This window comes from Euleptes europaea, chromosome 5 (genome assembly GCF_029931775.1).
Source record: "Euleptes europaea isolate rEulEur1 chromosome 5, rEulEur1.hap1, whole genome shotgun sequence".
Lineage (NCBI taxonomy): Eukaryota > Metazoa > Chordata > Lepidosauria > Squamata > Sphaerodactylidae > Euleptes > Euleptes europaea.
In genome coordinates this window covers 48,982,199-49,048,290 of record NC_079316.1, presented here as the reverse complement: position 1 = coordinate 49,048,290, position 66,092 = coordinate 48,982,199, and the positions used below count along the sequence as shown (strand labels likewise).

At 45.0% G+C, this 66,092-nt stretch overlaps 2 protein-coding genes across 2 annotated transcripts; both read left to right on the top strand.

The window, feature by feature from the left end:
- Nucleotides 1-15,658: 15,658 nt before the first annotated feature.
- ESPNL (espin like) lies at nt 15,659-38,857 on the top strand. Its single transcript, XM_056849668.1, has 10 exons — nt 15,659-15,952; nt 17,357-17,547; nt 23,562-23,748; nt 26,201-26,383; nt 27,211-27,342; nt 33,009-33,147; nt 34,105-34,200; nt 35,682-35,764; nt 35,906-36,103; nt 37,248-38,857. Exons 1-10 carry the CDS (start codon nt 15,659-15,661, stop codon nt 38,820-38,822), a joined length of 3,078 nt encoding a protein of 1,025 aa, XP_056705646.1. The 3' UTR covers nt 38,823-38,857.
- A 7,308-nt stretch (nt 38,858-46,165) lies between these two features.
- KLHL30 (kelch like family member 30) lies at nt 46,166-65,293 on the top strand. The gene is made up of 8 exons (XM_056849805.1): nt 46,166-46,238; nt 47,546-48,402; nt 49,943-50,111; nt 54,604-54,690; nt 55,896-56,051; nt 57,479-57,667; nt 60,537-60,682; nt 65,036-65,293. Exons 2-8 carry the CDS (start codon nt 47,629-47,631, stop codon nt 65,282-65,284), a joined length of 1,770 nt encoding a protein of 589 aa, XP_056705783.1. The 5' UTR covers nt 46,166-46,238; nt 47,546-47,628; the 3' UTR covers nt 65,285-65,293.
- The last annotated feature ends 799 nt before the right edge of the window (nt 65,294-66,092 follow it).

Genomic DNA, 66,092 nt, shown 5'->3' with positions numbered 1-66,092 from the left:
CCAGTTTTGCAAAGAGTTGGTGGTCGCGCAGGCGCTGCAGAACTTCTCGGACTAGAGTTACATGCTCTTCCATGGTTTTTGAATAAATAAGAATGTCGTCTAAGTAAACCACCACCCCGCGATACAGCAAGTCATGAAGGATTTCGTTGATGAGTTGCATAAAGACCCCCGGGGCCCCTTTTAATCCGAACGGCATCACGAGGAATTCATACATACCGAAACAGCTAGAGAAGGCAGTGAGGTGCTCATCTCCTTCGCGGATGCGGACTCGGTAGTAGGCTTCCACCAAGTCTAACTTGGAGAACACCCGGCCCTCCTGTAACTGTCCCAAAATATCAGATATTAATGGGATAGGATAGGCGTTGGTTTGGGTAACCGCATTGAGTTTTCTGAAGTCAATGCATAAACGAAGGTCGCCCTCTTTTTTCCGGACAAAAAACGCGGGGGCCGAGTTCGGGGCATTCGATGGGCGAATGAACCCTCTGGCGAGATTTTTGTCAAGGAAGTCCCGGAGAACAGTGCGCTCGGAAGCGCTCATAGGGTAAATTTTACTTTTGGTTAATGTGCAGTCCTTGACCACCTCAATTGTACAGTCCGAGGCCCGGTGGGGGGGTAAGGTATCACATTCTTTAAGGTCGAAGACATCCGCAAAGTCTCGATATACATTAGGTAGGACTGGAAGTGCTGGGACATCGGAGGCCAATGCTGGTACGGGCGGATATAACAGTGCAAAGTTCTGCCGGTGCTGATTGCACATGGGGCTGGCGAAGGAGATAGTGTTTGTTTCCCAGTTAATACTGGGACTATGTCCTTTAATCCAGTTAATACCCAAGACCACTTCAAAACGGATAGGGGCTATAGTGAAGTCTATTTGCTCCCAGTGGGAGCCAATTCCCATTGCCACCCCTATGGTGCGGTGATCAACTGGACCCCCCTGGAAATGGCTCCCGTCCATTTGAGCAAATTGGACAGGGGCGGGTAAAGCCTCAGATTCGGCTCTGAGTGCAGCAAAAGTGGCTTCGCTTATGAGAGTGCGACAGCAACCGGAGTCGATTAGTGCTTTGACGGGTAGTTGTGGGCCACCGTTAATGTGTTGTAAAACTGCATCCACGTAGACGGTGGAGTCCACTTCTTTGATTTTGGTAGGAGCATTCGGTTTAACAGGAGGATCCTGAGAGGTCTGTGGAGACGCTCCATTCACCACAGACCGGAGCCGTTTTTTGACAAGTCGAGGGGAGATTCCAGGTTTAAGGCGAGAGAATTCCAAGGATTTTCCTCATCCGAAGAGGGAAAGTTGTCCCCCAATGGGGCACTTGTAATCCGAGACCCGGCGGGGTCGTTGGTAGTAGGCAGGGAGGCTGGGTCTCCGGCATGGAGTGCAGAGGGTGTGGGTCTTCCCGGAGCTGCGCTGCGGGTGGCCGCGGTGCCTCTGCGTGGTGGACGACCTCTGGCGCGGGTCGTCGTGCTGGGACGAAATAATTCATGGCGGTGCGGGCAAACAGCTGCAAAGTGGCCCATTTCTCCGCAAGTAAGACAGGCACCTCTCTGAAATTGGACTTCACGTTCCTGGGGCGGACGTGGAGGATTTTGTGGGACGGGCGGTGGTGCCTTGGATTGAGGCTTTTGGGTGCCTTTTTCCTTGTGCTTTTGACGGACTAGGGAAATAAAGCGTCGGCGGCTTTCCACTTCCTCGGCCAATAGAATCCAGTCTTCAAGGGTATCGGGATCGCCCCGCATGTATGACCAGTTCAGAACGTCAGGGTGCAAGGCTTCCCTGAAATGATGAATTAGGGTGGTCTCGGGCCAGCCTACAATTTTGCTTGCCAGTCGTTGAAATTCATCGGCAAATTCTCGAACTGTAGCAGAGCCTTGTTTTAGTTGTAAAAGTTCCGTTTTGGCTCTTTCCCCCAGGAAGGGGTCTTCAAACCTCCTTCTCAGGGCAGTCATGAAGTTGTTGAGGGAACGAATAGCCCGAGAGCGGGTGTCAAACTGGAGGACCATCCAGTCAGCTGCTTTACCTGTCAGAAGGGAAGCTACATAACGCACCCGGCTATCTTCCGTGGGGAAAAGTTGTCCTTGTTCTCGCATATAACTGTCCACTTGATGCAAGAAACAAGGCAAAGTCTCGAGAGATCCGTCGTACGTAGTCCTCAATTTAAGTTGCTTCCAAGGGCCGGGCGCAGGTTGGCCCGGTTGCGCGGGTGGTCCGGGCGGAGGAACAACGGGAGCTCCGGGAGGCAAGGGTGGAGCAGGCACATTAGCGGGTGGTTGGGGTGGCTGGATGGGCACCCCCTGACCCGGTATCGGAACAGGCTGTGCTTGGGCCATCAGGGTTTGTTGTAATTGCCTGTTATCCTGAAGCATACGTTCCATTAGTTCTTGGAGTTGATCAACACGGTCGGAGAGCTCCCGATTCTGGGCTCGTAAGAGGTGAACCTCCTTACTTGGGCCACCAGTGAGATGAGGTTTACTGGTCCGGAGGCTCGTGGCCCATTGAGAGCTATCTCCATAAAGATCCTCGTCTTCAGACTCTCCTGAGTCTCGACGTCGGTCAGCCAAACGGCGTGCGCGTTGGGTCGCGCGCGACGGGACAAACGCCGGGGAAAAAGACAGACCTGATAGCCCTTGTACAGTGCCCTTGGGGCGCGTATCCATTCTCGCCCGATCCGTAATCCTTGCTGCTGCCGCCTTGGCTGCGTCAGCAGCCTCTCTCTCTCTTGCGATCTTAGCCGCTTCGGCAGCATCCTTATCCGCAAGAACTTTGGCATTCTCAAGTCTTAGGGCAGCCTCCGCCGTAATGCGCGGTAAAAGTTCTGTTTCCAGGAGTGAGAGTATGGGGTCGGATTCCCCGCCCAGCAAGGGTTGTATTCGAACCGCCAGTGCAGGTGCATCGGCTCCAAAAGTCGAGGTCAAAGCTTGAGCCAAGGTGGCGACCGGGGTGTCCTTTGTACATTCCACAAGGAGAAGAGCGGTGTGAATAGCGACTCGCTTGGCTTCAGCCTGACAGCTGGCCGCATCCGGGATCAGGGAAAAACCCTCCGGTGGGGCTCCTGCCATGGTAGAACTAGAGGAAAGAGTCCCTCGAGAAATAAGGTTATCCAAAAGTCCAGTTAGTACTTGTAAATCCTCAGTTGCCGACCGGGCATCGTCCAGTAATTGATCCAAGTCTTGAAGATCTAAACGAGTATCAGTATCCTCCGACGTCAACATCCAGAGAGTCCCTTTAAGAGATTGCCACTGCTCCTGTACCAGTCCCCTCAAGCGGCAAACCTCTAGGGTAGTTCTGAAGAGTTCAGCGACTATGTCCTGTAACAGGGTGGGATCCTTCCGAGAGGAATCCAGGATAGTAGGTCACTCGGAGAGCTTCTCAGCTCCCATCCAAGCGGCAGGCGAACCCCCCTGGGCTCCAGCCTGACTAGTAGTACAATAAAGAAGATGATAGATAGCTGCCATAATGTAAGCTCCTGACCCTTCGAACCAGAAATCACCACAGAGTCATATAGAATCCAAGCAGATGGCTTTTACTGGTCAAAAAGGCAATACAGTGCATACAGGGAACTATGGCAGCTATGAGAGTCTCACTAGCCGAACGATAATATAAGGCAGTAAATGGCGGGAGATTATACAACATCAGCATACACAGACAGAGTCAACTTTCCCAGGAGCAGTATTCCCAGGCCTTGGTATGTGTGGTCGGCCTTGAGGCTAGACAGTACAGTACCGACACAGAAACAATACTGAAACCGAGATAGCAGCCTGACAATCTCCCTGAACATCCATGGGCACGATCCAATGGAAATTCACATCGGAATCTACAGCCCAGAATATTGAATCTTTAGTCTCAATAGAATACCTGCCCGTGGCATCTTTGCCTGCTTGTGCCAATGCCTGAATGTCAGGATCTTTCTCCTGTAAGGTGGCTAAATCAAGGACCTCTTGGGGCTGTTTTTGCGCAGCGGCTCGGCGGGTGATTACTGGTTCAATCCTGTTAATATAGTGTGGTGGGGACGGATGATTCACATCTGCGGCAGCTTTGGCTTCCTGGTCTGCCAAAGCATTCCAATAGGCAACAGCTGAATCGTTCTTCTGATGACCCTTAACGTGAGAAATTTGGGTAATTGCCACTCTCCTCTGAATTAAGGCGGCCTTGTCCATCCAGCGTTGCTGGTGGGCAACTGGTTTACCTTCTTGGGTATTCCAGGAATTTTTCTGCCATACCGGAAGCCAGGTAGTGGCGGCTCTGGCAGCCCAATCTGAATCAGTGAATATTGCCAAGGCAGTCCTTGGATCTTCAAAGTCTAGCACAGCGTACATAGCGTCAATTTCCGCTGCTTGACTAGAATGGGGGATCGTGATTCTCTTCAGGGTCGTTTTGTCCCTGACTCGTACAGAGGCGAAGCCCGTACGAGGAGAACCGTTGACATGGTAGGAGGATCCATCACAGAACCAACACTCAAAACCGAGCGCTTCTGCTTTTGCAAGTGAGACTCCACATGTAGCCGGCCAGGGGTTGTGGTCGATCTCAGGGCGGGGACACTCGTGCTCATTTCCAGTGACTATGAGACCGTAAGGAGGTGCGGGCTCGTTCTTTCTTAAATTCAACCCCCTTGTTAACTAGGGCAAGGGTCCACTGAGCGATCCTTGCATTGGACACCTGTCTGTCTTGGATTTTTCCAGACAGGATGTATTTGAGAGGGGTGTGCGTGGTATGGACCACGAGTTTGGACCCTCCTACTATGAACTCCCAATGGGTGATGCTCCACACCAGAGCTAAGCAAACCTTTTCTCAGGGGCTGAATCTCATTTCCACGGGGCTGAGATTTTTAGATGCGTATGCGGCTACTCGATGCGAGCCTGTGTGGTCTTGGGTCAAGGTAGCCCCAATGCTGCGTTCAGAGGTTGCCAGCTGTATGTGGAAAGGTTGGGAGGGGTCGGGGTGAGCCAGCGCAGGAGCTTGCATCAGGCTCGTTTTTAGCACCGCAAAGGCATCTTGCTGCTCTCTTCCCCAGGTCCAGGGGGTGTTCTCTTTGAGGAGCGCATACAGGGGTCTAGCCTTATCGAAGAAAGACTCAATGAAGTTGCGTGAAAAGTTAAAGGTGCCTAGGAGGGCTCTGACCGAAGGGACATTGGTAGGAGCGGGGAGCTTGGAAATCACTTCGACCCACTGCCTGTCCAGAGTCCTTCCGTCAGGTCCTAGTGGTAGTCCTAGGTACTTGACGCTAGTCTGCACCAGCTGTGCTTTCTCGCGGCTTGCTTTGAAGCCCGTTTCTCCGATAAGCTTTAGTACTTCTTTGGTGACTTCTGCTGTCTTTTCCACTGACCCTGAATGGACAAGGATATCATCCACGTAACTAAGAATGTGGGAACGTGATTCGGGCTGCAGTCTTTCCCACATCTGAACCACATGTGCGTGATAGATGCTGGGGGAGGAGTGAAATCCCTGGGGTGTCCTCTTAAAGGCATATTGTTGTCCTCGGAAGGTGAATGCAAACTTGAACCAGCAAGAAGGGTGGAGTTCAATACCATGAAAAGCATTGGCCAAGTCAATTACAGAATAAAACTTAGATCCTGCCGCTATGGCCGCCAGAATTTAATTGTATTTCGCAACCACGGGTGCTACTGGTGTGGTGACTGTGTTAAGGGCTCTAAAATCAACCGTCATTCGCCACGTGACTCCGTCTGACTTTAATACTGGCCACAATGGGGCGTTACAGATAGATTGCATTGGTACAATGATGTTCCACTGTAAGAGACCTTGAATCGTTTTCCCTATTCCTTCTTCTGCAACTACAGGGTATTTGTATTGCTTTTGGGGAGGGGGGTCCTTTCCTTCAATCAATACACAGGCTCCATGTACCAAGCCACATCCCGCTTTGTCCTTGACCCACACTTCTGGAAACTCCTGAGTCCAGGGATCTTCCATCACGGCGGCCAGGGGAAAGGGAGCTTTCAGGGCACAGTGGTGCACCGCGTTAATCAAACTGGGTCCTCCCGGGATATGCCACAGGAGTCAATTTGCAAGGTCAATGGTGAGCTGTGATGCTTTGAGAAAGGGCACCCCTAAGATCCCGTCATCCTCTAATCTGTTCTCACAGGCTTGAATGGTGGTTTCCACTGAGCCTACCTTTATGGGGATGTCTTCCCATTCCTTAGACCTGTGACTACCTCCACCAAAACCTGAGAGGCGAACGGTGTTGGAAGTGGGCTGTCCGTGGCGTGCTAGCGTGGGATGCAGTACATTTAGTGCTGCTCCAGTGTCTACAAGGAGGGTGGCAGAATGCATAGTCCCTGGAGTCCCAATTTCCGCCTCAACAGCGGGTCTCCCCCACGGATCAGATGTGAGTTTTGCTATGATCCCAGTGGGTATCCCAAGGGACTCCGGGCATCCCTATTGTTTTGTATGGGACGTCCTGGTCGGTTCTAGTTGTGGGTTGGGAGTCTCGATTTTGCTCACAGCGTAGCTGGTAGAGGTTCCCTGTGTGGGTTCCTTTTCTAGTTCGGCTAGTGCATGGAGCAGAACCGAGGTGGGTTCCCTATCAAATTTGCTCATGTCCGCTCCTTTATCCTTTAGTCTGAACCACACCCTGTTTCTGAATGAATCGGTCATTGCAGCAGAGGAAGGCACGGAGACAGAGGATCTCTGCTCTGGTTGAGGCTCCCACCTGCACGCGTCTTCTTTACGGAACTCTTCTGCCGGGGGAGGGGGGCCCTTGGAGTGACTCTCTTATACTGTTCCCTTCCCCTACCCCCTCGGCTGCCTCTGCCTCGCTGCCACGAACCCCGTTGAACGTCATAGTGGTTTTGGTCGTAACCGACTCCAGAGTACCCCAAGGGTGGACTACACTGGGAATGGGGCCTGTGGTTAGCGTATGTGACTGGTTCAATAGGCTCGCACATGAACCTAACTTTCTTTGGATTCCGGGCTTGTTTGATTCTAATTAGTCTGGCAGCCGCTTTAATTTTTGCCTCTATTTCGTCCCATGTCAGCCCATCATGAGTCATCAATCCTGCCATAATTTTGGTATCGGGGTCTAGACCATCCACCAAAGGCTGAATGAACCGTCCGTTGTTAAAGCGGGGGACTCCACGGTTATCGTGGTCTACGATCTCTGCCAATCGTGCTAGAAGTTTTTTTCTAGCCACATATGCCTCGGGGTCTTCATCGGACTTTTGGCATTCGGCCCAGAAAATAGCTGGGATGGCTTTACCCACCCAAATGAATTCCATCATGTTTCTTATCCACGGTAGCGCTCCTAAATTGCGGAGAACATGAGTGGCCATATAAGATTGTAACCTTGCATGCTCGTGTTGAAGAGTGCATCGCAATGCCAAGGAATTTAGATCATTCCCGTCTTCCGTGGGATAAGAGGTGTGTGCAGCAGTCATCCATGATATTACCGTGTCCCGGTTAAGGGGACCTGCATGGGTGGTGGCAGTTTTTAATTCCTCTGCAGTCCACTGTCTGGTTTCCATAATCTGTTTTTCTACAGCGGGTTGCCTGCCCTGTCGGGTCCTGGTTCTTTTGGTGATAACTGGCTCAAGGGGGGCAGAAGCCTCCTGTACTGTTTCCCACTCGGGACTGGTCAGCGTCGTTGGTGTTTCGACCATCTTTAAAATGGGGTATAGTGGGGCAATACCTCCCAGCTGCAGTTGAACTGTGCTAATTAGAGACTGTTGGAGATCTAATTGTTGTTTTAATGCATTGATCTCCAGGTGGCAGGTCTCATGTGAGGCTGCTTCAAATTTTTGCTTGTTTTGTTCAGCAAGGAAATTGGCAGCTTGGGTGGCCCTTGCTGATTTTTCTAGCGCTTCTGTGAGCTGCGGAGGGAGAGAGCATCCTTCTCTCGGGTTATTTCTATTGCGGCAGCCGTGGCTGCTTGCTTCTCAAGCTTAAGGCTGTTATTTTCTGCTATTAGTTGTTGGACTTGTGCCGTGAGTTGTTCTGCTTCATCAAAGGCACCGCTGGCTTCTCCAAGCATTTCCCTACAGTCATGGAGCGCTGTATAGAGACCCCATGCTAAGTATTTTGCTTTCTTTGAGGAGGACGGTTTGTTCTTCTCACAGAAGGTTTGCACGGCTTCCTTTAAGGGCTCTATGGGATCTACAGTATGGAAGCTTCCTTCTTCCCACGGACTTTCACCTTTCTTTGCTAGCCATTTTCCTAAGCGTGGGAGGCTCTCCAGTTTCCTGAACATTTTGGAAAAACGGGGACTCCCTTCTGGGGTTCCCGATTGGAAAATTCCGGTGCTTCCTGCTCCTAGCTTCCAAATCTCGGTTGCTCTCGGATTAGGACATCGGTGCACCTCGCTCCCGGGCCAATCCTCTCAGTTACTCTGTTGACAACCAGTGCTCTCCGCTCCTGGCCTCTAGCGTTCAGATGCTTCTAGTTTTAGGATACCAGTGCTTCCCGCTCCTGGTTCCTCTTCGGGGGCCTTGAGCTCGCCCGGGCTATGATCCGCATCCAGATCACAAGTTTCAGTTACTCAGTAGCTCAGTTTCTCATTTTCTGATGGTGGCCGGAAAATAAGCGCACCACAGAGAATCTCAAGAAGAGAGTTGACCAGCTAAACACACAGAATCTGAAAAAGGTTCCTCCTGCAGAGGGTTTTCCGGATGCGGGGGGAACGGGATGTTTTATATCAGCCTGCGTGTAGAACGTGTAAGTGTCCAGGTGCGATCCTACACTGACAGTCCCAACCCAGACAGCCGTTCAAACAAGGAGTCCCGATCTGCTGTCAGATTGAGAGGTGGTTCCCAGGATTAGGCAAACGCGACCCACATATGCATTGACTCGGGCTCATAGACTGGCCTCCGCCGGGCATCTTGATCGCGCTGCCAAAGAATGAAAGGGGTAAAGCCAACCCACAGATAGCGCTCTCTAGAGCCACACACACAGTTTACACACACACTCTGTTCTTTTAATGTGACAATTTTGTTCGGGTGAAGCATTTAGTCAAAATTCGGAGTCACCGAAACTTTCCCTTACGTCTGCCTGTGGAATACACGCGTGTTGACTTCGCGTTGCATTCACACGTGCAGGGGTGCCCGCATTCTCCACCAGTAATTTGTTACCAAAACTGCTCTTGGATTGGGGAAACTAGCATGAGCAGCGGCACTAATTTATTTATATAGCGGAATCACCCAATGTATACCAGGGTTGTTTTCAGTGAATCTCAGAATAACGACAGACCAAGGAATTCCAGATTAAAAGTGTTTATATATATTCATCCATTCAGTGTTGCTAATACATACATACAAGAAACTAAGAATAAAAAGTAGGTAGGATTAGAGACGTTTCTCAAGGGAGAGGATGTTGTTGATTGGGTAATACATTACCGATCTAGAAGTGGAGATGTCCAAAATCCGTGGCATATAGGTACAAAATGAAATATAGCGGGGGATGGGAGAGGGATGTATCGGAGCCTTGAGCCAGCCAAGTCACCGGAAAGGAGGGGGTGTGGAGCTCCGCAAAACTCAAGACAAACGGTAAAAAGGAGAGTTAGGTATGGCAGAAGAAGAACGAACGTTCTAGGTCGGGAAGGGTAAAATATACCCTTCTCTGGGGTGGGGATGTTGAGATTCCCCATATGGCTCCTATCTAAAACAATAGGGATCAAAGACTTCAGCTGCAGGGATCGGACAGAGGGACAATTTGTAAACTAAGCTGGCACCAATGATTTGCATATCTCCGGGATGACTCGACTCGACCTTCTCATGTTCGACAATACCTCAGGAAGGTGTGAATCTCTACACTCCAGGGATGCAGCAGAGGAGTTCTTCTTAGTTGTTAATGCAGATTGCGGCGAATGTTTTTCTCACAGGATACTGGGGGGGGGGCTGCAGGAGAGAGCAACGTGATGCTCTTGCTTCGGCGTTACGGCTTCCCTTTGGATCAGGAGACAATCAGGATCATGGCTTCCCTTTGGCTGGTTCTGCAGGGGTGACCCGGTCTCTTGTCCTGGACAGCCTGGTAATGCAGCAGAGCGCTAGCCCAGAGCAGCAGTCTTTAACGCTTAGACAGTACAGTGAGTCTCTGGTGTGGTTGCCATGAACAGGGCGGGAGGTCAGGCAGTGCATGTGGCAACACAGAGGGGATTTGAACAAGTTGGTTGTAAGGCCTTGAGGAGACTGACCTGTATTTCAGCTTCTTTCACCACACCTTTGTGCAATCAATCCAGTTGATGTTACTAATGAAGATGAAATAAAGAGATTAGAATTGGTTTCCTGGTGCTGTTACTACATTGAATGAAAATGATCCATCACAAGCCATTTGCTAACCTTTCAGAATGATAATATTGTTAGTTTCAGCTTGTAGCATAAAGGATCAAGGTTGGTAACATTCCAAAACAGATAAAAAATTAAAAATCTGAAACACATGAACATATGCTAAGTACAACATAAGCCTGTACCAATGCCAACGCCAATCCCCTTGCTATGGAATTAGTTCGTTGCAGAAATGCAGACTTTAATGTTCAAAGGTAGTAACCAACCTGAATATCTGTACTTAATGTACCATCCCTGGTCTATACCAATTTGCATATGTTGTTAGTAAATATAATTAGCCCTGACCTAGATGGCCCAGGCTAGCGCAGTCTCATCAGATCTCAGAAGCTAAGCAGGGTTGGTCCTGGCTAGTACTTCGATTGAAGACCACCAAGGAAGTCCAAGGTTGCTGAACATCTCTTGCAATGAAAACCCTAAGGGATAGCCATAAGTCAGGTTAGACAGCACTTTCCACCACCATTTTCTGTTCTCTCTAGTGTGGATCTCTCAAAGAGATGCAGATGGGAAAGTGACAGAGGGTGTGTATGTATCTTAGCCCCCATCTAGTTGTTCTGAGATCTCTTTGCTCTTACCTGTTCTCTTGAATAAGTATAGGATGTTTCCAGTTATCAGCTGTCGCCACAAGTAGAAAAGCAGGAGTTCAGTCATACTCCCCCTGCATAGCTTTTGTAAACTGGTAAAAGTAGCAGGTTCCCCGCACAACAGAGAGAATTGGCCTATCTCCAGTTTCTAGGGCCACAGTCCTTTTGATGTCAGTGCAGCTGTGGTAAAGGCAGTTTGGTTGGCTGCTCACCAAGTGTGGGCAGCTGCTGTAGGACTCAGCAGTTGTTATTTCTCTACATGAGGTATTCCTTGTCACTGGATTTATTATCATTGCCAGGTCTTCCCTGCTTTTGGTGGGGGGCAAATTTGCTGGCATACTGGTTCTTGCAAGGAGGCTGCTTCCTTTGTGGGGATTGTAATTGGTTGCAATGGGTGGTAGGTCCATGCCCAACCCCTTCTGGTGGTTGGCCCTTTCTGCATCCAAACTCACCTCAACTCTCTGTGGTAGTGGTGGAAAGTGCTGTCAAGTTGCAGCCAACTTATGACAACCCTGTAGGGTTTTCAACACAAGATAAACAGGTGATTTGCCATTGTCTACCTTTGTGTAGCAACCCTGGATTTCCTTAGTGGTCTGCTATCCAAGTACTAACAAGGGCCAACCCTACTTAGCTTCCAAGCTCTGATGAGATCGGACTAGCTTGGACCATCCAGGTCAGGGTTAATTCTCTTTACTAAGAACATGTGCAAAATGGTATAGAGGCTTTTCCACATTCTCATGTTCCTTGTGTCTAACTTCCTGTTTCTTTGGGGAGGGCGGGATCAGTTCCACACATGTTTTGCTCTCTCTACTGGTTAATTCAACATTGTGTGTGTTAAGTGCCGTCAAGTCACTTCCGACTCAGGGCGACCCTATGAATGAAAGTCCTCCAAAATGTTCTATCTTTGACAGCCTTGCTCAGATCCTGCAAATTGAAGGCTGTGGCTTCCTTTATTGAGTCAATCCATCTCTTGTTGGGTCTTCCTCTTTTCCTGCAGCCCTCAACTTTTCCTAGCATGACTGTCTTTTCCAGTGACTCTTGTCTCATGATGTGACCAAAATACAATAGCCTCAGTTTAGTCATTTTAGCTTCTAGGGTCAGTTCAGGCTTGATTTGATCTATAACCCACTGATTTGTTTTTTTGGCCGTCCACAGTATCCATAACACTCTCCTCCAACACCACATTTCAAAGGAATCTATCTTCTTCCTATCAGCTTTCTTCACTGTCCAGCTTTCACAGTTCAACATTAAGCAGCTTTAAATAGAGCATAAAAAACTTCTGTTTAAATCTGCAGGGTGATATGCATCATTTAAAACTGTGTGATGTCAAATCGACTACTAGAGGGACCAAAACACATGCGGAACTGACCCACCCCCTGAAGAAACAGGAAGTTAGATGTAAGGAACATGAAAATGCAGGAAAGCCCTAAATTAGGAATGGCACATTAGTGTCCAATGTGTTTAATCTGGCCCCAAACCATTTTTATCTGGCCCCTACTGACCTCACCAGATTTTTATCTTGTCAAAACATAATTAAACCATTTATGTTAAAGCCTAAATCATCCTTAATAGTGTGCAAATACATATGCTTCCACCCGCCAGGTTAGTATGTAAGGAACAGTGCCTCCCTCAGAAAGCCAAATTGGCCATCCTTGATACCATGTGTATGTATTAATCTTTCTCTTACCCCGCATTTGCATCCATAAAAGTTTTCAAAGTGTCTAACAGTCACAATTACAGTACTAAATGTAACAATTCAGTCATTAACACTACAGTACAAAAATAAGAATACTTAAAACAACATTGAATAACAAATTGAAAGTGACATTAGCACCATAAAAACATCAGCAACAAATAAGCAACTAAAAGCATATCCTGGAGCTGAGAAAGATTAAAGACCAAGGTCAAATGCATGACAAAACCAAAGTGTCCTGATCAGTCACCTCACAATGAGTGGGAATGGGGTGGGAGATGAACCTCTCAAAGAAATTAGCTCCAAAGTTGGAAGAGCGACAGATTTTCTAACTGCAGTCTAGTAAATTTAAAAACCGTTTGTAGGCAGTGGTCTTTCGAGTCTAATTTTGCAGAAGCAATTGAAAGCATATGGGCCACCTAAACTCCTGGACTGGACCTGGCAACCCAATATGCAGGCACACGACTACTGTTCCAGCTGCGTGCCCGCCCCAAACGCTGCGCGCTCCATTGAAACGAACATGGCCGCTCCTGTGTGCTCCGTGCAGCCAGCAGCTAGGAAACAGAAGCAAGGGCAGCCTCCAGCGAACCAGAGAGACTCCATGTTCCTGTGCAAACTCTGTTCCAGCCGCAGCCATGTTGTGAAAAGTAGACAGTCACGTAGTCAGTGCCAACACCCCCCTTTCCCATTTCAACATCAACAGCTTAATGGGCGATCAGCAGTGATCCTGATATCAGCGATCAGTCGTTCTTCCGGTTATGCAGCAGCGATCCCTGGACGTTTGCAGAGAGAGCACCCATTGTTCCAGAACGTTAATCACTTCAGCAGAGATCTCCCGGTTCCCCCCGGGTTGCAAAAGCCATTGGAATCAGAATAGATTTCCAAATTCTCACTACCCCACCCCAGTAGCCACAGATTAATCCTTTTGTCACCTAGGAACCTAGGAGGGGTAAAAAAAAACTCTCCCCCCCAGAAAAACAGTATATCTGGGGTGTCCCCAGACCATTATGTTACCTTAGGTCTTTCCTAGCACCTTTGCCGTTACTCTGTTGGTTTGGGTTTTGCGCAGCCTGACCACGCTCCCTCCTGCCTTGCTGGCCAAGTCTACAGGAACCCCTTGCCCCCGCCTTTGCTATTAATTTCTTCTGTCTTAGTCTACGTGAACTTGGACAACACCTCTTCACGGATGGTAAATATCACCCCATCAACGATCACTATCTGTGCTTGTACTCCTCTCTTTGAATTTTCTAGAATTCTCTATGTGTGTATGCAATACTGATCTGATTGAAAAGACATAAACTCTCTTAATTTGGAATCCATTGCTTCTGTCTTTATTTAAAGGTCACAGTTACCGGCTCTGGTATACAAAGGTTGCGATACCGCTATAAAAATAAATATGGTAATTTGCCATCTTGCTTGCTAATTCCCCAAGTTACAAAGCAATTTGGCTAACACTAATAAGCTTCATGTAATTTCATGTATTTAGTCCATGTACAAAATCAAAAGAGTGTATTGCTGCTAATTGCAAATATACAATTGTGCACTTTTGCATGAATTTTTAAAAAAGGATTTCTGGAAAGACCGCAATCAACCCATGGTTAGCCATCCCTAAGGTGAGCCTAGTTGCCTAAATGGGACATAGTGGAAGGACCGTAACTCAGGGACAGTATATTTTGTATGCACAAATTCACAATAGCGCTTGCATCTCCATTTAAAACGATCATGGACTTCTCCATGAAGTCTTGGAGAAAGGCTTTTATCAGAGCTGACTAGTTCATTTCTTTATATGACAGCTGTATATCATCATACAAACCAAGTGTGTATAGATGAGTGATATAGTTTGTAGTCTTGGAGCATCAGACATTATCAGACAAAATGTATTCTGGGTAGGTTTTTATGTAAGAAGCCTCAAAAGCAGACACATCTGTAGACTCCAAGCAAGTAACCATGGAGTAGTGGAGACCCAGGATTCCTCTTTCTCAAATAACATAATGTCATTAAAGAACAGGTTGGGAGATCATGATTACTGGAATTTTCTCAGCGGTTTATGTGTTAATATGATTTGAAATATTTATAGATGTAGCAAACATTCCTAGCATTGGGAACATAATGTTTTAAATTAAGAGATCAAGGAAGATTGTATATTACATTTTATGGTTGTGTGTATTGGCCTAATATCTTGGCCATGGGCTGGATTTTCATGCCTGGGGGGAGGGGCTAGCTGATTCTTTCCTTTCGTGGTAGCCCAAGACACACCAAAATGCTGCTGCTGGAAAATGAGGGTATGCTCAGGAATTGCTTAGAGGGGAATTAGAGGTCTCCTGCTAGAGGGGAGATTGGTGAAAATAACTCCTCCTTCTTGGGCCTGTGAAAATCTAGGCAAGATCCATGCCTATGTGACAATTCTCTTCATATGTTCCCAGTGAAATGCAAGAATTTGCCCCCTTTGGCAGTATGGAATGCTGAGAATGGTGGTGGAGGATTGTTTCAGTCCCAGGATGATCAGAGTCTGCAGAACCAAAAGTTGTAGCTATTCTAAGTGATATAATTAAGTCTTGTGTAGGAATTTCTATGTTTTGTAACAGAAATCAGCTATGGTAAGAAAATCATCATCGAGGAAAAAATACCTGCAAAACTTTCTGTTGACAGCTGTTGTGATTAGGATTTGAATCTAACTCTTAATATAGACAGAGATGAAATAAGTTGTAAAGAAAGTTTTATGGGTCACTTGGGTAAATACTTGTATACAAATGAGGCAGACAATAATAATTTCATTGTAAAAATTGCATTTGAAAGCATCATGTTTAACAAATGAGTTACAGCAGAAAGCTTGGTTTAATTTAATTAGTTCACTTTTCAGTTACTTGGTAGTGAGGTTTATGGGAGGAAGGAGAGCTAATGCAATTCTGACTTGGCCTGAAGCTTGTTGCTGCTCTCTTGCCAGCTGTGTCCCATCCCAAGCCCATGCCCCCCTGCACTACGTATGCTCCCTGCAGTTCTTTACCAGGTAACAAGAGACATGCACCATCTGCCTAGTACACAAAACAAGAGACTGAGAAAGTAGGACCTTCCAGTAAAGAAAACAGGAAGGCTTCCGGGGATGGGCGACCACAGGGCTATTACGGCAGCCAAGGCTGGAGACTTGGCTACCTTGGAGCAGCTGCACATAGGTGGTGCTCTGGGCCAGAATATTACTGACTATTTGGGAGCAGGCCTGGTCCATCATGCATCACGAGCAGGCAGGCTAGAGTGCCTCAAGTTCTTGGTACTGCAAGCAAAGCTGCCTGGGAATCAGAGAGCAAGCAATGGCGCAACTCCGGCACATGACGCAGCAGCTGTGGGAAACTTAGTTGAATTGCAGTGGCTGATCAAAGATGGAGGGTGCAGCATGCAGGTAAGATTGCTGACGTCAACAGGATTTCCACAGTGGTGCCCAGGGAAAGCAGAAGCTTGCTTGCAGCAAAGGCCATTGGGATTCCCAGCTTGGCAAATGTGTAGTGTGTTTGCCCATGTTGCTGATTTGAGTAGTCCTGTGTTGTAAACAGTGTCAGCGAGCTTGGCCTGCAAATAGCTGGTCAGGTTGCACTGTCATCAGCACTTAACCCTCCTCATCTGAGTGATACTTTAATTGTACTGAAAATGAGCAAGTTGCAGCTTGTAATGACAAGGGGCATTGTGTGCTTGTAGTGGCAGCCGTGGAGGGGGGAGGGGCAAATTGTATGCAAGTCGCTCTGTTGTGAGTGCACTGCATCTCAGCGTACATTGCATGACCCTAACAATCTTCTGTCATTAAATGCTGGGTCAGCTAGAGTAATAGAGGACAAATTTTGCTCTCCTCGTGACACTGGTCCAGGAAGTGAATGGAGAAAAACATTCACCTTTAGGGGACAAATAAAACGACACTCAAAGACATTCATTTGTTTGGTGAGGGGGCTCAACTTGCTCTATGTCCCTGGTGCCCCTACACTGAGAATCGATGTTCTGTTTTCAGTCACACTTGAATGTGATTGAATTCTGGGACCGCCTTCTAAATGTAGACAGCCTTTGTCTGTAGACCTCTGTACAAGTTGGCAACTGGGATAATAACTTCCAAGCACGGTAATGCCAGAAATCATCAGAAAATCTGTGACCACATAGGATTAATGTTTCTGTGTGCATCTGAATGCTATTTTGTTAGAATATAAATCACCCAGCATCTTCAGGACTAGAACGTACAATCCGAACGAGAGCATAAAGACATATCCCAATTTAGTTGCTTTAATAGTTCTGGTGAGAGACTGGCCCTCCAAAGACGATATGTTCAAGTTGACCCAGCCTCCTTTGGTGTGTTCTGTAGAGAAGCTGATTCAAAAATGAGTTGCATTAAGCTTTCTTTCTGTATTGTCCCTTTTGCCCTATTTGCTTGAAGAATTGAAATGTATTTGTAGAGTACTCCCTGTGCTCCACAGGAATGCTTTACAGCATCTTAGGCTATGTTCCTCACAAAACACTTCATACCATATTTTCAACACATGTCAACTCCTGTTGTATCCTGACTAAAGGCCAGTAACACGTCCAATCATCCCACCACGTAGAGACTCATGGAGCACCACTGTCTGATATCCTGGTGATTACTGGTGGTGGTATTGATACTCTCCAGGATGGTTGTAATCTATGTGGTCATGAGCTCAGTTTATTGTCATTCAGAGATATCTGTGAGAACGGTATTTTAAACAGCGTCTGAGTGCAATTGGACAGGCCCTGGGGAAGGTGGGGAAATATTTGCCATGCTTTCTAAACGTTGTCCTCCTTTTAACAGGAGGAAGATGCTTCTGGGGCTTCTCCCCTCCACTTGGCCGCTCGCTTTGGGCATTCAGAAGTTGTTAAGTGGCTGGTCCAGGCAGGCTACAACACTGCCTCGGAGACTCAGGAAGGAGCAGTGCCAGCCCACTACGCAGCTGCCAAAGGAGATCTCACCTGCCTGAAACTGCTGGTGGCTGCAGACTGCAGGTAGGCGAAAGCACAGCATGCTGCTTTCCAGAGCACAACCCACGAAAGAATGCAAGGCACAGTACCCCTCACTCCTACTTTTCACTAAGGTCTGGAATGAGGCAGTGGAATCCTGAGGCAATGAGTGGATGCGACCACTTTGTGTGACAAATGGGTGTGTGTGTGTGTGCCATTTTTAATGCTTCCCCATATTTAATGGTTCCCCACACTCCTTGCAGAGAGAAAGAGCCTATTCCAGCCTGCTTCCTCTTGTATGAGCATTTTTTAAACCTAAGGGAGCATTTAAAAATGTGATTTCCCCATACACAATCTGAAGTAGAGCAGTCCATTCTATGACCTCATTCCCATTTCATTCTGTTGAATGTGTAGATCAGACCATACAACCTGCCCATATCAAATCCTTCTATAAAATTAGGTCAACAATAGGAGATGCTCCATTTTCTTCCTGAGCATCACTGTGCCTAGGATTTCATGACAAAAGCATTGTGTGTGGTCTGGGTGCATGTGGGTATTCTCTTGCAGTGATTTCTGCTATCACATCTGCACTTTCTTGTGCTACTTGGATTGAGGAAATAAGTGTATCTGTGTGTTTCTATTCACATCATCCATTTTTCATGCTGTTGTGTGTCTGGGAACCATTAGTACAGAATAAAGACAGTTTCAATTACCTTGTGAACAGGTCCAAAGGGTTCTGAAAGCACATAGCTAAGTAGGTCAGCAGAATGGAGTTTTCCTTGGTGTTTGGTTTCTATGCCACAGCATTTCCAGATGCTCTGTGTTGGATCTTTACAGGACTGGGTTTCAAACAAACAAAGAAGTCCCCTCTTATCCACTCCAATGCCTTTGTCTCCTTCAGCAGACTACTGCAGGTCAGCAGACCTCTTTCAAGATCCTATTTTTTTCACAAAGGCATGCAGAGCTCAGTGTTCAGCTCATTGAACTAGGCTGCAGAATGACAGGATAAATAGTCATGAACTGTCCCAGGAGTAAATGATTTGGGGTAGGTGGCTATGATTTCATCTGATTTGCTTCACCTTCTCTGATGGGCCAGGCACATACGCTCAGCCTAAATTACCTCATAGGGTTGTTGTGAGGATAAGATGGAAAATGATGTAAGCCACTTTGAGTCTTTATTATGATGAAACATGGGGTAAATGAAGAAATAAATAACATTCTCTACCTTGGCAGACATCAATGGGAGTTTTTTCATTCTCTCATTTCGGTGGACTGTGGATCGGGCCCAAAGAAGCAGGCATCCGTTTTTCGTGATGCCTGAGGCTATTGTTGTCAGTGCAAGTCTTCCTGACACTCTTTCAGCATCATGCTTATCAGTCAGATGAGTTTTCCAATATGTCACTCTGGTAGATATTCCCAAAGCATCATATTTCTAATTACCAAGAGGTAGTTGCCACTCTAGTCCCTCGTGTGTTGTTACAATTCGCTCCAGGAGACCTTGGGCTCATCTTTCCCTCACCAAAGATTTGTTGTCTACTAGGATCACAGTGGTTGACTGAGCTCCTTCTTGGAGGGAAATATGAGGAGCACAAATGCTGTGGGAGGGGGAAGAGATGGAGCAAGAGAAGTGTGCAGAATTTCATGTACAACCGAGACAAAGCTGTGGAAGCATGGAATACTGGAGGAGAGTGCATGAGGTGAAGTACAGGAGGAAGAACAGTCTAGAGCACCTTTTCTTCAGTGAGAAATGCCACCAAGTTGTACAAAGTTTTTTTTCTGTCCTATAAACCAAACATGGACTAGGAAGAGCACTAGAAAGGACGCTCTCACTAAGCAGCAAAGAGAAAAAAAACTATGAAATAAAGGCTTTAAAATCCTATGGGGAAAAAACCTAGAGTAGGTAATGCCTGTTTAGTGACTAGACAGAGCCTCATATGGAAGGCTGAAAATGTCTTTTAGCCTCTCTTGAGCTCTTTTTGTTAATGTCTGGTTATTGTTTGTGTGAAAGAGAAGGTGCAGGGCAGTTGTGTGTAATATGGATGAGTGTTCTGGCCCAGATAAGTTTTGCAGTTGCTTTAAAACTAGAGCCACTTTAAAAGCCTGAAGTGAAACACTAGGATGATTGGTGGTGGAAAGTGCTTTCAAGTTGCAGCCGACTTGTGGTGACCCCGTAGAGTTTTCAAAGTAAGAGATGTTCAAAGGTGGTTTTCCATTTCCTTCCTCTGTGTAACAACCCTGGACGTCCTTGGTGGTCTCCCATCCAAGTACTAATCAAGGCCAACCCTGCTCAGCTTCTGAGACCTGACAAGAGCAGGCTAGCCTGGGCCATCCAGGTCAGAGCATCAGGATGCTTATCCAATAAAAAATTAGCTGGTTAACTGTAAATAATAATAATAATGTAATTAATAAAAACACATAAATCTGAATTTGAATAAAACAAGATTTTTGAGGTGGGAAAGTACCTTCTCTTTTTTATATGATATATCCATGTATGGCAGCAGGCATCCTTTTTGAAGAGGCATTCCTTTGGTATGACAGAAGAATATTTCTCCTTAGGTGATAGTTGCCTGCTATGGTTTTTATAAGTGCTTGGATGGGACATAATTGTTTTTTAAAAATGTGTTTTTCTGTTAAGGTTGAGCTTACCTTCTTAGTTGATCAAATGGTTTTTAAATGGTTAATCAAAGCAGTTGGTTCTTAAGGACCACTCAGTCAACCAACAGACATCAGTAGTGTCCGTGTACCTGTTGATGACAGGCACCAAAAAGCTACAGGCAGCAATTCTGTGTTCCTCATCACTCATCTACTGTTCTGGTGAAAGGGAGGCCAGATAGAAGAAACATACCTGCCCTCTGCTGGCAAATGGAAGCAACTGACACTACTCTTTGAGTCATATTGTTTTGCGGTAGTGGCAAATTCTACCATAAGCATATCTTCTTTATCAAGAGCAGAGTTTCCCAAACTTTTTGAGTCATGGAGCACTTTTCAGGAGAGAAATTTGTTACGGAGCACTAATTTTCACCTAGCACCTATATTCTAAACTGAATGACAGTAGTATTTTTCTTTCCAATCTCTTCATGGAGCACTAGGAGATGTTTTGCGGAGCACCAAGTGCTCCTTGGAGCACAGTTTGGGGACCTCTGATCTAGAGTATCCAAGTGTTTACTGGAATATACTGATGTGTATGAATCTAGTTAAAACCAATTTATTTCCCTTTTTTAAAATCCTGTTTTTCCAAGGAAAACCTTGGGTGGCATACCCCTCCCCCCTTTATCTTCACAAGAACCCAGTAAGATTGGTTAGGCTACGATGCTAACAGGCCCATTTTGCCATGACTTGAAACTGGATTTCCACAGTTTAGCAATCTAGCCTCTGTGCCATGTTGGCTGTCTATATACTGGCACTTGTGATACTTATTCACTTAACCTATTTTGATTCCCTTCTTGAATATTTTTGCATGCTGTTTCCTAAGAGTAAGGACACATGGGCCAAAAACGCATGGTCTCTTAACCCACTTTAGTCCCCGTTTCAGCCAGGATCAAATTTACCCTGGCTAGGGGAAAACTGTACGCATTACCTTGAAAAGCAGGGATGAAACTGTGTGAAAACCCATCCATGTAAACAGAAAATGTGGGAGACATGCACAGTTCCTGTTTAGCTTGCAACACCCCCGCCCCTAGTGATTGGTCATTTCCCAGGGCAGGGAAGGCCTTCGTTGGTCAGTTTGAAACGACCAATCACCGGGGCGTGGGGTGTGTGCCAAACTAAACAGGAACTTCATGTCTCCCACATTTTCTGTTTACATGGATCGACTGGCACAGTTTCGTCCCAGCTTTTCAAGGTAATGCATACAGTTTTCCCCCCAGCCCGGGTAAATTTGATCCTGGCTGAAATGGGGAATAAAGTGGGTTAAGAGACCCTGCATTTTTGGCCATGATTTCAGTTGTCATCTACATTTGCTTTCCCATTCAGAATAGCTGCTTTGTGAATACTACCATACTACAATACAGGAACACTACAGCAACTGCTACTATTTTCGCTGCTGCTGCTCTTAATACTTGTCAGCTGGTCATAACAATGTAGTGTGCTCAAAGCCTAATGCCTGCTATGTTTCTCACAGCTCTGGGGCTTTGTTACACTCAGTCTACATATACCAATCATCCACTGGTGGGAATTTGTTCCTTTCTATATGGCTGTCCAATTCCCCGGCTTCCATTTTCATCAGAATGCCTCTTTCGTTTTCACATTAGAATGCCCGTTCCAAACAATTTTGCTCCTTTCTCTCAGTTACTTCAATTACCTGGACCTAGTGTCACCTTTTGACCACATGAAGTGGTCCTCTACCAAATCAGACCATTGGTACATCTTGCTTAGTATTGTCTTTTCTGATTGGGGGTGGCTCTCCAGGGTCTCAGGCAGAGAAACATCTGTCTAGCACCTGCCACCTGAAATTCTTTAAGAGGAGATCCCAGGGATTGAACCAAGGACTCTCTGCATGGAAAGCATGCACTGTACCACTGATCCATGGTTCTTTCCATAAAGTAGCAATCTTTTAACTAGTAGATGTGCACCTCTGGCAAATTCATGACATGCAGATGTTCAAGAAGCATTGCTTTCTCCCAACAATAGCAAAGCAGTGACAGGTAAAACTGTATCTATTTAATTCTGTGCATGGAGTTGTTGGGGGAAAGGTAATCTAATGTTCTTTAAAAGTATGCTTAAGGCCCAGATACATGTTACTTCTGACCATTTGTGCATCTGGAATCTGCAAATGGTGGTCATGTAGCTGAGTCTGCAAATTGATCTGGGAATGAACCACTATCATCTCCTTCCACCAAGCCTAAAGCTAGGACGTTTGCCCTGAAGGGGCTAAAGGCATTGTAGGTGGGAAGGATTACTGCAGAACATCCAAAACTTAAATACAGGATGTTGAATATGTTTAAAGTTATTTAATTGTATTAGATACTGACAACTGTATAGCTTTTGAAAATAATGTTGAAATGTTTGTCAGTTATCCGAATGCCTTTGTACTTACTGGCCGTGACATTGAAAGGTGATGTCTGGCTTTTTTCTTACTAATCAGGTAGACTCTTAACTACATGGCTTTTCACAAGATAAAGGGCTAGATGTTTTTGAAAATGAAAGCTGAACATTTAGGGAAGGAGCCCGGAATCTGAGAGCAGACCTTTCTGTGGATACTGCTGGCCTTCCTCACAGTCATTTCAGCATTACTGGAATGGATGAGAACTTAGTAGTTAGGAGAAATACTAGCTGAGGGAAGTGAACAGTTTTTTGGAGTAGACTGCCATTGTTTAGGATACAGTGCAGGAATACTGGGAGATTCAGAATGGGTGCCATAACCTGTTGTTGTAACCCTGGGTTACAGAGGTGAAAAAATAGGTTATAGAAATCTATAGAAGGTTTTAGAAGTACATTTGTTGGATGATTTTACTATTTCTCATCTGAAAGCTATCTTTGTACACTTCTTGAGTCAAGTTTCATCTCAGTATGCACATTTTGATGAAGGATGAAGACAGGCATGATATGAAAGTAGAATTTATAGCAGGTCCCTTAGCTCTGTTATTAGTTGGATTCTTTGTGGCTTTGCCACCTGAATGACAGATGTGCATGCCAGCAAATCAAACACTGGCATAGCAGACAGTTGTGCCCCTCTCACATGCTGCAGGCATGCTGTTTGCCTTTTATTTTAAAAGTACTGTATAGGTTAATTTCTCACCTTATTAATTCAATTTTTTAAAGTACAAAATCAGGCATTGCATTTGGGTGTTTCTTGGTGACGTCAAAAGAACTAGCCAATCAGCGCTATGTAGAAGGGACTTCTGCTGTAAACTTGCAGAATCCCCTTTTTCAGAGCTTGACTCTGGAGAATGGAGGAATGTTGGGACTAAAGACACTTTCAAATCGGTCACTGTGAAAATGTTGCTCCTGCCTTTACCTTAAGCTTGGCCTTATTGCTGAAATGCCCTAAACGTGAATAGATCGTTACAAGAAGTTCCACTACCACTTCTAAACTCTGTATAATTCCTTTCTTTCAACAGCTCTGTAAACAAGCAGACTCGGAGTGGAGCTACTCTGCTGTACCTTGCTTGCCAGGAGGGCCACCTGCACATCGTCCAGTTCCTGGTGAAGGACTGTGCAGCTAACGTGCACCTGAGAGCACACGATGGCATGACTGTATTGCATGCAGCTGCTGGTGGTGGCCACTATGCTGTTGTCATCTGGCTGGTAAGCCTGCAGTTATTCTAAATTGCAAGCAATGTTTCTTGTCAACTGCATAAATACACTACTGTAAATTATTTGACTCTTAACCAGCAATTTGAGGTAAAGCACAAAACCAGTAAGTATACTTTGCATGACACATCCATTTATTTTTGAAGGGCGCTTTCAAACAAAGGGGCATTTAAACAAATGATCCCTTTAAAGAGCAACATCCCCCCCACACAGCCTATCCCTTCCCTCAGCCACCAGCTACTTACCCTACCCAGCCTACCCCCTGTTCCCTAAGCAGAAAGAGGAAAAAGAAAAGGGAAGAAATTTGATGTCAACATCCTGGACTGGTAGTTGGCTCTCCAGGTTGCTTGATCAGATCATCATATTGGTGGCTCTATCAATATGGAGTGGTAGAATGATTCTGTGATGACATAACTTCGCAGGATGGTTGCCAGGCAAGTTACTGGGTTGAATGGATCACTGTCAGATCAAATAGGAATGGCCTGGTTGATGGCTTGGAAATTGTGTCTGCGGGGCATAGTTGCGTGGCAGAAGGGTTGTGGATTTGGCACTGGAGGGCGGGGGGTAAACAAACTCATGCTTTAGTGGTGCTTGAATTTAAACCATTGTGGCATTCTCTTTTGCATGGGATCAAGTGTTCCATGCAAAAACTGGGGTGGTGTGAAAAACAAAATACAACCCAGTGAAGCTGAGCCCAGTCTCCTAGGTTTGTTTGTTTGTTTGTTTGTTTGTTTTAATATGAAAAGCAACAACAAAACCAATGCTAGTTGGATTTAAGAAGAGTTTCCCTTAGCTCCAGTTGTGTTTAGGAAAAGGGACAAACTCTTGCATGGCATATAGCCTATGGAGTTGTCTCTTCACACAGCAAGACTGATTAGGGAAAATACCAGGATGACTTGAAAACCCAGGATTATAACTGTAAATGTAGCATGGCATTAAAAATTCCTGTTGCTGAAGGAGATATCCAAGTAAGGATTCCCACCAGGAATGGCCTCCTGCTGTTTTAATTTTAGCCAGGATCTGAGTAATGCAGGAGTTGGCAAGTTATAGCTCTAAGAAAACCTTTTCCCCCATTTCCTTTGCTTTAAGTAGCTCTTGCTCTAGGGAAGGCTGGGTTAACAAGGAGAGGCTCGTTCATAAAATGAGGGAGTGACTGTCATGTGGTGGACAGTCCAGTGAGCGCTTGGAACACAAAATCACGACCTTCGATCATGCCCACCTTGCAGAAACAATGGTTTACCGACAGGAGCATGGGAACGAAGGTTTGATTGTTAAGGATGATGAATTCAGAAAGAGTCCTGATACATACACATCCTTGACCTTAGATATACCACAGGTGATTTTTTACTCTCCAGTTATGTTGAAAGAGCATTTGGCATTAGACACAGGCAAGCAATCATGATGAACTTGAAGACTTTGGTTGCTGCAGATGAACCTGAGGTTTTCCCTATGGTTAAACCCCTGGACACTCACCGTCCCCCAACCAGTTCCATTCATGCGTGCCCATTGGTTGGAATCCCACACATATATTACAGCATTGGTGTCTACAAAGAAACCCAAGGAAACCACTGGGAAGACGTCAAATTTCTGAGTGGTGTCTATTGTGACCAGGAGATTAAAAAAAAATAAGGCCAAGGCCGATGGTGCAAAATAGGTAAATATATTTTTATTCCTCAGATAAAAATTCCCTATGCATTTTGCTCAAGAGGCTTCTTCAGGGAAATCTGTTAGTCTTGTAGTGGTTTTTCAAAGAAGAGTATTAGTTCAGTAGCTACTAAGTAATAAAATATTTTTAACCTATTTTGCCCCAACAGCCTTAGCCTTATTTTTTATCTCCTGTGACTGGTGCGGCCCTTTTATTTCTCCTTGTCTACCCTGACCAACCATAATGTCAGCGTATCCATGGGATAGTTATATGAGGTGTTCAGTAGTTTCCACAAGACTTCCAGAGCTATTTCCCCTAGCAAAAGGTGGGGCCGAATCAATGTTCGGACTTCTTGGGGGATGAACCCCATAGCTGTGGTTTGAAGAATTTCGGAAGCAATGGATTGGTGGTATCTTAACTGAGGAGAGGACAGGGGTTTTACAGACAAAGGTGGGTAGACAGAAACTCTGGACTCCTGTTGCTGAAAATCAGCACTTGTACAGAAGTCAGCTGTAGCAGCAGGTGAATGAAAGGATAATCATCATCATTTATACAGCACATGCAGTGTTTAAAGCATTCCACATACATTGTCTTATAATCCTTACAGTAACCTTGTAAAGTAGGCCACTTTATTGTCTCCTCTGTTGAGGTAAAACTGCCAGTCTAGGGCCATCTAGGGAGTTCATGGCAGAGGATAATTTGAACTGGAAACCTCCCAGGTCACAACTCATTCTCTTAGCTGTTCTACCACACCTGTCCCTGTCCCACAGTCCTCATGACCCTCCCTTTTCTTTTGTGTAGGTGACTTTCACGAATATCAACCTTGGAGCCCAGGATGAGGAAGGAGCCACTGCACTCCATTTTGCTGCCAGAGAGGGCCACACACCCATTGTGGACAGACTGCTCCTTATGGGAGCTGAGGTGGTGCTAGACCTCTGGGGAGGAACCCCTCTTCACGATGCAGCAGAGAATGGGCAGCTGAAGGTATTTTATGATACGTTGCAGAATGAGTCTAGTGAGGAAACAAAGGGGGGGAAGAGCTCAGTTAGTGACTGCAGAAGACCACACCTGTGGTCAGTTTCTAGAGTTGGCCAAACCTAGTGGTTTGAATAATCTGATCCCGTGTTCTTAGTAGCTACTGTGTTCATATCAGTGGGACAGCCATACATGAGTTTCCAAGTAAGAAAGAGATTTTAAGAGGGGCAGAGTAGACATATGACGATCTCCAGACATAAGATGGCGTCCACATATAGGAGCACTGCTATATGTTGGAGGTCATCCCACCATACTATTCCATTATCTTAGTATTCAGTGTGTAACAGGCAAGGTAATGAGCTTTCCCTTTTGAAAATCCAGATATGTGACAAGTTTCTTCAGCTCATAACATGCCTTTCTGGACAGCTGAGATAATCATTGGAAGCTCGTCTATTCCCCTACCTTCTGGATTGCAGTGGGTTTCTGCTGGGTATCTGGCTTTTTCTTTGGTCACACACCAAAGACGTTTCCCTGGTACCACCTCTGCTACCTTTTAATTAGCAGGTGAATTCTTACCTGGCCTATAGATGCAGCAGAATGAGGTGGTAGAATCTTGAGGCGGTAGAATGGGCTGTACACTTCTGCCTGGAGGTGGGGAGAGTCACTTTTTTTAACTGTTTCCTTATGTAAAAACTTCCTGCAAATAAATAATTATTACATCAAAAGTTCTAGCCTAACTTTTTTTATGTTGTGCTAATTTTCTGTCTTACACGGCATTATTAATGTAGGGGAACTGATGCTTGTAACTACTACAAAATGGCCTGTTTTATTTGCAGTGCTGTCAAATGCTTATCTCCCACCAAGTAGATCCAGGCATACGTGATGTGGATGGTTACACTGCACGAGACCTGGCAGAATACAATGGACACCAGCAATGTGCACGCTATCTGCAAGAGGTGGAGAAGATGGTAACTAAAACATTATTTTATACACACACACACACACACATACAGAGTTTATCTTCCTTGTGAGACTCTGGAAATGCAGATGAGACTTCTACTTTGTAGAAGTAGGATGTGCACATAAGAGAGAAGATTATCATGTCATGAGGACAGTTTGTTGTATCCCCTTTGAAAGAGCAATCTCAGCCAGAAGCATATTTAAAACAAGGAAACTATGGTTTAAATCCTGCAATCTATGGGCGAAAAGATTGGAGGATCTTCCCCCCACACACACACATTTCCTCCTTCCTGGAGCCCATTACAATCCAGGGAAGGTTTATTCCTGTGATCAATGGAACGGTATGGACTAATAGCCACATTGATCAGATGGAAGCAGGGGGGAGGGGGGACAGGGACAAAAATCATTCCTTTCCCCTTCACATCACTGCTGGGCTTACTCCTGGAAGTGCCGCATTGCAATGGGGCACTTTACTGCTCAAACCCCCATGGTAAAGCGACCCATTGCGATGCAGCACTACCATAAGTAAACCCAGCAGTGATGTAGGTGCTATTCACACAGCCCAAATAATGCACTTTCAATGCACTTTGAAGGTGGATTTTACTGTGTGAACTGGCAAAATCCACTTGCAAACGATCGTTAAGGTGCAGTGAAAGTGGATTGAAAGTGCATTATTTGGGCTGTGTGAATAGCACTGTAAGCATGTTGCGTGCGGCTGCTGCTCCAAGCAGCAGCCTGCTGGATTGGCAGGCAATTGCCTGCCGGTTCCAGCTACCTGGCAGCTCTAGCTATAAGCAGTTGAACGCAGTCAATAGATTGTAACTTTAAAGGCTCATTTCCCTGGGCAGATAAAAAGACCCAGCATGTCTCGAGTATGGATTCATATAAAAAAGTTGGGCATGCTTGCTACGGGATGAGAATCGTGCTGAACAGGCAGGAAATGATAGTTATGGGGGCTGCCTTTCTGGTGTGGCTTGCTTAACTGTCTTGGCCAACAGCAGAAAGACACATCTCTTGATATAATACTATTAGACATGTCGGTCAGTGAGTGAGTCTTGACTTGAACCCTTCCCATTTGAGTCCTGACCTTAGATCTGTTTGCCCCACACCCATTCTCCCCTTGAACCCATGGCCTCTGCCATCAGACTCCATGCGAGCACACAGAGACTAGAGAAATACAGCTTGCTGAGTTTCCACAGTCTTCAGCAGCAGTTGAAAGCTGGAGCGAGAGCCCGGCTTCCTGCTGTAGCACTGAAGGAACCCAATCTGTGCCCCTCCTGCCTTTAACAGCTATTTTTGGTTTGCTGTCAGTAGAGCGGAAAATTTTCACCTAAGTCCCTGGCTGAGGGTGACTGGGCAAGCATGTTGCAGAGTCTCTTGGCTGTCTCTGCCTCTGTTAGGACATGGATACTAGAAGGCAATTAACAGGCAACTGATGGGTGAGATATGAAAGGTCCCGACAAGTTCAAAGGGCAATCTTGGACCAGACTCTTCGGCTAGATTTCCAGTTGTTTCTATGGCTGGTGTTCTTCTGCTGTAAGAGGGCAAGCAGAAGCACAATGGGGCATCGGAGTGGCACTGAAGTGAACTAGAGAAGCTGGCACTGAAATCCTAAGCAAGTACTCAGGTTTCACTGAACAAAGCATAGAAAATCCTTGCCACCTCCTGAGATTTGGAATAGGGCCTTCTGAAACCAGAGCCTTCTGTCACCACTCAGTTTACCATTAAAATATTAATGGAGAAAAAAAATCTTCCTGGAACACTCCTTGTTATTGACTAAATAAAACAGCACTGCTCACGTGTGGGGCTGAACACAGGAGCTCTCTCTGGGCCACTTTTACTCACATGTTGTGCTCTGACGCTGTTGGCGGGGGAACAAAATGAAAGCAGTATCATTCAGTCACTGATGAACATAATCAGATTTGGTAAAGCTTTAGTTGTGGTTTGAAGCTTGCTCTGTTTGTATATAGTGCTGCATTCAGACGTCACAAACAGACTCTTTGGGAAAGGCACAAACTCCGTTTGCTGGCCTGACATACTCCCTCCCTCTTTCCTGCATGCAGAATACAGCTCAGAGGTCTTCTTGGTTTGGGATTGGACAGCCTGAATCAAACTCTAATTTTCTCATAGGGTTGCCAGGTCTGGAAATACCTGGAGATTTTGGGGGTGGAGCCTGAGGAGGACAGGGTGTGGGCAGGAGAGGGACTTCAGTCCCTCATAGAGTCCACCTTCCAAAAGCAGCCATTTTCTCCAGATGAACTGATCTCTGTTGCCTGGAGATCAGTTGTAATAGGAGATTACAACCTGGAAGTTGGCAACCCTAAATTTGCTGTGTTGTGTGAATGTAGGCACATGGGCAAACTGGAGTTTGTTTTCCTCCTAAAAGAGGAATAATTAACTATGATTTAAGAGAGAGTTAAGAATCCCCTCTCTCCATCAGTCTGTCCTCCACATCACAGCTTTAGTGACCGTAGGCAGAAAGAATAATGGAATTACAGGTAACAAACAGTTGCATTCTAAAAGACATCACACAAGAGACAGGGAGCAGAAGGGATCACCGCCATTAAACTCCCTGAGTGACATCATTGGGGGAAGTCTCTAGCTCTCAGCCTAACCTACTTCACAGGCATGTAGTCTCTGGCTAGTAGTTGGGGCCTGGCAGATCTTAGATTCTCAAGAACTGGTTCAGAGACTACAATACACATATCTTAAAAGATACAAGGATATGGAACTGCAACAGATGTGATTCCTGGTCATCTTGGAAAGATGAGGTATAAAATTGGCACACACTTTTTGTAGAGATGACTTAAGAACCCTCCGCCCCCGCCGATGTATACGCTAGATCAATATTTGCCCTTTCCAAAATGACAAAGACTTGCATCAACAACAAAATGTTCAGTTCAGTTCTGTAGGTGCACCTTAAGATGGGGATACAGGAATCTAAGGAGGGAACCAACCATGCGTAAGGGTAAGTGCTCTATTAAGGTCTGAGCGTCAAATTAAGGGAACTAAAATAAAGAGCCATGTTTGGTGACTGTCCCACTGCTGTGAACACACCAGAGCTCAGTAGAGGGGAAGTGGGGTTGGTGTGACTGTTGCTAGTTGGGGGTTAAACTGGTAGGAAATGGGGGAAAGGGCTCATTAGTATTTTTAGCTGTTTTCATTTAACGTTAATGATGCATTTTGAATTTGTGACTTGATCTATTGTCATTCACCCCAAGGAGTAGCTTGTACTTGCAATAAAATAAATATATGCTTAGGAAACAAAGAAGCTTCTCCTGAAATAGTACTTGAAAATCCAATTCCTTTGAAAATTCTTAGTAGGTTAAGTGGTGGCGAGTATCTGCTTGACCCCTACTAATTGCTCTGAGTTCATTCGTCTCATGACTCGCTGTTTTATTCTAACCCCTTGGTTGAATTACACTTTTGTAACCTATCCCTGCCAATCCATTATATTCATGTATAATGTACGGAGGAGACTCTGATGAAAGAAGTTGTCTATGTATGTGAATCTTTGCTGTGGATTCTGGGAGATGGTAGGAGGCAACTCCATTTGCCTTGGGTGCCTGGGAAGATGGAAGGTGACTCTGACACTCCCCAGGACTCATCATGCTGGCCTCTAGTACTGCGCTGGCCATGAAGCTGGAACCTTGTGCGGACTGACCCTAAGAGGAATCTTCTTGTTTGGTCTCTGCTCAATCCAGCTGAACAGACTGCCTTTTGGTAACAAAGTCATAGATTTTAGGAGAGGTGCTGAAAAAGAAGGAAGGCGAGGACAGTTTGGGCAGCAGAGGAAGCCAGATGCCTCCTGCCTCCTACAGCTCAAAAAGCTCCAGCCCTTTTGCACAGCCCTGCGCCATCTGATGCCCATCCTTCAAATATTAATGCAATGCTAATTGTGACTCCCTGACTTCCACCCTTTCTCCTGCTGGCATTTGCCACACAATGCAGTCTCTGGCATCCTCTAGACAGGACTGAGGTCTCCAGTTTCTGCTCCTTTCAAGACTGGTTATTATTCACTAGTTGGTTAAATTCTGACCTTCTTAAGGACCAGATCCAATCAGAGCAGAATTGATTCATCTGCTAAATGTTGTGTTTTAAATGGACCTGCCAGGCACAGGGCTGGCATGATTGGTATGTATCTTTTTGAACAATTCCATAATTTGTGTTGTCTTTTATGCTGAGCAGGGCAGTAGCTCGCGAGATATTTAACGCCAGAGTGTATGGAGCCCCCTGCTGGTGATTTTGGGGAGTTCAATCTCTAGCAGTAGGACTAAAAATGTACTGTTTCATTCTCAAAATGCAAGCTCCATTCAGAATGTTTGATTGTCTTGAATTCTAATTTTTTCAGAATAATTACTTTTGGGTTTATTCTCTGGCATGCAAATTGTCTCACTGAACTAGAATTTTCCAAGATTAGAATCTGTATTTCTACTGCTTGGGCTGATTGCCCAATCTTGTCAGATCTCAGAAGCTAAGTAGGGTTGGCTCTTGACAGCATTTGTATGGGAGACCACCAAGGAGGTCCAGGGTTGCTATGTAGAGGCAGATAAAGGCAAACCACCTCTAAACCTCTCTTGCCTTGAAAACCCTCTGGGATCACCATAAATACTCTGTGATTTGATGTCACTTTATGCACATACCCATCTTTGGCTGGATACATTGCAGTTAGTTGATGGGATGAAAGTTACAGGCATATTGTTAATTATTTGTTATTTTTGCTTCTAGTGCATTGTTGTATTAAAGAATGAAGAAGAAAATGTTCCAGGTGGTCTTTCCTTTTAATAAAAATGGATAATTTTGGATTAGTAAATTGCTGGTTAATATTTCCTTCTATATATCAAAAGGACATCTGTATAGAAGTTCTGGTGATACATAAACATATTTCAGTTTAATGGTTAAAAGGTAGAGGATTAAGCAATTGAACATTCTTTAACTGGATGACAGTCCATCAATGTTCTATGGCACCAACTGCACGTGACCACCCCCCCCACACACACACACATGGTCAAGGGCCAGAATACAAAGACATCAAACATAACACACACACCTGCAGATGACATCCCCTAATGCCCTGTTTAGACAACCACCGCCTTCTCAGTTAGATTCTATCTGTACCTAGGAATGGGAATACGTTCTGCATGCACCCGCATTTTGATAGCAAACAGTACTTTGGGTACTCACATTCAGAATATGAGCCCAGCATCAGCAGAATGGAGAATAGTGCTCCAGGAGCACATCGTAGCTAAAGTATACATTTATGCTGTAAAATGGATCAATATGTTACTTTTCATCAAATACTATTAAATGTGAAGTTAAGTGTTTTATTGGTTTGTGTGATATTGCCATTCCTTCTGATAGTATTTTCTTGTGAATTAAAGGCTACTGTGATCTCTATCGTTGATAAAACTGCACACACCATATGGTACTTTCCAGTGTTTTTCTCACAACCATGCAGAGATACAAAGCGATTTGGCATGGTGCATTGCTGTGATAACTTCTTCACTTTGTTAAGCTCTGAAGAGCTAGAACAGAAAATCCCAGGATGGCAGTGGAAATGTGTAAGAAGTGTTTGTGATGAGTCCATTGGGAATGGCTTTGAATCAGCTGCTGTGTTCATTCCTCTTGGAGAAATCAGTTTTCATATATATCATATTATTCTCTATCCACCTAGACTGACCAGCAATGTGATTCCAATAACCAACAAACCAAGATCGAGGCAGGCAAGACACAGGACACAAACTATAAACCAGAATTTAGACAAGACTTTTCACAGAGTGATGACACCACAACTATGGAGAATGGCCAGGTAATGGTTGCACTCTTGATTTTTTTGGGGTGGGGGTGGGGGTCCATCACGTTATTATGCCACAAATTTCTCAGTGAACCTTTTCAGCAGTCATGATCCAGCTGTGAGCCGATCAGGAATATGTTCAGATTATATTGAGAAACCTGAACAGCTGCCAAACAAGTTTGCAGCTCCTATTGGTCAGGAGTCAACTCAAGTTATGGACTGATCCACACATGCCCCTCAGCAAAATACCCACACAATGACCTTGCCAAAGGAAAAGGAGAAAGAACTCATTTCTCTTCCCTCCCCTTCAAGCTGGGCAGGATAGTAGTAATGCTTTTGATCTCCCAAAACTTTGCTGGGTACAAAGCAACATTTTCCCAGCAGAGATCAGAGGTCGACCCCCAGCTGATCCCTTGTCAGCTGGGAGTCAGCTTATGATGGCTCCAGTAGCCTGTTCCTGTGAGCACACACAAACAGGTTGCAAACAGCCAGACTAATTAATTAATTAATTGACTAGTTGATTAATTGGCTGCCTGATCACCACTAGCAAATGGCAAGTGAGCCAAACTGGCTGGTGTTCAAATATCCCTATCCTCAAGTGCCATGTGTTTATCTTTTGGCTTACACAGTGATGGACTTCTCCTCACTACCCGTGTTGCTAGGCTGTTGCTGATGAAAAAAAAAGCAGGGATTTCCTTAACATTTTAAGGGGTGTTGGTGGCATAGCAGGAAGAAGAGTGTGGCAGTGCCATTCTAAGTAGAGTTAACACCCTTCTAAGCCCATTGAGGGCATAAACCTGCTTAGGATGGCATTGTGGGTGTCTCATTTCAGACTAGCCCCATTACTACAGAGATACTGAAGCTGCTGTGTGGCTCTATGGTTCAACATCAAAAGGGAAATAGGAGAAACATTTTAACAAAATAATTGTTTTTAATGTTCAAAGATGAAACCTCTAAACTTCTTCTATGCATTCTTGAACCCAACAGCCAATGAGATCATTACAGACTCATGTAAGACATACATCAGGGATGCAGAAAAAAGAAATTAGCAACATTTTCCAAAAAGCAACAGGTGAGTCAATCTTCCCAAGAATGCACAGACAAATATGAGTGCTGAGCACACCTAGAAGATAAAATGGAGAGGATCTAGCCGGGAAGTGGTACAGTGGGATATTTATGGTACTGTGTAGTTTTACTACTGATCATCAGGATGATCTGCATGTCATGCTGGCCACAACTGATATAAACTCAAATGGCATGCCACTATATTCTCAAAAGAACAACCTCATTTCCCACGAACATACCTCTAGCCTAATCAAAATGCTTGTACAGGCCCCTTCCTCTGAAGCGAGGGGCAGAGTGTTTATTTGTGGTCCCACTTCTATCTCTCTGCGCCCTCTATCAATATCATTTGTTTAGCTGAAAAATTAGTTATGCATTTAGTCTTGGGGGGGGGGGTCTATATTTGGCATCAAATCATGTTCCTGAGGTTACAGTTCTACTGACTAACTGTGGTATCCTAATCACTTAACATCCTTTTAAGTCCACTGAAGTCAATTGGCAGATGCATGTATGTGCTGTCAAGTCACAGCCAACTTATGGAGACCCCAGCTAGGGGCATTCCAGGCAAGTGAGAAGCAGAGGTGGTCCCCCATCCAAGTACTGACTCTGCTTATCTTCTGAGATCTGATGAGATTGGGTGATTGTAAAGTGTATTAAGTTGCAGCTGACTTATGGCGACATGTTATGGGGATTTCAAGGCAAGAAACTAACAGAGGTGGTTTGCCAGTGCCTTCCTCTGCATAGCAACCCTGGTATTCCTTGGTGGTCTCCCACCCAAGTACTAGCCAGGACCAACCCTACTTAGCTTCTGAGATCTGACGAGATGAGGCTCTCTTGGGCCATCAAGGTCAGGGCCCCAGTTGGCTTAGAAAGGTATAATTCTTCAGTGGACTTAGAAGGGTGCAACTCGGTTTATGATTGTACTGTAATATAACTGCCTTAGAAGGAAAATGAAAATGATATGATCATTTCAAACATTAAAACATACTATGTGCCAATGTTGGTGTGGTTTCCTCCATGTATTAGGGTTAGGACAATTTTCCCATTAAAAAAGGACCTGTGCTTACATCACATCCTCTAGTGCTTTAGATTGGACCTTTGAGATGGTTATTTAAATTAGACCCAGCAGCATTACTGATTATTGAGACTTTGAGCCATGATTATAGGTGGTGTCTTAAAGTTCTACCTTCTGTAAACTGCAAATCCCAGGCTTCATTAACCCATTTTGATATACCTATATAAAATGTTTCTCAGTTAAAATTGTAGTATGGATGTCCACAATTTTTTTCTTTTGGATCATTAAAGAGAAACAGTTAACCCATAGAACAGGAATGTTTAGGACTACCCATGAAGGATGCTAGCATTTAAGGTTTCAGCATAGAACTTTGGGAAAGTATTGTATTGTAAGCCATGCTGAGTCTTGATTCAAGACAAAGGCAGTTTAAAATGCATTTTAAATAAACAAAACTTATGTTTGTCCTTTTTCCCCAGCTCCAAAGATCTCTACCACACTGAAAGCTCATGAATCCAACAAATCGGTAGCTGAACTAAAGATCAGTAAATCTCTTCAAAAGGCCAAGATCACAGCATTGTTTTCAAACTCTGTAGGTTGGACAGTGATAACATGTAGTTTAATGGTTTGAGGGACAGTCTTGGTGTGCTCTTCTTTAAACTGATGGAAAGGCCATTTACAAATACGGCTGTCTTCTGTGCAGGGTGAAAAGAGAGAGCAATCAGAAGCCACCATACCAGGCACTCTCCATGTAATGCTGGATGAGCTGGGAGCCTCAGACATTGATGCCCTTGTGCCAACCCATGATGAGCGAGGATGTTCCATCCCAGAGTGGAAGCGGCAGGTGATGGTGAGGAAATTGCAGGCCCAGCTGACAGCTGAAGAAGGAATGAGCAGGAAGGTACTATGTTGAGTTAACAGAAAGGAAAAGTATCATTGCACTTCCTTTCTTACACTGTCTACTTCCTAACAGCTGTTTATTTTATCTTATACACTATTTTTATTAAAATTCTAGTAATTCCATTTTGATTATTTCATTCCATGCACCTATGTAATGGAAAACACCTTTCTTGATTTTGTTGCGATGGCACCCATAAATCTAACCTGACTGCCAAGTTACCTTAAGAACAGATGGACAAATCATGTCCGCAGTGTCTTTTTTGTAACTGTGTCTTGCTCAGTAACCAGAGCTAGATAGATGGATTTGTAGAGGCCTGGGCAATATCAGGATACCAGCCCAGCTAGGTGGTACCTAACAGGTAGAGTCCACAGAAAATGCACTTGCTATTCCAATCTTGACTGCTATTAAAATTGCAGAAACAGACCTGTATTTCACTGTAGATGGTGAAGCAAGCCAAGTTTCAGACAAATCAAGTCATATTTATGTAAAAGAGAAGTTGCTGGGCCACAGTGATGCTTTGATTGTATTTGTGAGATCTCTGTAGTTTCTGTGCTTCTCTGCAGATGTTAGGCGGAGGGGCAGGAGAGGAAGAAATGGCAGTAGTGAGCAGTATGGGGACATTCCCATCTGCTCCCAGACTCGTGGCTGCTTCTATGTCACCCATGTAAAATTCAGCCTTAATTGTCCTACTTTCAGTCATGCCACTGTAAACCCCCTACTCCCCCCAAAAAAGATGGGATCTACTTATCATGCCATGCTGAATTATACCCATGTGGCCGTGTTTGGAAGTGGAAGCCATGCCACAGATTGTGTATATAAAGTGGCTTTCCTGCAGAGTAACATTTGGTTAGTTTTGGTAGATGCAGTTCCTTAAACAGGTGGATTCAGTAGAGAGCCTCTTAAAATATTGTCCATGTGTGGAGATGAAGAAAACGTAGTCCTTTGATAAAGATAGTTTTAGATTAGATGGTGTTTCTATCAGTGAGTTGAAGTTGATGATGCACAAGATGATTTCTAATTCTATATTTACCAGATTCTGTGATTCAGTTGATTACTTCTTTGACTACTAATTTAGATAGCATTGAGGAAAGGGACCTGAATTTAGCTTGTCACAATTCCTTCCTTGCTTTCTTCCCTTATCCAGAACAAGGAAGGCTGTGCTATGGACCAAGATGATTGGCAGTATTCCCAGGCACACAATGCCATCCTGGGCCCCTTTGGGGAGCTCCTGACTGAGGATGACCTACAGTATTTAGAGAAGCAGATTGAGAAGCTGCGGATGAGGAAGAAATGCCAGGAGTATGAGAGTGAGCTAGAACGCCTGACAGAGGAATTGCAGACAGTTCTCCCAACCCCCATTGTCAATATCACAGTCAACAGTCAGTTTCTGCAGCAAGGATCTGAAGAGAACAGCCAGGAGCTCCCTGCCTGGTGCAGCCACATGTCTGGAGTGGTGAAAAGCATGTCTCTGTTGCTCAACAACATCAGTGGAATGAAAAAAGAAGAGACTGAGAGACTAGCTCCAACGGTTCTTCCTACGTCAAGGAAGACTGAGATTATTTCTGGAGGGTCTGCCAAGAGAGAGATCCTGGAGTGTGGTGTCTCTGTAAAAAATCTGAGGGGCAGTTTTGAAAAAAGAGCGCTCTTGGGACAGCACAAACCCTTTGAACTCCAAGGATTGAAAGTCATGCCCTGGGAACACGGGACCGGTAAGGAGAAAAGTCAACAAATGTTATCGTACGTTTGTGACGGCAAGAAGAAATTTCTTTGCGAGGACCATGAGTTTGGAGACATGGAGAATGCCAGTGATTCCGGCATTGGCTGTGAGGAAGCCACCTCTGAGGTGACTGGGTCTCCTGTCTCCATAGCAGAGTCTAGCATGCTCCGAAAGGAACGTATTGTGCTGCTTTTTTTAAGTCACTGGAAGAAATCTGCCTACACCCCTTCCCTGAAGCTCATGGCTAGGAATACTGTAAAAGCCTCAAACCCTGCAAAGGTGGGGCTGGTAGACATTATGGCAGAAGCTAAGAAGCAGCAAGCTCCTACGCAGAAGCCTTTGGTGGAAATGAGCAAGCTTGGCCATTTAGTTCGACAGAGGTATGCTATCAAAAATCTAATTGACTGCTGGAAGGACATAATCTCTCTTGTACCATCTCGGCAGATCAGGCACATCAAGCACCAGCACACAGTGTATTCCCCAGAACAGTTTCTCCCATACGTGAATGGTAAGCCTGCTGATTACAATAGCTTAACCCTTGACCTGTTTATGTTGGGCTATTTCCACATCCTAGAGCTGGACCTCTCCCCAGAAGAACGGAAAAGAAGGCATCTCCTTTGCTTTGAAGTCTTTGACCACTTGGGTAGGCATCCATGGGAAACAGTGCGTGCCTTTCACAAAGCAGTGATTGACGAAATAGCTGCAGGCAAAAGAGGCTGGAAAGACAGCTTTGAGGACATTAAGACAAGGTTTTTTGGTAACCCAATCAATAACATGGAACTCAAAACATCATCTGTTGAAACCAACCTAAAATCAGCATCCAGCAATAGTGTCCAGAGTGTGGTTATTGAGCGAGGAGATAGCGTCCCACGGAAATGCTTTGAGCTAGGAAGCTTCAGTAATGATGAAATCTGCAAATACATTGAAAGGAGCTTTGCCTTCTGGAAAGAAAAAGAAGCGGAGATGTTCAGTTTTCAGGGTTCAGGCCATCCTTTACATTAGCATACTTTATTTATGAATCGGCATCTATCATCCAGAATGCACAGAGGGGCCTGCTAAAACTTCTAACGCCTTCAAAGAGCTCTACTGAAAGTCTGCATGGAAAGACCAGCTATTTTTGTCATTGGACATATGATGATTTATTATTCCATGGACACTGCATGGAATAAGCAGACACAAACTGGTAATTTTGTAAGTAGCTAGAAGTGCTGCAAGACTGAAGAGCTTGGAGGGCAAACTACATGTTACACTGCAGCCAGATGGCTCCTTCTCCATTACAAAATGGCCTCTGGAGACAGGGCAGGAAGGAAGAGGGTGCTTAACTTTTCCTTAACCAGTTGTTTTGCCCCTGAAATTTCCCTTGCCCTAGGTGTTTTACCCTTTTCAGTATTCCCAACCTGTGTTTACCTTGGAAATATGGTAATGAAACCAAGTGGGCATAAAAACAACATAGTGGTGATGAGGATTTTCAAGGGACAATTAAAGGGTTAAGCACTCCCTTCCCCCTTCACTCTTTATTCTCTTGGGGGGAAACCAGAAAAAGAGTTGGAGCCACCAAGGATATCATATATATTTTTCTTCTAAGCAGGAGAATATCAAGGTACCCATGGCTTTAGCCACAGCATGTGAATGGCCACACACACATCTCTTCAACTCCTTAAAGACATGCTTGGTAACCACCAGCAGAATGTGGTCATTTGAACAAAAGTCTAGAAGTTAAAATAATTATGTATCTGATAATTTAAAAATTGCTAGGATTCCCATGTTCCAGGCATTTCCATTAAGCATTGTGTGTGTGTGTGTGTGTGTGAAGTGCCGTCAAGTCGCAGCCGACTTATGGCGACCCCTTTTTTGGGGTTTTCATGGCAAGAGACTAACAGAGGTGGTTTGCCAGTGCCTTCCTCTGCACAGCAACCCTGGTCTTCCTTGGCGGTCTCCCATCCAAATACTAACCAGGGCTGACCCTGCTTAGCTTCTGAGATCTGACGAGATCAGGCTAGCCTGGGCCATCCAGGTCAGGGCATTAAGCATTGTAAGGCCAGTTAATGTATCTATCCTGATGTGGTGCATCTGGATATTTTATTGAGATTTAATTATTTTCAGATTTTTATATCCGCTGTGATTAGCATGTATTTGTCTTCCCATTTTTGAAAAATAGAAGAAATATGATCTACATTTTTTCATTTTCTATGTGTTTACTATAAACAATGTAACTGCAAACAGTTCAACCTAAAAATGCCTCTAAGCCCTATTTTCCTAATGTTTCCTAAAATAAGATTTGCGCCAAAGGGCCGACAACCTTTGGCTATGTCCTTGGTACATGCTGAATCCCTTAGAGCACTGTTATACTAGTGAACAAGAATGCATGAATCTCATGTTTATATTACTTGCATGGACTGAACATCTGAATGAATGTCTTTGTATAAATGTTTCATTTTGTAATTGTATATTTTTAAAAGTTATACTTCTTTCTATTTTTAAACAACTCCAGGTTTTAATAAAAAATTCTCTCAATACAAAAAAGAATTATTCCACTGAAATTATTAGTAATACAAATTATAGTTGAAAATCATTATTTTCAAAACTTAAAATGCAGTTTTAGCTTAAAAATCCCCCTCCCCCGAAACACAAAAATGACAGTCATTTGTTCCTAAGGAATATCACAGAGCAGTAGTTAAGAGGAAGAGAGTTTGGTTCAAATGTTACCTCTGCTATAAACCCGTGGGGTACCCTAGGCAAATTGCTCTGTCAGCCTCAGCCACCCATCTGCAGTACGAGATAATAATACCAGCATACCTTACTGTTGTAAGGATTATTTATTTGATACAATTATTCACTGCCTTTCTGCCACTGCATTCGAGATGATTTTCATTCACACTAGTATCTACAATACAATATATATAACACAAAAGTGAAAGAAGGACAGAAAAGGAAGAAGAAAATACATTAATGCTCTAACTCTTACATAACATATGTAGTTGTTCTGTAATGACCAGCTAGAATTAGGGTTGCCAACTGTCTGGACAAAAAATGTCCTGTCTCTTTGGTCATTTATGCATGGTCGCTTTAACCTCCTTTATTCCCCATTTCAGCCAGGATCAAAGTAACCCGGGTTGGGGGAAACTGTATGCATTGGCTGGAATGATCAGAGACGAAACTGTGTGCTAATGGAGGCATGAATACAGAAAAGCAGTCTCCCAAGTTCAAATCAAGTCCCACCCCTTTAAATGCTTCTCTGTAATTGACTGACTTCGCAGTACTCACCCTGAGAGAAGATTTCCTTCCCCCCAGACCCAAATGCCGCATAAAAAAGCATTTTAAGAACAAAAAACGGGGCAATCTGAAAGAAGAGGGGAGAAATCCAAGCCTTGTTTTAAAAAAGCCTTTCTTTTGCTCAGAAAGAGCTCTGAGGTAGCAGGAAGCACTTGAATCCCTGCCTCTTTACACACTGCTTCATGATTGGCTGTGAGAGAAGCCAATCTTCTGTGTTCCCCCTGTTTGGCTATCTGCATGCTGCCTTGAAGAGGGGTTTGGAAAAGGGTGGGACGAAGCTCAACCCGAGAACAGAATATGCATGCTCTGTGACTCCGGAATGAGCCAGGGTGAAAGGTTTAATTCAGGCCAGAAGATGAATGGGAAAAGCCGGGCTCGTTTTGCGTTGAAACAGCGTTGAGCTTCCAAGGAATGAGGTAACATGCATACTGAAAAATTTGTTGCTGGCTGAAACGGAATAAAGGAGGGTAAAGCAACCATGCGGAAATGACCTGTAACTGTGGCTAAAGAGCATGTTATTTACCAGTGGTGTCATTTACCTCCAAACATGAAAAAAAAATCACCTGTCCAATTTCCACACTAGGTTGTGCATATCAATATACCCAAACTGAAAACATACCCGAAATTAACCGTTTCGGCAACACTCGGGTTTTGGGTCAACCGAATACCAAAACCTGTGAATCTGCCCAAAGCCAAATAGGCGATAGATATTCGGCTTTTTCAGGTTTCAGCTATTTGCATTTGCTCAGATGCACAGCTCTGTGCTTTCTCCCATTTTTCTATCTTTGACTTGTTTTGTTAGGGCCCCAAAGTTGGGGCCCTTTTGAGGTAGGGGTCATGTAATCGGAGCCAGTTTGGTCTGACCAAACTATCCATCACCATTCAGTGGCATGACCTGGATCAGGATAGTCTGGAGGCAGAAGTGTCATTTAAAAGATGGGGCTCACCCAGTCCCACCCAGAGAGATATACCCTCCAACTAAAAAGCACCAGCTATAAAAGCTGTTGAACAGGCTTTGTTCTGAAGAAGACTGCTCACCCACACAGATGAGCAATCTGCTTCACAAGAGCTGCCTTGGTTATGATTTCGGCTGGCTCCGATATCAACCCCCCTAAACCTGCTCTCAAATTGAAGATCGTCCCAAACAGAGGCTTTGTTTCCCCATACTGTGACCATCTCTTGAAATCAGATTTTTGATGACTATAATAAAGGACTGATCACAGGACGTCATTAGACACCAAAAGAAATGTTTTCTGTGCCTTATTTTTCTTGCATTTAAGCTATTTTCCTCAGTTTGGAAGCTAATTTGCATGGATATCATGTTATGCACCCTAGATGTTGAGTTCAAATTGATCTATGCTAGAGATAAGAGTTACACTCATTTTGATGCTCAGAGAACATGTTCCTCACTTGCCCTGGGCCTGTTTTCTAAGGATAATCTTCCTATCTGGATTCTCTGGTTAGTCCAAAGTTATGTAGAATCTTTATGCATTCAAGATTCAATTGCCCCTTTTCAATGGTTTTGCTGGGCTGTATGCTAAAGATCCCTTTTTCAGACAGGCTGTGTCCCTGCCCTCTTCAGTCAGTGGACTCCTTGGTACATAACCTTCTGTATTGTTATTATGTACACCAACTTAGGCTAAAATGGATTATACCATGTTTTAACAAACAGTCCACATATTCTCAAGCAACTTTGGAGCAAATGGTTCAGTTCCTCTTAGAGGACTCTGACCCTCAGTGTACTTATTTTGTTGCTTGTTTTTTGGAGGCTTCAGAGAAGAGACGAAGGGAAGTGCTTTTAGAGATGGGTCTTATTTAAGTTTTATGGTTTTATTGTTCAAAACCTTGGTCTAAGAACAGTAGAAAAGAAAGATTATCCCAGCTTATGGTGTTGGCTCTCCTTATTCTACAGACAACTTCCTATAGGTGCAATCACACTCCGTTTCATTAAAAAGAAAGTGAAAAATTCCTGCAGTCAAGCATTACCTCAATAATATTGCTCAGACTCATGGAGAAGAGACAGGTTTTGGGAACTGGGCACATAGGGCAGACCTCAAGGGCATGAAGTCTAGGCAGGCTGGATCACTATGGAATCTGCATGTAATCACTTTGCCTGCTGCATTTGGCCACTTCATTTATGGCAGGAAAACTAGTCTGGGTCTATTCCAGTGTAGGATGGTGTAGGATGGTGACATGAATGTAGGATGGTGCCATAAGGAATGGTTATAATCTACTCTTTCCTGCAGGTGGCAATGCTGCAGCTCTCTTCCCCTCTATGACCCTTACTCTGGTTAATTTATGGACATTCCTGAGGAAGGAATGAGGTACTACCGAGAGATCCCACTTCCAGTGCTGACATGGGGCTATATTTAGATAACAACAGTTGTGATTACAGACATTTTTGGGAAGGAGAAGAGAGAGAGAGAACTTGAGTCATTACTGAACAAATGAAGTTGTGTCCCTTGCATCAGTATCCTTTTGTCCAGTTCCCCCCAAAAGTTCTTGGGCCCTGAGTGCTGAATCAGTTTCTGGTGACCCACATCTTCCTATCTCATATTTCACCCTCTCTTCTTGCTCTTGACTTCACTCATTAGTTGATTGCTTAATTGTGATGAAAAGTTCACCTATATTTTATTTGTTGCATGCTATCCACTCCTTTCCCCTCAAGATTGCACTTTGGTATTGGGGAACTGGTCCAAAAGTTACGTTCTTTGCCCAGATGCTATGAGTGCTCCTGGAAATCAACAGTGTCATTTTCACAAGACTCAGCTGATTCTTTTCTGTGACAAGCAATACGATACCCCTTGTCCTTGTCAGTGCCATGTTGAGTTCATTTTGCATTTCTTATTTTGTTGCCCTTTACCCACTGCGGAATAACAGAAAAAATTATAGGCTCCCCTGATCTACTGTGTTAGGAAAGTAACAGGATAGTCAAAATCTTCCAAGTCATCAAGTATTTCCTCTTTTGGATTTTTCCCCAATGCCCAAAACGAAAATCCTTTTCCAAACTACTGCTTTTTTACATAGCCACTGTTAAGGCTGAATTCAAATGCCCAGTCTAACTGTGGTTAAACAGAAATAAGTTCCAATCCAGCTTGTGCTTAGGCTTGTGTATATGTCTAGCACTTTAAAACATCTTATTTACAAAGCTATTGTACTTTTGACAAAGTAACCCGAAGGGAAGTCCCTCAAGTTATCTCTTCAGGTGCATAGAGCATGATGAAGGGATGATCGTTTAAGACCAATTCCACTTATCCATGATGCAACCACATAGCTTAACTGGTGTTACCGTATATACTCGCGTATAAGCCGAGTTTTTCAGCCCAAAAAAAGGGCTGAAAAAGCCGGCCTCGGCTTATACGCGGGTCAATACGGTAGAGGGGGGAAGGAGGAGGGAGGAGGGAGGGGGGAACTTACCACCGCCATCTTTTCCAGGCCGGGAGCGGCCTCCAGAGCCCCCCTGCGGCCGCAGGGAGGGCGCTCTGCCGCCCCCGCCGCCTTCTCCCGGCCGGGAGAGGCCTCTAGAGGCCCTCTGCGGCCGCGAGGAGGGCGCTCGGCCGCCCCCGCTGCCTTCTCCCGGCCGGGAGCGGCCTTCAGAGGCCTGCTGCGGCCGCGGGGAGGGCGCTCCGCTGCCCCCGCCGGATCCGCCGCTTCCCGCCGCCAGGAGCCCAGAAGGTAAGTCTTGGGGGGGGAGGGGTTATAAGCCGACCCTCGGCTTATACGCGGGTGCCTAATTTTTCCCCATTTTTGGGGAGAAATTAGGCACCTCGGCTTATACGCGGGTCGGCTTATACACGGGTATATACGGTAGTTTTCCTTTCACTAACCAGGATTCTAAACCAGGATTAAACCCTGGTTAACAACTCAGTGTTTGGCAGACAGGGACTAACTCCAGTTAACCTGTCCCTTTTTAAGTTTCCAAGAACATTCTTTGTCTCCCACCACAATTTATTCTTGCTATAAAGCAAATGGTTGGGAGTCAAACCTCTTAGCAATTCTGTACCCAGGAAGGGATCATGAGGTTTATATCATGTGCAAACAGGCGACAAAACTATGTTCATGTTGTATTTGTGGGTTTTTGGGGTTTTTTGTTTTGTTTTTTTACAAATAACAGAATTACAGCACAGGTGTTAACCCACATCAGACCACCAGAAGACAGACCTCCCAGGGGCTTCAGCCCACTAGCCGCTCCATTTGCCTGTTTACTCTCTCCATCTCTTGACAGACTCTAAACTGCCCTTTCTTTTCATACAAAGACAGCAATCAGCACTGTCCCTTCCAGGACTTCCGAGGGGGGAAACTGGGGACCATCTAAGCAAAAGTTATGCCAAACTAAGGGCACTTTCACACATGCCAAGTAATGCACTTTAAATCCACTTTCAATGCACTTTGTAGCTGGATTTTACTGTGTGAAACTGCAAATGATCGTTAAAGTGTATTGAAAGTGGATTGAAAGTGCATTATTTGGCATGTGTGAAAGCCCTGTAAATCTTATATGCACAGCTTAAAATAATGCAGGCAACTCCATAGCTTTCTCTATATCTAGCTAAACAATCACATCAGCTATACTTAGTGGTTTCTATTATTGTAACGGAGATGAGTCTGTACATAGATGTTGTATTTATATCAGTGTGTTGTATTTAGATCATTGTGTCAATTGGCTTTTCAAATCTCTGCCAGATTTGGCATATTTGTTCACTATAACCTGTGATTAACCTATTGAAATAAAATGTTTAAGTCAGCAAAATAAAGAAAGGAAAGAAGCCTCTATTTGAGTGCAGATCTGATTTACAAATCAGTGGATGGCTTTAAGCTTGGTTAACCCCCCAACCTCCTGGGCTAACTTGAAGAGTCTGATCAGTGGTCTCCCCTTCCACTGGGCACAATCTTCCCATGCTGTCTTCCTCTCCTCTCCTCGGTGTGTTGCTTTAAGAGCAGGTGGCCTGGACAGAATAACTGTCAAAGAAACTTCCCAGCGCTTCCCCACCCTCACTGCAAGCTCCAGGCTAAATATACACACATTAGTTGTCTTTACGTCTGCCAAATAAAACCCCTTTCAGAGTAACTCTCTCAGGTCAAGGCAATCTGCTCCCCCATGCATTCTTCCTGATCAAACTGGCTGATCGGATGTAAGAAATTACTGAGGTAAGAGCTGAGGTTGGGTCGGTTGTGGTTGCTGGCCGGACAGAGGGCACAGCAGGGGCTGAAAGGAAACAGCCAAACTGGATTTGTGGGACGGGGATTGTCAAATTTAGAATAATATACAAGGAGGAGGCACAAGGAGGAGTGGCAACTGATGAGTCCTTGTTTGGGAGACAACTCAATCACAGACATTGCCAGAAAAAAAAGTACCAGGAAGATCTATAAATGTAGCCAAAGGTTACTGCGAGGAAAATTTCCTGGATATACTTCCTGAAACAAAGGAGTGACTATAACAACTAACTAAATTCAGGAAAGAACCACTAACATTCTCATTGAGGGTTTTAATATTGGCAGTGTTTTGCGGATTAATATAACACCGGTGCCTAAAAGCCCATTTCAAACCAGACATTATAGAACATGGGAGGAGCAGGGATGGGAAAGCAGGGAAAAGAAGATTCTCCTCCCTGTTTTCATGTTTATATTTGACAAATAACGCTCGTGAAAGAGAGAGGGCTACAACAAACCATGCTGTTTTATTCTCGTACATGACGGGCTGTCTGTATTCTATAGTGCTAAGCACAAGGAAGTACAATATTTAGTATTAAGGGCAGAATTCTATATACTTCTGAGAAGTTCAGCTTTCATTTTTTGAAACAAGGTTATGAAACTGAACTTGAAAGTGGGATCTTCTGCTGGTCCGAGGGTAAATGCAGATAGTTATATCTGAGATTCTGACAACTTCAGAAAGATATTTGTTTCGGAGCTGGGGATCTTAGCAGATCCTTCCCTGTTTATTTGAGATGATTCATTATTGGTGATGAGAATACAGGGAAACTCATGACAGTTGATGCCCGTTATACTCACTCATGTCTTGGAAGCAAAGGTTACAGCTAACATTAGATTTGCAAGTGCCAGGAGCAGAGCTGCTTTATGCACAAACTAAGTAGGGTTTCTTGTTGTGAGACACCTCTAAATACCCAAAAAATACACAAAAAGCTACAACCCCCAAAATAGCTACATTACCAAAATTTTTAGTAATTTTATGGGGTTTCTTAAATTTGACATAGTTTAGGGCCTCAGTGTGTCTTGATATGGTTCTGATCAGGATCCATGAGCACACACTTATTTGAAGCAATCCCTATGATATCACTAAGGACTGATTTCATTTTAAATCTCTCTGTTGTTTTGTGCTGGCCAATGGCCGTAACAATAAATGTATAAATGTATGTATTTTAAATCTCTGAACTGAGACAAGAGATCTCCTATTTTAAGAACAATATCTGTTCCCTTCCCTTCTGCTTTCTGACTAGGATTGGGAGGAGGTTTCTTGTTCATCGAAGGTATCAAAGATCATTTCTTACAACAGGAGTGGAGTTTTCTAGAGAACAGCACCATGGTGAGGAATGTTGATGACTTCGATTTTAGTCTTCCGTCCCATCCTCAATCCATTCTGGAAGGATTAAAGGCCCTGCGTTCCAATCCCAAACTCTCAGATGTCACCTTAATCGTTGGGGGACATGAATTTTCCTGCCACCGCAGCATCCTGGCCCTCTGTAGTCATTATTTCAAGGCTATGTTTGCTGGTGACTTTCTGGAAAGCTTTTCAGCTCGTGTAGAGATAAAGGAAGTGGATCCTGTCGTTATGGAGTCTTTGATTGACTTTGCTTACACAGGAAAGGTAACCATCAACCAGGGGAACGTAGAGGCCTTAATTCGGGCATCCAACCAACTTCACTTCCCCATTATTCAGAAAGTCTGCAGCCGGTACCTGAGGCAGCAGATGGATGCAACCAACTGCTTGGGCATTTGTGAGTTTGGGGAAATGCACGGCTGCCCAGAAGTGTCATCCAAGGCTTGGTCATTTCTGCAGGAGAATTTTGAGCTTGTCTCTCAGCAGGAGGAGTTCCTTCAGTTGTCCAAAGAGAGGCTGGTTACCTACCTGTCTAACAACCTACTCCAAATGCAGGAAGAGCAGAGCCTGGTTGAGGCTGTGCTTCGGTGGGTGAGGTATGAAAAATCTGCAAGAGCCATGAACCTTCCAGAGCTCCTTGACCTGGTACATCTAGTCACATTGCCAGATCAGTATCTGCAGGACCTCCTGTCATCAGAACCATTGATTCAGGAATCGGATGCTTGCAAGACCATTATCACCAAACATCGCAGCACGGTCAGTGTCAGAAGTACCGCAGTAACTTCCTCTTGCTCTCCCTTCCATCCCAAGGCTAGATAAGTGACTGTATGGTTTAATGGCTATTGGAGTTCTTCCTCCCATTCTCTTTCACATTTATGTATGGCTTGAGAGTGTAATGGTAACCCAAAATATTATAGATAAGCAGCCATTGGCATGCTTGGCTATTGGTCTGAGCTGAAGAGCCCCTGAATCTGTGTTGGCAAGGAAGTGGCATGCCTGCTTTGAGTCCAAGATAACTGTTTTAAAATTAGTCAACTGGCCATTACCTCCCATGGTTGACAGGCTCAGGGATGCACTGTATCGAATTGGCCTGTTTCTGCTCCTCCACCTTCCCACCCTCCCATTTATCCATTACCTTAGGCCAAGTGAGGATGAGGCCAGACCTACTTTTCCAAACGTGAATGTGCCCATTTTCCCCTAGATGAATGGACTCTGGAATCTAGAAATGAGTTAGCGAATGCTTCCCTCCACCCAAAGTAGAATCTGCATTCCCCCCTCCCGAATTTGGCACCTTGTTTTTGCAGGGGAAGTGTCAGAAACACACAATGACCCTTGGAGACCACCCTGGAGCTGCCTTCAAGAGAGACATTACCCCCCCTCTCCCCAAGGGATCTCTAACAGGGAGAGCTGGGCTATCCAGTGTGAAGGGTGACACTGACAGACATATCTTGCCCCCCTTCAGTGTGGGTTCCAAGTTTAACGCTTTATTCCTCACCACAAGAACATCTGACAGCCATGCGTTTATGCGTTTGAGGGTAATAGTATGCACTCATGATTAGACCAAATGTGATGCTCAGTCACATGAACGCTTTCCTGATTGAGGTCCTGATTGACTAGCTGCAACAAGTTCTAATTTTAAGTGGAATATGAATGATTGAGGGGCTTCCTTGTGGGCTACTGTTGCTATAAAATATGACGGCCATTACTCCTCCCACTGAGTAATGGGTTGACCCTCATGAACAGCTCTAGGTGGGGTCTGGGCCTGTCATCTTCTGCTGTGTATGGAAAGAGGAGCTTTTGTCCATACTCCATTGTGTCCCAGACAGCAACCCATTTATTGTTCCAAAATAACTCAATGGGAGCTTCAGAAATAACTCAATGGGAGCTTTCACAGTCTAGTCCTGAATTTTATGTTTGGGGCATGTCAGTGACATTGCTACAGGCAACAGATTCTCTTAACAGGACATTTTAAACATACAGTTCTAGCTTTTCATTTAAAAAGTGTAACCAAATAAGTGCATCTATGTAAAATGGAGGTAGAAAGAACCAAGTAGCTCCTTAGTGGAAGGGAAGGATAAAAGTGTGTGTGTGTGAGAGAAAGAGAGAGAGAGAAGCAAGTGGGCTACTTTAGAGTATTTTAGACTCCCTGCCTTCTCATGCACCCTACAGGAACATGTGGAAGTTATACATTACTGAATTGTGTCATAGAAGATCAGTGTACTATATATAGACTGGTAAAGATTGAGGCATACAAGGAGGACTAGGCTGTATGTTTTGTTCTTTCCTCTTTTCTAAGGTGGAGAACAGGCCATTTGTTCAGCAGAGACTACAGGCTCTTCCACAAAAGCTTGAGGAGGTGCTGGTAGTGGTGGGAGGCAGAGCCCTGGAAGAGAACGAAGAAGAGGATGGAGACGCACAACCACCACCAATCTCCAGGAACTTTGCCTTTTATAACACAAAGACAAGTAAGTGTCTGGGCCGAATAGTGCCAAAATTCCATCTAACTCAGAACATGATTAAATTAAGGAAAACAAGCAGAAGTCATGAGGCACCTTCAAAGCTAACAGATTTTTATTGCAGAATCAGATTGATTGGGTACACCCTAGTTCTCAAATGCTTATCAATAAAAATGTCTAGAAGTTGCCACAGGAAAACTCCTGCTTGTTTTGAAACAGACTGACAGACAGGGCTGGTTTGCCACCCAAGCAGTTGCTTTGGGCATCTGATTAGCAGTGGGGCACAATGAGGGAGAAAATGAATAGATGTGGTTTGGGCCTGTCATTGTCTTCCAGCCTGCTTGGCTCTAATGGGCTGCAGGAAGACCTTATGCTAGGGTGGCACAGGGTGAGGGAACACGCATTCCTCTCCACATGTGCCACCTGAGTTGGTGGATCACAGGAGCAGGCATGCCCCCCCCCCATGGTAATGCAGGGTTTCTCCTTGTGGCAGGTAAACTCCTGCTATTAGTCCTGATCTCCTGATTTAGAGAGATTGGGAGTGGGAGAAAAAATGGCTGTTGTGAAAGCAACGTTGTATCAATGTTCCCTTTATCTCTTGGAGCCAGGTGGTCAAAACAGGAGTGTAGTGGAGGTACACCAGTGCCCATGCATATCCACTGCTTGGGATGGCAAAACAATTTAAGTCAGCATTGCTGACACAGCTGCCCTTCCAGCATTAATTTAGCAAGTTATGAGGATCAGAACACTATGCACTGTAGTGGAATGACCAGTGTATTCTTGAAGCATTTTGAGGTAAGAAGAATAAAATTTACAGCAGAGTCTCTGAAATGTTGGCCTTTACAGGGAAGATACTTACCTCACTAGTGATAACATTCTGTAATGTATTTGAAAGGTACAGCTGTTGAAAAAAAATTCGGTAAAATTCGGATCAGGCAAAATTTGGCCCGTTTTTATTCGGGAAATGCCAAAGTCCGAACTCCCCCGATTCGGATCCATGGACTTCGGCATGAAATTCGGAGTTTGCGAATAAATTCGGCCATTCAAAGCCATTAAAAACACATTCGCGCCTTTCTGCGCCTTGGGGGGGCATTTTTGGAGGTAGAGGTCCCAAACCTTCAGCATAGCTTGGATGGACCCTACTTGCAAGAACCCCCCAAGTTTTGTGAAGATTGGGTCAGGGGGTCCCGAGTTATGGGGTCCCCCCCATCCGATGTAACTACCCCGAAAGTGCATCCAACAATGCTCAAAGTGTAAGTAAACAGCATAACTAGCATGGGTAACGTATCTTTTCATTTCAACTCAGCCAAAGTGCATCTCATAAGGCTGCTAGCATAAGTGCGACCTGCGCAAATTCCGTATCTTCAGGATTGATACTCATGCTGCTGGATTCAAATCTTCCACAGCAACAATCACACTCGCAAAGAGGCAATCAGCCCCCCCCAGGACAGGTAACCCCCTCAAATCTCACTCCACAGAAGCAATCAAGCCCCCCCAGCAGAACAGCACCCCCCAACCAGAAGACACAAATTCCTAACGAAGGAGAAGAACGGGCCAGAGAGAGAGAGACTCACTGACATGGGATGTACTAAAACGAATGACAGGCTAGCCCATCAGAAACAACAGGAGTGGCTGCACAGCCCATTGGAAACAATAGGAGCCAGCCAGAGAGAGACTCACTAACCCACAGTTAACTCCAGATGAAGTTGGCAACCGGTGAAAACAGCAGAAAGCACAGTCCCAGACAGAGGCAATCAAGCCCACCCCCCACCAGAACAGGTAAACCCACCCCCCTTTGGCTTCCCCCCTCACACACACACACACACACACAGAATCTCCCCCCAACATACACACACACAGGAAAAAGGTTATAGAGAAAAGCCCCAAAATGGGTCAAACTATGGTTGTCTTCTCTTCCATCAGGAGCAGGGACTGGGAGTCAGGACTCAGGAGTAACCCAATATGATTCTAGCAGTCTCAAACGCATAGACTCTCTGGCCATTTATGCACGGGAGGTTTTGCCTTGGATTTGCCGCTCTCTAGATGCACATTAAGGATTGCCTGCTCCCATTTATTCCAATGGGTGGATGGGGGGGGGAACCCCATAACTCGGGATCTTCACAAAACTTGGGGGTTCTTGCAAGTAGGGTCCCTCCAAGCTACCCTGAAGGTTTGGGACCTCTACCTCCAAAAATGCCCCCCTGAGCCACGGAAAGCCATGAATGTGCTTTAAATGGCTTTATTCCAATGGGCAGATGGGGGGACCCATAACTCCGGACCCCCGGACCCAATCTTCACAAACCTTGGGGGTTCTTGCAAGAAGGGTCCCCTCAAGCTACCCTGAAAGTTTGGGACCTCTACCTCCAAAAATGCTCCCCCCGGAGCCGCGGAAAGGCGCAAATGTGTTTTTAATGGCTTTATTGCAATGGGCAGATGGGGGGACCTCTTCCGGGCCCCATAACTCGGGCCCCCCTGACCCAATCTTCACAAAACTTGGAGGTTCTTGCAAGAAGGGTCCCCTCGAGCTACACTGAAAGTTTGGGGCCTCTACCTCCAAACATGCCCCCCCCCGAGCCGCAGAAAGGCGTGAATGTGCACACACACACACCCCCCCCACGGGGATCTCTCTCACACACAAACAGACACTTTCTCTTTCTTTCCCCGGGCCACACAGCGGCCGGGCTCATGCACTCAACCGCAACTGATTGGCCAGAAGAAGACCCAGCTTGGCCACTGATTGGCCGCGGGAGAATGCTGCTTTGGGGGCGCCGAACTTGTACAAATTTATCTGGCATCCGCCCGAATTCTCTGAGTTCGGCTTGTCATTTTCCCGCCTTTTTTTACTTTGGATCTATCCGAAGTAGAAACCGCCGAATCGGGGAAAATTTGGCTGTTTTTCATGTCGGATGGAACCGAATCAACAGCCCTATTGAAAGGTATTGTTTGTTATCCATTATGTTAGTATTCTTCCATTCTTCCGTTATGCAGCTCAAGGCAGTATATGAAGCCATCAAATGGGGAAACTTGGGAGGGGACAACATTCCAGGGCCCTTGGAGCCAAGCAGACCATGTGATTTGTTTTCATACAATGTTTGGGTTGTATTTGTATGGTATGAGGGAGTTCCAGAGGGAATCTTTATGTGGAGGCCCATTGTGACTGGCAGCAATGTGGTTTCCAGAATGTCTTCCATCTAGGCATTGACCAGAGATTTGACTAGTTTCAGGTTGCTGTTTCATGAGCTTTCCAGTTATATCCCGGGAAAATGCATTTCTTGTCCTTCTTGTGGTATATAGGGAAAATGATACCCGAACCCTCAGAAACAGGAGACAGAATTAAAAGAAATTGATTTTTAAACTACAGTTCCATAATTTTTGAAAATGATGTTGGTGCCAAAACCTTGACTACAGGAGGGTTAAAATTGGAGGGTTGTTCCAAACATCTCTTAACTTTATTTCCTTTTATGAACTTCCTCTGAAATTTGCAGTGAAATCTCCTTTACCTCTTCAGAGTTGTCTTGATGCTAGCTTATTTATTTGATGTGCTGATTGCCTAACACTGCATTTCTAAAGAGTTACTCCAGTCTAAGCCTGCTGAAATGAATGGGCTTAGACTGGAGTAGCTGTCCTTAGGAATGCACTGTAATTGTGTTGGATCTTCACTTGCTCTGTGCCTTATATAAGAAATGAAAGGGAGTGAAGCACAGGTAAATACTGTATTTATCATTTAGATCTACAATAACAAAATATCTTTTATCATATAAACCAAGTTCGTGAATCAGAGACCCTCATGTAGGCAGAAGCAACTGTGCCTTGGACTTCAGCCTAGAACGGTGCAGTCACTGGGAAAGAAGGGATTTCATGATGATGTAATTGCTCTGTGTCTCTGGCATTTGTCACTGCTCAGCAGCTGCATTCATCCCAGGCTGACATCGACACAGGAATCTGTTAATCCCAGGTCTGTAGGAAAGGATGGAAGCGTCTGTAGGAAAGGATGGAAGCGTGAGAGAGACCTGCTGTCGCTTGATTGTAACCTGAGCGATATGATAGCACTGGAGTGTGTTTTCACTACACTGTGAATGTAGAACACAGAAACTCAATGTCTACAAGTTCCCCCAATGTCCCTAATTTTCCTTTTGGGGGGACTTGTTGCCATGGAGTTTTATTGATTTATTACCTCTTGGTTTTTTGGCCCTTGGCCTGCAGCAACTTGAAACCTGATTTGTCTTTGCTTGCAAGAAGATTCAGCATATATTGGTGTGATAAAGTTTTAAAATTATGACTTAAGAAAATTACTTTCCCCCTCTATTTTATTTGTAGCATCTAGCTTGTTGATTAAGAGTTCTGGTGAACTCAAAAGCTTGCACACTATTATGTGTCATTGGGTTAGTCCTAGTGAAACATATTATATTCTCAAGACAAGATGCCAAGAAGAATACAGCACTTACTAGTTTTAATTATTTAATGGCCTCTTACACTTTTTTTCTCATTTTCTCATTCTCAGAAGAATGGATTGCTCTTCCTGATTTTCCAGATTACAATAAATGGGGCTTTTCTATGATTGCACTAAATAACAATGTTTATGTCACAGGTAAGCGGTTCTTTTTTTCTTTTTTTGAACCTAGGTCTCCCATGCTTTGATATTCTAGTGGGTCTTTGGGAGTATTTGTTTCCCTACTTTTCAGATATTAAAAACAGAAATTAAATTCTGGTAATTGGAATATAGTCAGATGATAAATGGTGAATTTAACCAAATGAGATCCAGCATGGTGTAGTGGTTAGGAGCTGTGGATTCTAATCTGGAGAACCAGGTTTGATTCCCCACTAGGGTAGGGCATATCAATAAACCCGAAATTAGCTGTTTCGGTAATTTTCGGGTTTTAGGTTTACTAAATGCCCAAACCTGGGGACCTCCCCGAAGCCGAATAGGCATTTCGGCTTTTTAATTATTCGGCTTTTTCAGGTTCGGCTATTTGCCTTTGCTCAGAGGCACGGCTCTGTGCTTTCTACCATTTTTCTTTTCTTTTTTTGGGACTGGTTTTGTTAGGGCCCCATAGTTGGGACCCTTTTGAGGTAGTGGTTGTGTAATCGGAGCAAACGTGGCCTGACCAACCATCCAACCACACAACCATCCGTCCATCACCATTCAGTGGGTTAATTTGGATAAAGCATAAGCGTTATTTAAAAGACGGGGCTCACCAGTCCCATCCGGAGAGATATACCCTCCAACTAAAAAGAACTGGCTTCAACATCTGCTCACACCACCAGGCTTCTGAAAGAGACTTTCTCACCCGCAAGGATGAGCAGACAACCCCCATGGTCGAGACTTCATCTGGCTCCAATATCACCTCCCCCCCCCCCGAAAACCTGCTCTGAAACTGAAGGTCACCCTGAGTAGAGGCTTCATTTCCCCACACCGTGACCATCTCTTGAAATCAGATTTTTGATTACCATAATAAAGGACTGTTTACAGGATGTCATTTGCCACCAAAAGAAATGTTTTCCGTACCTTGTTTTTCTTGCATTTAAGCCTTTTCCCTCATTTTGGAAGCTAATTTGCATGGACATCATGCAGGTCCCTATTTGCAACCGCCGGGAGGTTTTTGGGGCACAACCTGAGGAGGGGGGGTTGGGGAGGGGAGGGACTTCAATTCCATAGAGTCCAATTGCCAAAGTGGCCATTTTCTCCAGGTGAACGGATCTCTATCAGCTGGAGATCAGTTGCAACAGCAGGAGATCTCCAGATAGTACCTGGAGGTTAGCAACCCTATTTGTGATGGATATTTCTGCTTTCAGGTGGCTCCAGAGGTTCACAGAATGACACGTGGTCCACAACCCAGTCATGGTGCTTCTGCTTCAAGAAAGGTGCCTGGAAGCCCATTGCTCCAATGCTAAAGCCTCGAACAAACCATGCTACTGCTGTCCTCAATGGAGAGATCTATGCCATTGGTGGTAAGGAATGGGATCTGTCAGCCTCACTCTTCAGGCATGGCATCGGCAGCATGAGTGAGCATTCACCGATCACCTGGTCCATACAAAAAAGTACTACCTCCACTTTCCAGAAATGGGTTCTGCAAAGATCGGCGGTTTTTAGTTTGGGACGAACCGAACTCAAAAATGGCAGGAAAATGGGGGAGCCGAATTCAGCGAGTTTGGGAGTTCATGAATAAATTCGGCAAATTCGAAGCGCAGCAGCATAACCGTCAGTAAGCAGCATTCTCCCCCGACCAATCGGTGGCCAAGCTGGGTCTTCTTCTGGCCAATCAGTCAGGATTGAGTACTGGAGGAATCAGCTGCTGCGTGGCCCGGTCAGGGAGAGAGAGAGAAATCCTCGTGGGGGGTGCGTGTGCACATTCCTCCTTTCCGTGGCTGCAGGGGGCACATTTTTGGGGGTAGAGACCCCAAACTTTCAGCGGAGCTTCAGACGAGCCTTCTTAAGAGACTCCTCAAGTTTTGTAAACATTGGGTCAGGGGGTCCCGAGATATGAGCTCCACTCCTTTTCCCTCCCCCTTTTCCATTTCCGTAGCTGCAGGGGGCGCTTTTTTGGGGGTGCAGCCCCCAAACTTTCAGCATAGCTTCAGACAAGCCTTCTTAAGAGACCCCCCAAGTTTTGTAAAGATGGGTTCAGTGGGGGCAGAAATATGGGCTCCCCCCCTTTTCTCTTTCCGTGGCTGCAGGGGGTGCAACATTGCGTCTCCCCCATATTTTTGCTCTCACTAGAGCTAAGAGCTTGGAGCCTGGGGATAGGAGATTGCCCACCCACCCCCAATCAAATGGCATCCCTAAAGCCCAGCTTTGTCCAACAGCATCTGCACAGCTTGGCTAGAGTTTTCCCGGGGGAGAGTCTGCCAGAAGTAGGGAAGGAGGGAAAGCTGAAGACAAGGGAACAGATAAAGGTAGGTTGGCTGGTGGGTGGGAAGAAGAGGAGGAGGCAGGGAAAGAGGAGAGGCTATGGTGGCTGCCAGGGAAGGTAAAGAGGAAATAGCAGCAGAAGAGATACTGGGGAAATAAGACACCCGCTGCAAGTCATTATGGGTCCCCTGCTTGTACCAATATAATTCCTTATCTATATGTCAGTTACTGATTTTAAAAAGAAAAAAAATCAGAAAAATCCCCCCTCCCAGTTGTATGTGGAGGCATGGCTGCCATGGGAACTGTGGCAGGGAAAATGTGAGGAAACCCACTGTGTGGATGCCCCATTACAGCTGCACTGCACTGGCAGTAACCGATAATGGGGAAACTCCAGAGTGTTGGTGCCATGTGAAACAGACCATTGACTAAATGGACACCCCTGTTGCTCTGTGCACGTTCTTAGTTCCACATCTGCTATAGTGAGACAGACTCCTATTCTCTTTTGTATCTTCCATGTGACCTACAGGTACCACTGTGGACATTGTGGAGGTGGAGTGCTATGATCCATATAATGACAGCTGGTGTTTTGTCAGCCCTGCCCTGAAGTATGTCAGCAACTTTTCCATAGCCGGGTGTCTTGGGAAGCTGTACCTCATAGGCTCTTGTGCTGTCAAATACAATGCATTGACCCTGCAGTGTTACAACCCAGCTACAGGTGAGAAGAACCAGAGAAGGCCTTGTCTGATGAAAGGCTTTTTGTAAAGCCTTGGCTCATTAAGCAACTGTGCAAAAGGGCATCCCTTTCTGTTGTTCAAAGCTGAAACAGGTTACCTGAGGAAGCAGAAGATGTTCAGATGGCTGAGGGTGGTAGAGCTGGAAGATCAAAGGTCACAGGCAGGGGCTGTATCAGTGTATGAGAGTGGGGAAGGGAAGGCCATGGGAGGTTTTTGAAGACAAGGGTGAGTTGTTGCAATGCCAGCCATTGAGAGCAAGCCACTGAGAACCACTGCTTCCATTAGAAGAAGGCCCCATCCTTGGGTTTGTATCTTGGCCAAATTAAAGTGCCATGGATGGAATGCTGGGAACCAGTTTTAGATAGGAATCACAGGCCTTGCTCTGGATTGCCTGTGACCCACTTTGCATGTTTAGACCCTGTTGTATTGGTATGGCTTTTAATTTTATGTGTGATGCGTAAGGAGTAATATTTATAAGGTGAAGGGAGAAGGAGGTTTTGGTGTGTGACTTCCTACACCGGCGCACAGCCCAGGGGTTTCTCCTAGTTAGTATTACAAATGGTTGGCCTACTTCTGTTGAAGCCACAGACTATCACTTTCCCTATTTTAGTTCTCAGGGTTACTCATAATGTTTCTTTAGCCAGTTGCCTATACCCACATATCAACATGATGTCAACATGTAATGACAAAGCTTTTCATTTGAGAAACTCTCAGCTACTGCCAAATTGCTCCATGTAGTCAGTGAAGGTTTTAAGTGCTGCACATGTGACTCATGTTCAGATTGACTGAGAAACCTTGGATAGCAGTCATGGGATACCTGGATGCTATTGGCTAAACTGCAGCTCTGCCTGTTTTCATCTCATGGGATGCTATGTCGGAGGAATGGTATTCACCAATATGCCATTTAGGAACCCCTCCCCCCCCCATCTCACTGTGGTACATTCCACAACTGAACGTACCTCAGGACTTCCTGCATCTCTGGCTCTTTACATTTGAGTTTCACACTGTGCCTCTTTAAACCTGTTAGCTGCCAAGCATCTGCCCATTCTCTTTTCTGTTGCTATCAATGGAAAATACTGGATTACATTTAGGGATATATAATCTGCTTTTCTTATTGATTCCTAACATGACAATGGTAGCAGTGGGAAGGGGAATGATGCAAGAGAGTACCAGTGGTAGCTACCTGCATGGGGAACACATCGCTCATGTCCTGGCTCATAGCCAGAGCAGCTTCTTGGCCAGGCATCCTTTGAAAAATACCGGATTCCAGCTACTGGTAGCATGCAATGTGGTAATCATGTTTATAAAATTATGCATGGAGTGGAGAAAGGGCATAGAAAGAATTTTTTTCTCCATAAGACAGGAACTCAGGGGACATTGGTGGGCAGTAGATTCAGGATGGACCAAAAAAAATACTCCTTTACTCAACAAGTAATTACCACCACTGGACATGGATGTGATGAACTTAGATAGTTTTAAAAGGAGATTAGACAGATTCCTGAAGGATAGCTCCATCAATGGCTACTAGCCATGGTGACTAAAGGGAACCTCCACATTGGAGGCAAAGAACTTCTGAATACCAGTGTTAGGAGGCAGCCAACCTCAAGGTACTAGCTGGAGATCTCCTGCTATTACAACTGATCTCCAGCCGATAGAGATCAGTTCACCTGGAGAAAATGGTCGCTTTGGCAATTGAACTCTGTGGCATTGAAGTCCCTCCCCTCCCCAAACCCAACTCTCCTCAGGCTCCGCCCCAAAAACCTCCCGCCGATATCAAAGAGGGACCTGGCATCAGGAGAAGGCCTTGGCCTCTATGCCGTTTGTTGGCCCTCCAGAGCAACTGGTTTGTCAGTTGTATGAAACAGGATGTTAGACTAGATGGACCACTAATCTGATCCAGCAGGGCTCTTCTTATATTCACGTGTAGCCCATGCTATACTAGGCTTGCCAGGTCCCCCTTTCCACCAGCATGGGATGGGGGAATTTGCCAGATCCGGGTTGGGAAACTCCTGGAGATTTTGGGGGTGGAGCCTGGGAACGACAGGGACCTCAGTGAGGAACAGTGCCATAGAGCCCCACCCTCCAAAGCATGTTTTTTTTCCAGGGGAAATGATCTCTATAGTCTGGAGATGAGTTGTAATTCCAGGGGATTCCCATGCCCACCTGGAGGGCGGCATCCTCATGCCATGCACAGAACTCAGCTTCACAAATGCCACTGCGGGAGTAACGTTTTGAGCGCAGCCAGAAGGCAGCGCACAGGACAAATAACACCCCCCCCCAATAGTGCTTATTTTTCTCTGGTTGGTCAGATAATCATATTCAGGACCTGTTCCTTCTTTGACTCAAACAGATCTATTGAATATGACTTTCAACAAACTAGGGCAAGATGCTGTGTTAAAAATTTAGTGTATATACACCCATATGTTGGTCATATACGGCAGGCAGACTAAAATCAAGACATCCTGATCTCACCCAGAGTTACATGTACACAACTCTGTTGATATATCAGGAAACACTGCAAACAACTCAGTAAAACAGGAGTGCAGTGGAACCTTCAAGATTAACAACATTCATTAGATTGCTTCTGAGGAAGTGAATTTACGTTGGGATAAATGTTGTTAGTCTTAAAGTGCCATTGGATTCCTTTTTTATTTTGCTGGCACAGACGAACACGGCTAAGCATCTGGAACTACCTTTTAAAAAGCCCTTCCAAAATCCCCCCCAACCCTTCACAATTTCCTACAAAATTATTCTGCCATTCTAATAAGAAATCTTTTTAATATGTGACAACTTCATCCTTGTTTAAGGGTGAGGCTTTTAATGAACACAATGGACTTTTTTCCTTTACAGATGTATGGAGTGTCATTGCCTCTCCTTTTATCCCCAAATACCTCTCTGCTCCCCGATGTGTCTCTTTGCATGGTGTCATCTATCTAATCGGAGACAACACAAAGAAAGTTTATGTGTATGATCCAGATGCTAACATATGGCAGAAGGTAGGCATGAGTGGGTAAGCCACAAATGACTTTAACCCAAAACAGAGGGATGGATAATCAGGCAGGGTTTCAAATCTCCAGCCAGCCATGAGACTCAGTGGATGGCCCTAAGACAGTTGTGTTATCTCAGCCTAACCCTTCTTTATGGGCCTGTTGTAAGGAACGTGTATATTTTAAACTGTAGCTTGAGGCGACCTACATAAAAATAAAAGCAAGTACTTCAGTATACTAAAAGAGTAAATATTAAAGCAAATTAACAATTGGGTATGAAACAATGAAAACAGAGTTAAAATTTGCGTGGGGGGGACCATGTACATTTGCCCTGAGTTCTTGGGTTAAAAGCTACAACTGTAGCTTTACTATGAAAAAATTAAAAATAAAATTCAGGTCACACCTGATGGGATATATGTGAATGGTCAAATTTTCTGTTGCACATTTGACTGGAAAAGGGGCTTCTTCCCCCTCAAACTCCACAAACAAAAATTTATGTTTCCAAGCAGGTGGTATGACCACAGCACAGGGGAAATTACTACACAGCTGTATGGCCTGTATCCCATAGGATGATGGGGGGGGGGGTAAAACCCTCATATCTCCCTTTTCCGACTATACTTTCAAAGAGATGTAACACAATGTAAATTATGAACAATGTGTTTGCTCGTAGGAATACTCTTCAGTCACCAAAGCAGTCTTTGCGGTCTTTTGGTGCACAGACCAGTGGTCATGTCCCAGAATGGCAGGGAGCCCATCCCATCATGAGGGTATCCCAGACAGCAGCACAACATAGCTCTGCTCCCCTGGCCTGTTTGGCTTTAGCAGCAATGTGTGTAATGTTGTTGGAGGGTTGGGTTACGCAGCATCATTCTCAAATCTCACTGCAGCTGTTCCCATGGCGTCAGTGCTCAGCTGATGTGTAGCGCCCACTTCAGTCCTCAGGACAGGTGCAGAGTGAGTCCTGCCAGTCTCTCCATCTCTGTAGATTTATGACTCATGGTCAGTGTGCAGTCACTTTCCAGCCATCCATTGGACACGCTTCCGCTGGTGGCCTCTAATGCTTTCATCGTAACTTCTAATTATCAAATGTTTCTCTGCAAGCAAGTTGGGGGGGGGAAGATACTGGAGAGGGTGCTGTCTCCAGTTGGAGAGAGGCTGTAGCTCAGTGATAGAGCACATGCCTTGCATGCAAAAGATCCCAGGTTCAATCCCTGGCAGATGGTGGGAAAGAGTTTTCTGTACCTGAGCCCCTCGACAGCCACTGAGCTAGATGGATCAACATTGTTAGAGCTTTTCCCACCCAAGTCCAGGTGATAGGGACTATACAAGGTCCTGTAATTGTATATGTTACTCTAGATTTTGGTAGGCTGGTAGGTATATAAAGGAGGGACCTTGACTTCTACCTTTCTTGGGGCTATACCAGTGGACGGCAGTCTTCTTAGCAAGTATGCAACACCTCAAGAGCTAAAGTGTGACAGTGTTCCTCTAGTGTGCATTGATGGGTTTGCCTCTGGTCTACTGAGCTGGGTAGGATTCAGAAGTCCCAAATGTTGCTGCATCAGCAGTCCTCCTGTTGCCTTTTGCAGCACAGTGCCGCACTAGGGGCCCTCTTAGGGCAGAAGGGGCCTAGGATAGCCCCTTGGCCAGCATCGTCTAGGCCAGTGTTTCCCAACCTATGGATCCTGAGACCCAAAAGGGGGTCACAAAGCCTGTGAAAGTGGGTCCTGGGCTTTTGCAGATTTATTGATTTGTGCATGCTGTTTTTCAGGTGGGTCACCATGCCAACTATATTTGGCCTTGTGGGTCACCGTATCAAACAAGTTGGGAACCACTGCTCTAGGCTATCGATTGCTGTTTTTTTTACAACAGTACTGTTTCTAAAAGCTTGTTCTGTTGAAAGCTGATCCATGAGATAAGACTGCTAATCATTGTGTCCTTTTAATGTGTGGCTTTCCAATTTTCTGTTTGCTCTCACTGTAATTCATGCATCAGTTCAGCTGGAAAATACTATGGATGGGGTTGAACATACCAATCCAGCCCTCAATTATTAATTGCTTCAGTCCCACTGAAAGTTTTGCTTTGATTCTTTGTAAGTAAACTTTAAATCTTCTAGAGAGTGTTGTAGTCAGAAGGGGAAAGCTACCCAAGAACGTTCCAGTTTAGTTCCCAATACTTGCATTGAGAGAACTGGACTTTGGACCTGGACCCAGCATGCGCCCCCTCAGAGGGCACAGTCCCCTGAATGTGGGGGTGTATGATATGTGGTGGTCCAAACTTTCTTTTGGGGTGCAGAGCTTTTATGTTTTCCTCAATATCATTCAGGAACTAGGAAATGTGCATAAGGAACTGGGAATGAACTGGGAACTAACTTCAGCCTCCTCCCAAAGAGTGCTGTGTTAAAGAATGAGTTAGATCCAAGTACCTCCTCCCTCACCTAATGCAATATCCTCTACATTCAAAGTACATGGGGACCAAAGGGCTTGGTGAAAGTTACATCTTTCAACCACTAGATGGCAGCATTTAGTTTTTACAGCAATCATTTGAGAGCCCACCCACTGAACAGGAAAAAACTATTGTAATCCCAATATCACACCACAGTAGGATTATAAATACTCAAATATGAATGATTTATTTGTGAACTAAATAAAGTGTTTATATCCCACCTTTCCTTGTGGCTCAAGGCAGCATATGAATAATAATTTAAAACCAAATAACTTTCTCACCACAAGGGATACCTGCAGTTTATACCCCATTAAAAGCCCTTGCAAATAGCCTTGAAGTGCTTCCTAAAAAAAATTCTAGAGGGTTACCCCCCGTTACCTCCTCAGAGAACCCATACACAAAGTAGAAACTACAACAGAGAAGGTACGGACTCTGGTTGATGCCAGGTGGGCTACCTTAAGTGGGGCCAATAGGTGGCAACCTGAGGATTGTATCTAGCAAATAGGGATATACAAGTAGGGGAAGTGCAAGGATTCACAGGGGGCACCTCATTTTCCCTTCCTCACTATTTCTTCTTTCCCTCCCCTGAAAGTTCTGCTGTCCTCTGTCTTTTTCCTGCTTCCTTGTGTCCTTCCCACCCACCAGCCAACCTACCTTTATCTGCCCTCCTATCTTCAGCTTTCCCTCTAGCAGCCTCTGCCTGGGAAAACTATGGCCCAGTTGCCTGCTGCCGGGCCTGCTTGAGCTCTGGGGAACCTGCAAGGCTTTGCCAGGGAAGGGCAGGGTATAAATTGAATGAAATAAATAAGTAATAAAATAAATAAAAAATGACTTATGGGAGGCACCTCACCCCTGTACCCACCTTCCTCTTTCCCTCCTCTTGGCAATGCCCATATCCTCGTGTTTCCCTATTTCCCTCTCCCCTTCCCACCCATCAACTATCCTACCATTATCTGCCCCTCATCTTAAGTTTTATTTATTTATTTATTTCACTTATACCCCTTTACTACCTCTTTTCTCCCCGATGGGGACCCAAAGCAGCTTACATTATTCTCCGCTACTCCATTTTATCCCCACAACAACCCTGTGAGGCAGATTAGGTTGAGAATGTGTGACTGGCCAAAGGTCACTCAGTGACACCATGGCAGAACAGGGATTTGAACCTGGGTCTTCTGTACCCTAGTCTGAAACTCTAACCATTACACTACACTGGCATTCATGGGATGGCTGCTGTTGAATAGTAGTGAGCCTCTGGGCCAGGGTGAGTGATGGAACTCACATGCTTTCAAGTCATCCAGCGATTGCTGCCGGGCCTGGCACAGATGAGTACTCTCTCAAAGGCCAAAACAGCGCTGGAAAGGACCCTACCTTTTACTGACAGAAATCAAGGTTGCAGTTGGCAAATAATGTTGTGGATGCCTAGCAACAGCCACAGGGGGCATTTTTTCTTAAAAATGAACGTACTATTACTGTTGTTTGGGGAAGGTTAACACACACCCCCGTTGTTGTTTTTTAAGTTCACATTTTTCTGCAAACCTGGGGCTTTTCTCAGGTTTGTAGAAAGGTCTGTTTTGTCTGTCCATGGCCCCAATCTCTAGATTTAAGTATCCACAGATTTGGCCATATTAATAATGAGATATATTGACGAGAGTAAACGGTCCTTTAGATATATGGGTCCTAGACTGTGTAGAGCCTTGATTGGGACTCAGAAACAAACTGGCAGCCAATATAGCTGTTTCATTCTGAACCAGCTGACGTTTCTGAGTTGTCTTCAAGGGCAGCCCAGTATAGAGCGCATTACAGAGGTCCAGCTGTGAGGTTACAAAAACTTGGATTAGCATGGCTAGGTCAGCTAAGAGCTGGCAAATTGAATGCAGATGATAGAAGGCACTCTTGATGATGTCACATTTTTGTTGGCAGGTGCAACAGCTCCACACCCTGCATGAAAATGGAGGGATGGTATCTCTTGGAGGTAAACTGTTTGTTACAGGTGGACACTGGAAGGGTATGGATGGTGACTATCAGGTGGAGATGGAAACTTATGACTGTACCAAGGATATCTGGACAAGGCAAGGTTCCCTCCCATGCTTATGGCTCTACCACACCGCCTCTTCTATCTTCACGGACATTTCAAAGTGGAGAGAACTGTTCTTGGGAAACCAAGTGTGACAGGGAATATGGGACGCCTCAGAGCTCAGCTGCTCCTATGAAAAGAAATAGACTACTTTTTAGTATCACGTTTTTACACTTTTTTTCATCACCTTCTTGTTTGGACTTTGTTTTCCTCCTACAACCATGTCTGGGACAAACCAATTTGCCCAAAGATTAAAATAAATAATGCTAGTCATAGCTGCTGCATTAAAAGACTAGCAGTGATTGGGGTTGAAGCTATATAAAACTGGTGAGAAGGGGAGGGGCTGGAGTGGGGTTAAATCAATAACCCTACAATCAGTATATGGTCAAAACAAAAAAATTGTGTTAAAGCTGGATTACTGAAGGTAAAGTAATAGAAAAACAACACTACCTGAGCAATCCTGAAGGGGGTGCAAAGCCGCTGAGGAGGCAGGGTGATCCCTATGCTGGTGTAAGTGCCACTTGTGCCAGCTAAGTAGGCACGGACGCTTGCGCAGGGGCACTTACGCCGGCGTAGGGGAGCCGCGCAGCAGTGCGAAGCTCAAGCGCCGGTGCTGCCTCACTGGCAGCTGTTGCCTTCACTCAAGAGAGTATTCACAAGCAGCGAAATGTGTGAAGCTCTGGAAACTTCTTCATTTTCTAAAATTGCACGATGCACCTTCCAAAAAAATTTCATGGCTAAAACAGGTGAGCTTTCAGTATGAATATGATGCTTATTGTGAAAACAATGCTTAGGTAGAGGAGTTACATGGGAAAAGTGACGTATACTTAAACACATTGATTTTAGTGGGTTTGAGAATGATTAATTGGGTATTGGATGATGGCTGGTGCCTGAAAATAGCCA

Excerpts from the sequence above, each read along its gene's own strand:
- ESPNL (XM_056849668.1), top strand. The coding sequence starts at position 15,659 with ATGGGCGACCACAGGGCTATTACGGCAGCCAAGGCTGGAGACTTGGCT. Across the intron at positions 15,953-17,356 it reads ATGGAGGGTGCAGCATGCAG|GAGGAAGATGCTTCTGGGGC; the intron begins GTAAGATTGCTG and ends TCCTTTTAACAG. Across the intron at positions 35,765-35,905 it reads TCAGTAAATCTCTTCAAAAG|GGTGAAAAGAGAGAGCAATC; the intron begins GCCAAGATCACA and ends TCTTCTGTGCAG.
- KLHL30 (XM_056849805.1), top strand. The coding sequence starts at position 47,629 with ATGGTGAGGAATGTTGATGACTTCGATTTTAGTCTTCCGTCCCATCCT. Across the intron at positions 50,112-54,603 it reads CTTTTATAACACAAAGACAA|AAGAATGGATTGCTCTTCCT; the intron begins GTAAGTGTCTGG and ends TCTCATTCTCAG. Across the intron at positions 57,668-60,536 it reads GTGTTACAACCCAGCTACAG|ATGTATGGAGTGTCATTGCC; the intron begins GTGAGAAGAACC and ends TTTCCTTTACAG.